Source organism: Passer domesticus, chromosome Z (assembly GCF_036417665.1).
Source record: "Passer domesticus isolate bPasDom1 chromosome Z, bPasDom1.hap1, whole genome shotgun sequence".
NCBI lineage: Eukaryota > Metazoa > Chordata > Aves > Passeriformes > Passeridae > Passer > Passer domesticus.
In genome coordinates this window covers 41,430,747-41,502,835 of record NC_087512.1, presented here as the reverse complement: position 1 = coordinate 41,502,835, position 72,089 = coordinate 41,430,747, and the positions used below count along the sequence as shown (strand labels likewise).

Sequence of the window (72,089 nt, the reverse complement as noted above, 5' to 3'; positions counted from 1 at the left end):
ACATTGTTATGAAGGACTTTTGCCCATTAGGGCAAAACTATGTGTAAAGAAGCTGTGACCACTGAAGTTCACTCCTCCCTGAAGGTGCCTCCTAATAGGAACTTTGGACTGTGAGTCAAGTTGCCTAAGGAAACTTGAGATAAGATAAAGGTTACACTACTGTTCAATTATCTCAGGTCTATGAAAAAGCAAGCATGGCTGAGAGAGAAGAATGTATCTTAAAGAAAGCAAAACCCAGCAACTGTGCTGAAATTCATCCCTGCCTGGGTCAGGGGTAGGGGAGATCATAGCTCACACAATCATCTGCTGAGGCCAGGTTTGCACATACTTCTCCAAAACCAAGGGGAGAGGAGGTGAGTTTTGGTGTGGCATAACCTCTGTTCAGAGAGACCAAATACCCATCCTTCCTCACACAAATGGCTCAGCTGTAAAATCCCCCCACCCTGGGAAGACCACATCCATGGGACATTCACATGAGAGGTAGCTAAGCGTTGTCATAATCCATCAAATAACCCTAAAGCTTCCCCCAGACTCATTCCTGAGACCTTGCACCAGAGAACTGCACATGATGCAAAGTGATGCAACTGATCCAGAGTCTGGCGCAAGAGACAGCGTCAAACTTGCCCCCTGCCAGGGGACACCTGGATGTTCCTACCTCACCCAAACATGTATTAATACTTTGGACTCTATATTTTTTGAGGGGATCTTATTACCAAGAAGACCAGATGGAAAGGATGAACAGGAAGTTGTTTAGAACCATAGAGTCTTGATATTTTCTAAATCTGCCTCTGCCATTCTCTTTCTTGTCCCTCACCTCTTTTCCTTTTTCCCTCTCTCTCTCTCTCTCTCTCACTGTCTTATTTTCTCATTTACTGTTAAATCAAATCCATACTATACTGACTTGGGCATATGATTTGGCTTGCACCTTAATTCAGGCAGAGGCATCTGTCTAAAAACTCCTGCAGAAGCCACCCCTTCTGCACCCCACTATCAACATCTTGACAGTTACACTCTTTGCAATATTGTCTTAGTATTGGTCACAGTTAATATTGTGTTCATTCATTCATAAAGTGCTTTGTGTTGGCTAGGTGAAGCACTAGGTGAAAGTAAGAATGTCTCTCTCCATCTAAACACTACTTTCCCTGCTCATCCATCCTCTCTTGTCTGTTATGTGAGGGCCTTTTTGTTATTGAGTTTCTTGAATTATTTGGTTTTTGTTTTAGTTTGTTGGGTTTTGTTTGTTTTTGTTTGTTTGTTTGTTTGTTTGTTTGTTTGTTTGTTTTCCCAGAGGGTTAGCATCTGGGTTTTTAACCATGTGGGAGCAGTAGGGCAACAGGGAACCATGACCCTCCTCCCTACTGTTTTGTAGCTTCAGAAGCTCTGGCTGGCACCAAGGGCTGACCCTGCCACATCCCTTGGCCCCTCACGACTCAATGCCCTGCACCAGCAGAGCAGGTGAAAGGGAGAACAGGGAGTGTAGGAACTGGAAGAGGCTACAGGAAGGCAAAGCGTAATTTGGCAGTGGTGGTGCAGCACAAAGAAAATGTAAACAATGTGAATTAAATGCCATAGTTAGACATATGCATAGTAAAAAATAAATTTTACATGCCTGGTGTGTTTTTTGTGACAGTATTATCTGGGCTAGTGGCTATTTATTTTGACATTTTGAGCCTTTAGTTTTTAATTCCATTGTACTAGAAATAACTGTTTATATATGTACAAGTATTCACCATAAAAAGATCTTTGCCTGAAAAAAACAGAACATAAAATATTTAATATTTATGGTTTGATAAAACATTGTTACTTACTCTCCAGTTTCTGTGGTCTTCTTTAAATCAGAATGACTAATGACTTAAAAATTGAAAGAGCCACTTCCCACCCCACCTCATCAGTGGTGGTCTATTTAAATGTTTTGAAGAATAAAAAGATTAATTTATAAATATGAAATTAATGCTAAAATTAATGTTAAATAGCTAATTAATTCAAAAAAGAACATTCAAGTTCAGTTGTTTTGAGGTTTTTTTATTACATATTATGGAGGAATAGCTGTAAAAGATGTACTAAGTTTGAAGGGAGTTCTACCGATACTCTATGCGCCACACACTATATTTCTGTCACCAACTGGATTTTTCTTCATGAAGTTCTAAAGCGAAGATGATAGAGTCAAAAGATAATAGCCTTACTTTTTTACTCAGGAATTTTTTTTTGCTTTGGTTAAATTAACTACAGAAACAGAGCAACAAATAACTATTCTAAATAAACAAATTCATTTTAATGTCTTTTTGTTCAACAAATGTGTTTGTTAAACTGAAGGAACATCGAATAAAATATTTTTTTAAATTTTATATCTTAATGTACTTTTAAAATGTATTTTTGAACTAAATAAAAAGGAAAACAAATTACATATTTCATGCTTGACAGGCAAAATTCTTAGGTAAGTTTAGTAAAATTAATTAATGTTCGTATTACAAGCATTCACTTACGAACAAATAGGACATACAGGAATGGAAAATCTGTTTATTTAACAGTGGGGGGAATAGCAAAAAAAAAAAAAAAAAAAAAAATCATATTGCTAAGAATATCTGGTAGTTCAGATGTACCTAATCCCTAAAAATTAATAATGAAGAAAAATAAAGTAGTCTCCTACTTGAGCACTAATTCCAAGATTACATTAACTCAAACAAATGTGTCTTGAGTGTCACAACAAATTCTGAGTAACATAGAAATTGTTGAGAGTTATGTACTCAGGTATTCAACGAAAAAGAGAAAGAAGAAGAAGAAGAAGAAGAATGAAAAAGGCAACTGGAGATTTACAACATGTTTTTAGGCAATGAAAAAATAAGTTTTCCTAGAAGAAAAAATAATAAAGCAAAGGGCTCTGATTATTATTGATATCTATATCTATACAAAATTATTTTTCTGATAAGGAAAATTACTTTAGTCATGCACAGTTCATAAGACTTAAACATATACTTTAAGTCAAGCATATTCATATTAAACTGAAGAGGCATACAGGCTGGTGTTAATGCGATAAAAATAATGGAATAAACTGATTTGTTTTGGGATAGAATATTAAGAGTGAGGAAAAGAAAATATGATTCTAAAAAACTATTCAGGACCACTATTCACATTATCCTGTGAAACCTGAATAATTATAATGTAATTCAATTTTTCTCCCTAACAAGGACATCACTGTTTTCCTTGTAATTAGCAACTATTTATTAAAGACTTATACTTTGATTTACTAAATTACAAGTAATTAATATTTTTATTATTGTTGTAATTATGAATTGCCACTTCTCTTTCCCCAGCTAGCTGATGATAAGAGGGGGAGGGCGGCAGGTTCCCCCTGGAGCTCCGTTGAATCCCAGTTGCCAATTGTTTCCACGCAATATAAAACACAGGCAGTGCACACGGGTACCAGGGAAACTTTATTTGATGGTAAATTTTCCCTTTTCCTCTCCTGGGACCCCGATCAAGGGGCAAGCAAAGACTTACATGTGTGGGGAGGTCAGGGGTAGGCACAACTTTCAACAAATCAGAGGAGTTGGGAGTAAAAATCCTAGGCAGAGATAATGGCAGTGAACTAATACAATTCCAAGGGAGGAAAAGCAGTTCCAATAAACGTGTAAAGTTTGGAGAAATAGAAACTAGAAACTAGCTGACAAAATAACTGGGAAAAGGCAGAGACAAAAGAAAAACAGCACCAAGAAAAACCACCAAATCACAAATCAAACCATAAACCTACTAATAAAACAAAAAGCACAATACAACAATGAATGATTGGTTTAGAACAAAATATGATCTTTCTGAATTCTAGTTCCGTTGAAATTTATGAGGAGTCGCGCTCCTTTTCTACAATAGTAATGAAAATAAGTTTAAATAGTTTTTTGTTCAACTGAGGAACTTAGAGTTGTTCATATTCGATATCCTCCATCCTTTAATTTTCAATCTTTTTTGCTGATTCTTAAAAACTTTGGATAATTTTTGCAAACATAAGCACAGAATTTGTGAAGGTATATCATAAAAGTAATGGAATCCTGAGCTAGTGAATTTACATTTGTGTGTTGAGTTGTAATGAAATTTAGACTAGAACCTCAATTTTCAAAAGATTATTATTGCTGTTGTGCAGCTAATGAGTCTGTCATCAAGACTGTTCATAATTTCTGAAGCAGTAGAAAAAGTAAGTTGAAGCTGTCATTGAATTAACTATACAAGGAGGATCTTCCAGAAAGTGTATGCTGTCTATGCCCTCATTCAAAATGTGTATGTTACCACTTAAAAAAAAAACAACAAAAAAAACAAAAAAACAACCAACCAAAAAAACCCAAAAACAAACAAAAAACCAAAAAAACCCCAAACAAACAGAAAAAACCAAACAAACAAACAAAAACAAAAAAAAAAACCTCCAAGGCATCTGCAATGGCAGCATCACAAACCAGAAGAGAAGGGGTTTTTTCAAGACCATTCTTGAAATGCACCAACAATTGCCTATGTAACATACACACAATCTTCTTTTCCCTAAAAATTGTAGTTCTTACTATACTATAGTTACATTATATGTGCCATGGCAGCTGAAAATTTGTCAGTGTATCAGTCACATGTTTGTAAGAGCACCTGCCAATAAAAAAAAGGCTGAAAACTTTTCTGTACCTTTATGTTAATTTGTGCTCAGTGCAAGTACTGAGGAGAATAGGTGTGCCTGTTGGCCTGGAGAAGTGAGGAAAGTTGCAGCCTGATAATGCATGGCAATGACTTTAGAAACACTGGAATCCTTCATTATTCATGCTGTGTCACATCTATTGGAGGTAAGGTTGCTCAGGATGAAATTGACTAAAAGCATATTTTAAGTTGAGGAAGAGAATCATGATCTGAAGAAAAAGGATATAGAAAAAAATCTAGATCAAAATAATTAAATACAAAGCACATTATGATCCATGTTGACATGTTTAGTATGTCATCTTTTCTGTACACTAGCAGATGACAGACCAAGTAATTTAGGAAAAATGTGCAATGAGCAAAAGTGTGCAATGAGAAGAAACTGGAAAGATTTCTTAACCATATCCTGGCAACAGAAGTCTTCATTTTATTCTTAGGCTACGTGAATGACAGCTCTATTTCATAGGAGCAGAGAGCAGACATATCAGATAGAAGTGACACTTCTGTGGAAGGGCAAATTTGGAAAAAAAGCATAATGTAATAATCTGACAGTGCCCTAGTATGAACTCTGCAAATGCCAGCTAGTGACTGTCTATGGACAGGAGAACACCCTGCCCTTTTCCTGTCTTTTGTCAGCTATTACCTGAGATGTAAGCCCCTTCAGAATAAGGTGCAAAGAAAATTTACCAATAGTAGTGTTACTTAATGTGCCATGAATATCTCCCTTGTCTTCATTTACACGAATAGTTGTTTTCTGATTATTGTAACAGTTTTCAATTGCCTATGGTTTCTACTTTGTTTCTAATGGTCTGTAATAAAAGGAAAAAAAAAAAGAAGTTTAAAATACATTTAGTTGTTCAGAGTCTAAGAAGGGACCAGTTGAAAAGTTCTGCTAGGTGGCAGTAGGCTGGTTATCAGAAAGGTTGTCTATGTTTTCTAATATTCTTGACTAGGGACATGTAGGGATTTCTCAATTATCACAGGTAAAATAAAAGTGATTTCTGTCCTCATGCCTTTTGTTTTGATTTTTTTAGTTAACCAAAATGTGTTGTGGAATCTAGGTATGTACAAAATTCTGCTGTCCTAAGATACAATGCTTTACAACCATTTTGCACATTTGATAGTAGAACAAATTTTGTGGGCTATAAATTGAAACAAAAAGATCCGTTTCATAAATTCATAAATTAGCCAGGTTCAAGATGTGGAATATTTGCTTCCTGACAGGATGAATTATGGCTTGTCTGTCCATCAGTGTCCAACTCTCCCACTCAGAAGTTTTACCACAAATTTCAACCTGCACAGCAGCTCAGTACAGAATCACTGCTTTAGCATGTTTTCAAACCTGTTATGGTTAAGTTTAGGTGAATGCAGTGCATGTAGGGGGTGTTTCATCCCCAGTCACCCAGGTAAAAAGTTGATATACTCTAGAACAATGAGACTGCAGTCCCTAAGAGGTGTTACAGCCCTCACAGTGCTTCACAGGTGAGGAGATGGTGTGCATTCCCAGCCCTGTGTACCCACAATAGTGAGTCTGGGTTCATGCTTTCAGCATAATATGCAGACGCAGTTTACCACTAACTCATCAAGAAAAAATTATGATTTTACAGGCATTGCATGCACATGAATTATGTTCACATAGGTGTCAAAAACACCTAAAGAGAGCATCCTGTTTTCTCACTAGTAATTTTGCTAGTAGTCCTGTACTGAAACATACCCATGACCTTTTATATGATTTTCCTCATCCAGTTAGACCCTAGACCTCTGCCTCATTCATTATACAGTCCTCAGAACTCTTGTTTTGCTTGCTGGCAAGTGCAGATTGAAGTGCTTTTTATGTCTTGCACCCAAACCCGAACCCTTGGGCCTGGACTGTTTGTCCAGTTTGAAGGGTAGGTAACAGGCAACTTTGAAGTGCACCAGTATTTTGTACATTTGCACAAAGAATTGAGACCACAGTCAGGAAAACCATTAAGAATTTTATGGAGTTCAACAAGGCTGACTGCCATGTCCTGGACTTGGATCACAACAACCATTGTTTTTGATCCATGCATTTCCACAGGCTGAGGGTGGAGTGGCTGGATAACTGCCCAGCAGAAAAGGACCTGGGGATGATGAGCATGACCTCGTGTGTGTCCAGATGGCCCAGAAAGCCAGTGGCATCCTGGCCTGTATCAGCAGTAGTGGAGCCAGTAGGATCAGGGCAGTGACCATCCCACTGTACTTGGCATTGGGGAAGTTGCACCTTGAGTCCTGCATCCAGTTTTTCATTCCACTCACTGCAAAAAAAACCTGAGGTTCTGGTGTGTCAAGAGAAGGCAATGGGGCTGGTTAGGGGTCTGGAGAACAAGTCTCATGAGAAGTGTCTGAGAGACCTGGGGATGTTTAGCCTGGAGAAAAGGAATCTAAAGGGAGAGAGTCATTGCACTTTACAAATGCCTGAAAGGAGGCAGTCTCTTCTCCCTACTAACCAGAGGTAGGATAAAGAGAAACAGCCTCAAAATGTTCCAAATTTATTGAATATTAAGAAAAGTTCTTCAACAAGAGGGCTGTCAAGCACTGGACCAAGTTTCCCAGGATTAAGTAACCAACCCTAGTTGGTTACTTAACCCTGGGAAGTAAGCTGAGTGGTTAAGTGAACAACCCTAATTCCATAAAATAGTCTATTTAGAGGATAGAATGTGCTGTGTTGGTCAGTCACAGATACCAGTCAAATAACCAATAGTGACCATCATCTTGATTATGAGTGACTGGCACCTTTTTAGCCCCACTGTCTCATATTTCTTGTGCTTACTTTTTTCCATCCACTTTCTTTTCTCTTCTTTGTTCCAAAGCCACTCTATTCCTAATTTTTTTTCCCAATTTTACTAGAGGTTTACTACATCTATACATAAATTTTTATGACGGATATGGTTACTGCGATATTGTTGGACTAGCAAGGCTCTGTGCCTTACTGCTGTTCAAATTAACTTGTGAATAATTTCCCCTAATTTAATGTTCTGTGAGCTCTGGACATTCCTCCTAGCATTGTCATAGCTTTTGTCAGCTTCTTGCTATATTGCTTTTTATCACTAGCCAATTTCCCATGTCATGTCCTGCAGTTTTCCATGGTCTGTCCATTTAGCTAAACCTCAGCTGAAAGCATAGTTATCCAACTACAGGCACTACAATACTGACTTGCAATGTATTGCCAAATGTGGTACAGTTTACTTGCATATACAGCACAAAATTTTTTCCCCTGTTTATCTATGTGGAGAATTGTCCCTGCCTTTAATTTCATTGAGAAATTTCATTCTAAAGGGAAAATAAATAACTGTTGCTTTTATTATAGTTTTATTTCATTTCTCCTCCATTTTGCCACTTCATTTAGATCTTAGCTGCGCAATGTAGTCACTGTTGTGAAAGATCATGCTGGTAACATGTAAACCATGGTCTATCATGTTTAGAATGCTTGACAAACCAAAAGTGGGGAAATTTTAATTTTATTTTTCTCACCTTTGCAATGGTGAGAAAATTTTTCTCACCATTGCAAAGGTGAGAAAAATAAAAACCTAAAGAGAGCATCCTGTCCCCTCACTGAGAAATACCAAAGGTTTCTGTAGACTTTTTTGGAAACATATACTCTTAAAACATGTTTTCTACTCTTAAAAGGACTCATAACTGTGATCTAGATGTTTTATTCCTGAGTGCACACTTGCAACAGTGATCACAAATTGTGGCATTTCAGTAAGTTCTGTTAAGTTCATTATAACTACATTGATGGCTCTGCACTTCGCAGTGTGGCAGGTAAATAATGGTCTCTTTTTTTCCTTGAGATGGAAAGGTCCTTTGTCTGGCAGCAGTAGTGTTCCTGTTCTTGGCACCCTGATTCCTGTGAATTTTCTCTTGAGTTAATATTGATTATTTAATAATTTTGGTCTTATTGTTTGCTTCAACTTTCTTAACTGACAAGGTTTAAAGTTGTGTTGCTATGTAAGTGATCCTATCTGTGTGATTACAAAATAATGACTTTTTAACCCTTCAACAATTATTTTCCCCCTCAGGTAAAGTGGGTTGAGTTCACAGAGTTGAGCCTCATGAAGTTGGATTACATTATGAAGGTGAGAGCACTGAGTGGGGTTTGTTCATTTTTCTGCTTTATTAGTGAATGTATTGGTTATTCAAAAAGAAAACTCCTTGGTTTATCTAAAGAAAAAGAAATATAGCAGTATTTATGGGCTTGATTAATTATAAATAGTTGAAAATTCTCTTTTTTAGAGCTAAGAAAAGTGTGATTGTGTACTGCATGCAAAATGGTTCACTCACCTCTTGCTTGTAATTATTTTGTTTAAATTAAAATGTCAGTACTGTGTGATTAAAAGTGCTGCCTACAGGGAATGTCTGTAATAAAAACCTTCCTTCTCTGTCTTCCTCATTTTGACGTTTAGCTTTTGCTTTACGTTTTAGGGTAAAACAATTAACCTTCAAACAAAAAAAAAAACAAAAAACAACTTAAAAGACAGTGAGAATATTCCCTGGTTTTAGTTTTCTCTGTTTAATTAAGTTTATACACTACGACTGGCATAACCCTTCAGAATCCTCAGTGCTGAGGTCTTAAGGGTGAAGAAGTCATCAAAGAAGGCAAGGAGAGATTATCATATTCTTGCACAGAATATAGAAGTCATCAATCTTTATGTGTTAGCAGTTCACGGTGAGACTTGTAATACCATGATGAACTATTTACAGTTACATTATATTTATTTATATAATCAGGTAACATGTTAGTATATATGATACCTTCTTTTGAAAGGAAAGCTAATCTGAGGAGACAAAAAATTAACTAACTGGATTCTAAGATGTCTCCATTCAAAAGGCACTTAAAAAACAGTTTTGAAAAAAAACAGGTAGATTTGGCTTCACTCTTCTTAGATGTCACATTGCCTAAACAGCATTCAAAAGCATGTCCAAAATATTAACTTTTATTTATGCTTGATAGTAACAAAAAAATCTATTGATTTATGCATATTTCTTTTAATATGTAGTTGAAGTTTTACAGACTTATGTATTCTGACTACTCAGAAGTGCATTGTCATGATCCAATGAAAGTGAATGTTATTTTGAATGCAGTTTGTTCCAAATAGAGGTCTAAAGAACAACCTTTGGAAATTTCATCCTTCATCTGTACAGTGCTGTTAAGCTATCACTAATATGCGGAAGTTGTAAACCTTAAGTGTAGGTGCCAAACTCTTTCTTTTTTTTTGTTTTTATTTTTTTGTCCATTTTTTCCATTATCTTTCTACATTGCATTCTTCCAAAAAGAGAAAGGATAATTAAAACATGATAGTTATTTCTATGGGCAGTTAACTGATACAGGGCAATACTAGGGTGAGGTCACAGAGGAAAAAAAAATCAAAATATGCCTTAAATCAATAGTTTGTCTAATCTCTCACTCAAAAATCTCTTCTGCCATGTAATATCAGCTCAGATTTACATTGTCACTTTTTTGTAGGTTTGCAAGATCTTTGAATTCCATTGTCCACTACATTCGGTTACCTAGATAACAGCTTCTTTCAGTGGGAAAATAGAGGTGACTTAGGCAAATGGGACTAATAACACGCTTTGCTTTCAACTGAGCTTTTTAATTTTTGGTTCCTCCTGTCCTTCCTCTTCCATGTTGATGGATTTTGTCTGGCTATGTTGTGTGGAGGCCAAGCTAAAGTCCCCCTCCTTTGTGAAGGTATTCAGATCATTATGGAGGGTGACATTCATCATCCCAGAGGCTGAAAGGTCCATTGAAGCCCTTCAAACCTTTATGAAAATGTCTTTCAATTACAGGTCTCCATCTCTCCTCCTTGCCCTGCAGCTTAGCTGATCAAAATGAGGGCAGCATTTTCAAGCTGTGCTGTAAGAATTTCTGTTCTGATTTCTGTAACTGAAGAAGTTGAACTCAGCAGGCATGACCAGAGATGAATCGTGTTACAAGATGGCAGATTACCCTCCTTCCCATCTACATTGTTACAAAATAACCTTCAAATATATGTTTGAAAAATCCTCTTGCTTCTGCCTTCCAGGAATTGGTATTACAGATACAGACAGCAGAAAATGAATGTTGTTCTTCACTGCCAATGATTTCCTGAAGATTTAGATAAATGAATTAGGTAATACAAGAAAGAAAATTACTTTAAAAAACATATTAAATGTCTTTTATAGTATCAGGCTGGAATTCACTTTGTCATCTAAATAAGAAATTCTGAAGAAAATTCAAGTCTAGAGACTTATGTTACCCATTGAAATAGGTAATAAATTTACCAACATCCTTATTGCTCATAAACATCTGCTACTTAGCTCTAGTCAAAACAAAATTCTTGAGGCAGCAGAGGAAACAGCTGCCACATCAAACACAGTGTGGATGTTGCAATGAATTTTATTGATTGCCCTTTCTCATGCTACATATAACTCTTCAAAACTTGCAATATACATTTTCCTGTTCAATAATTTATACATTAGGCTTGCTTGTCTATGTGAAACATACTGTAAATGCAAAGAAATCAATATATTGACTGGCAGAAAGTTAAACTGCATGCTTCTACAATGTCTTTGATAGGAAAACCTGTGGAAAAGAAATTGAAAATTTGAGCTGATTTGGGTGAATTGAAACTTTCCTTATAACAGTAACAAAGTCAAATATTTTTTAGTGCATATACTGACCTTTTCTTGAAAATTTCCTGAACTGATATTTTTGGTCTGTTGAAAAAAAAACTAAAAAAACAAATAAAATAAGTGCGTGAAATCTTTGCTTCCTTAAAGAAGTTTGTTTGTTTGTTTGTTTGGTTTTCCTGGAAGCTGTTATTCCCATACAAAAGTTCCAAAAAACCAAAACTGGGGAAATAAGTTATGAGGCATTCTAAATGATCAGTCCTTTTCTGTGTCCATAACATACAACATATTTCCACATTCCCTATAAAGAGGAAGATGAGTGCAAAGTCAGATTAATATAATAATTCAAGCTGGTAAGCACAATTTTATGCTGAATTAAAAACATATTTCTCAGATTTTTGTCCAGTCAGGTATCTGTCTTATCATATATAAGTAAAAGAACCAAAAAAATCTCTTTTTATTTTTCATTGTATGTGTCAAGGGAATTGGTAAGTTACAGCATTGCTACCTTTGTCATGCATTTTGAGGAAGTACATTACTAGATGTTCAGTTACAAGAATGGAAAGAGAATTATTCCCTTCTAAACATTCTTTCACTGTTCAGAGTGAAAATCATTCATTAGTCTCATTAAATAAGAGATGATTCCTAATTGATCCCTCAAGCTAGACAACAAGCATTAAAATTCAGCCTCTTTCCAGAGCAGAGAAAGGGTTTTTTTCCTAGATATTTCTTAAGAATTTAGGGGACAAAATGTAATGTTAATGACAAGCAAATTATGAAATTAAATGCTCAGGAACTAATGCATAAACATCTATAAGGTGCAGAAACTTGAGCTGGTTCATGAAATTTGAGTCTGAGGAATATATTCTCTGTCTGGGAGACAGAGATTTTCAAATTATTCACTCTCCAGAGTACAGAATCATAACAAGAGCTGAAGAAAAGCTAGTTAATCATCTTGCCTCTTTTCCCCCCAGAGGATAATTTTTCTGAATGCTTCTCAAGTCTCTCTTCTTCCCCTCCAAACCTCCTTATCTGAAATTTCATTTTAATTGTCTAAGACCTAGAAGGCAGAAATCAGAAGTAATGGAACTTCTGTGACGTCTTAATATAGTCTCATGAGTCCTAGTTAAATTACAACGGTGCTATAATCTATCCCCCAGAAAACAGAGCACAGACCTGATGTAAAGATGTGTTTGCATAAGAATCAAATGGTTTTTGCATTTTGTATGTGAATTTTGTAAGCTAAAACTTAATTTTTTCAGGTGTATAAAACTACCCAGGGAGCAGGACCACAACCTAAAAAAATTGTTCGAAATACACATGGTTGTAGTTGAGAGAGAACCATATTTTAGAACCTTTGACGTATGTAAACGTACATCCTTACCATACCCATTCACATTTGTTCCAGTGTGCAAAGCTAATCAATTGTACGGGACCTGAAGATGCCTTTGAAATGTGTCTGATTGACACATGTTAATATGTGTATCTCTTGGGGATACCTCTCTATGGGATTCAAAATCAAGACATACTGTGTAACTCTATGGCTAATTTCAAAATATATTGGGCTCACATCCAAGAGATAGTGTATTGTGAAATCACAAAAGTTTGGATATCTTCACTTCCTGCAAATGAAAAACCAATAACTTGTTGATGTGATGGAATCTGGACCCACCTGTCCCCAGATATCTCATAGGACAAAAACATCTAAAAGAACCTGGAGAAAGAGGGTAAATTTACCTTTATGTTCTGAGCTTTTGAAGGTTTGAGTAGTCATTGACAAAATGAGTTATCTCTATCAGTCATGAGAAAATTTGAGAGGAACTGAGGTTTTCAAAGTACAATGTATAAATTAGGTCTGTAGCAAGAAACGGAGTTTCCTGCAATGCAGCATTCTGGCTTGACATTTTTATTTATCTGTCATTTACTTTTTCCTCTATGAATTATTTTTGATACTGTCAGTGAACATTGTTATCAATAATTAACCTAAATCAGGACAGTGCCAAAATAATTTTATATGCAGCCAACTTACAGAACAAAATAGCCTATCTATTTTCATTGAGGATGTGATGTGATGTGGAAAAGTAGACTTCACTGTTGGTTTTATATGTTTTCATTCTTAAATAAAGAGAAAATCAGAACAAATCTGCAGAAATATTTACTCCATTAAGTCTAAAAATGCTTCTTTTTTGACATACATTTCTGTAAGATTGTTCTGAAATAACAAGACAAGATCACTTTTTCTTTCCATCTCAGAAATAAAAAAATAAAAGACCAGAATAACCTGAGAAGACCAAAAATTGCAACAATATCATGAACAGAGATGGCAAAAAACACTCTGACAAATATAGATCCCAAGTTAGAGCCAAAGAAAATGTCAGGACACTTGAACAGTTTGTACGGCTGTATTTTATTTGTATAGGCTTTGGTAATCCTCCAGACCACAGAATCACAGAATATATGCTAAGATGGAAGGGACCCACAAGGATCATTGAGTCCAATAACTCTGCATGTGTCTGAGAGCATTGACTAAACTCTTCCTGAACTCTCTCAGGCTGAAGCTGTGACCACTTCCCTGGGGAGCCTGCTCCAGTGCCCAGTCACCCTCTGGGTGAAAAGTCCTTTCCTAATACCCAACCTAAACGTCCCCTGACACAATTCAGGACATTCCCCAGGGTCCTGTCACTGATCACCACAAAGGAGAGATCAGTGCCTGCCCCTCCTCATGAGGAAGTTGTAACTGCAATGAGGTCTGTCCTCAGTCTCCTCCAGGCTGAACAGATCAAGTGACCTCAGCTGCTCCTCATAGAGCTTGCCCTCAAGGCCCTTCACCATCCTTGTTGCTCTCCTTTAGACACTGTCTAATAGCTCAATGCCTATTTTATATTGTGGCACCCGAAAGTGCACACAGAGCCCAAGGTGAGATCACAGCAGTGATGAGTAGACCTAACACTGACCACAATAAAAGACTCATTAATAATTATAAATCAGTCATCTTAAAAGTTTTTACTGAGAGTGCTTTGGACACATGGCAGTGTGAACTACAAATATAGATAACCCATAACTTCTGCAGAGTTTCTATTCAAAGAAATTTAACTTGATTATGAATAGCACAAAAATCCACGTGGACTTCAACAGTATGGTTGTTTTTGTTTGCCGAATTTCCAGAAAAGCAAAAATATGGGAACATATGTGGTCAAGGCCACAGAATATGGGAACTGAGTGGTCAAGACTTAACTCATATAGTGAGTGTGCTGTATTTTTCATTAGAGAGGATGTGAACAAATTGGTTTTTTTGTGTGGGGTTTTTTTCTGTTTTTGGTTTTGTTTTTGGTTTTGGTTTTGGTTTTTTTGTTTGTTTGTTTGTTTTGTTTTTTCCTAGATTGGTATCTATTGAGGTATCTGAGTTTAAAAAACATTCAGCATAGCCAAACTCTGTAAATTTTACTCATGTCTTGTTAAAGGGTGGCTAGTTCAGATGCCAAATTTGCTAAGTTTCTGAGTTTGATGTTCAGGTTTTCAACAGAATTAGTCATACCTGGGGTAACTAAGAAATAATTTGATGAATTACAAGGAACACAGTTGTAAAGCCCTGCAATAACAATGCTGGTGATGTAAGGTGTAGTAGCATTAGATTAGATTAGTCTGTTAATTCACTACTTCATCCTCCAGAATTACTTCTATTTTTTTTTCATGTTTTCTAATGGCCTATTTGCATTGGCCTATCTCTATCGTCTTTGCATTAAAATCTTGAAAAGCGAATGAAAACTAAAGCTGCATTTAAATATTCATTTGAAAATGACATTTCTTCAGGGAAATCGATTATAATGAGCAATGTTTACAAAAAGCTCTTAATATAATTGGTTACACATAAACAATTGGAGAAATTCCTAACTGCACTCAGCTTGCAGCTCATTTTCTAGCCATTAGCTCTTTAACAGTAGGGGTTGAAATAAAAGATCAGTCAAATAACTACTACTGCCTTGTACACTAGATGCAGTGTAAAATGTCTGTTTTAACTTAGGAAATGTCTCTTTTCATGAGTAAGAACTCTGCATTTTCTTTTTGTTGAACATTTTTGTTAAAGCAGTAGGCATCATATCACAACATTTATGTGCATACAGTTAGTATGTCACTCATTTTTAGTGTTAAAAGCCGCTCAGTGTTCAGATGTTTGTAAACAGGTATTTTCCAGGCTCTGTAATCAGCAGAAGTGATATCCCTGTGTGTCAGCTGATGACTAGTGTTGGTTGCAAACTATGTTGTTTAGAGTAGAAATAATAGTTTATACTGAGGGTCAAAATAAAATCAAATTCATGTAATTGTTGTAATACAATAGCGTGTTATTAAGGCAGCACATGTATATAGCATTATACATAAGTATATATGTATTGGTATGCATTCATATATGTGTGTTTGTGTACAAACAGTACTTCAGGATTGTGTATTTGGATAGCACACACCTATGTGGTGTTTTGCCTATATTATTCTTTCAGTTAACTGGGCATGTAAAAGCCGTTGAGGCAAAAAACCCCAGTCTCTACCTTAATTATCACAAAGTCCCTTAACTGGAACAAGCACCTCAGAAACATATATATGAACAAGCACCTATAACTCACTTCTGTTTTGTTATATTCACTCTCTGGGGTTCTTTTCCTTTTTCCTTACTTATTTTTTGAATAGAAAAACTTTTGTTTTATTAAGCAAAACTTTCTTTGAGGTCAATGGAAAGTCTCACTTTGAGAATGACTTCAGAACTGTTTTGCTATCCATGACATTTTTATTTACTCAAGGGTGATTAGGCAGTAATGTTTTGTGTCTGCTTATAGGGCAAAGCCAGTTTTCGCCTTAGAGGTCCTTTAGGGTTTCTGGCTCTGAGGTCCTTGAAGGCTGCTTGTACAATTAAAAAAAAATAAAAAATCGAAATTATAAGTACTCTATGGCCAAAAAGAAATCATGACAACAGAATTCACAAGTGCATCTTAGATTCCCAGAGCCAATAACTTTGGAAAAGACTTTCAAAATCATCAAGTCTGACCTTTGACCAAACACCATTGGATCAATTACGTGCTATGGCACCAAGTGCTATGTTCATGCTATGTGCTACACTAATTTCTTGAACTACTTGCAAGCATGTGACTCCACCACCTCTCTGAGCAGAGTTTTCCAATCCTTGCCAATCTTTCATGAAGAAATTTTTCTTGATGTCCAACCTGAACATCCTCTGGCGCAGCTTGAGGCTATTTCCTCTTGTCTTGACACTTTTTCCCTAGTAGAAGGGGCCAATCACTACCTGGCTGCACTCTCCTTTCAGGCAGTTGTAGAGAGTATAAGATAACCCATGAACCTCCTTTTCTTCAGGCTAAACAATCTCAGCTCCCCAGTGCTCCCCATCTGACTTATTCTCTGGACCCTTCATCATCTCTCTTGTCCTTCTCTGGACATGCTTCAGTTCCATAGTGTCTTTCATGAACTGCAGGGCCCAGAACTGAACACAGCATTTCTGACCTCACCAATGATGAGTTCATGGGGACAATCACTGTCCTGGTCCTGCTGGCCAGACTGTTGCTGATACAGGCCAGGATGCCATTGGCTTTCTTGGCCACCTGGGCACAGCTGGCTCCTGTTCAGCTACTTTTGACCAGCATCTCCAGGTCTTTTTCTGTCAGGCACCTCTACAGCTGCTTCACCCTCAGCCTGAAATGCTGCCTGGGGCTGCTGTGACACATGGGCAGGACCCAGCACATGGCTTCATTAAACTTCATAGATTTGGCCTCTGCCCATGTATCCAAACTGTCTAGGTTCCTCTACAGAGCCTTCCTACCATCCAGAAAATCAACACTTTATGTCATCTGTGAACTTATGGAGGATGTACACAATCCCTTCATCCAGATCATTCATGAAGGTATTAACCCTCTGGATAGTTTTAACAGAGTAAAAGAGCACCTGTCCAAGTGATGGGGTGCCAGCCTCTCCAGGATAATTCTGTGTGAGACTGTACCAAAGGCTTTGCTGAAGTCCGGGTCGACAACAACCAAATTTTTTTCCCTTATCCACTGGGTGTGTCACTGAGTCATAAAAGGAGATCACGTTTGTCAAGTAGGCCCGCATTTCCTAAACCCATGCAAGCTGGGCCAGGTTGACTGATCTTGCATTCTAGCTATCAATTCCTCTGAAAATCTTCTACTTTTTAAAATCATGTGCAAATTTATTTGTCCATATATTGTTGCTGCAGCAAGTGCATTGAAACTATGTGCTTATGTCAGTTAACATTCAGATGGTAAAAAACCATTGAATTGAATTATATAAGACAGAAACTGCCTGAGTCCTTTCACCATGGTCAGAACTTTCGTCCTATGCCTGTTAGAGCAAGGGCTGTAATGTCAGAACTTCAGCACAGTATACTGACATTCTTGCTAGTATCTTCAGCTAGGTAGGAAATGAGATAAATCATGTGGAGAAATCTCAAATTGTTAGTGATGACTAATAGACAAGATTAACTCGGTTTTCTGCTTTTGTTTACCTGAAGATAGAATTTTTGTTCATTTATCAATGAACCTTGTTTTAAGCAGGTGATACAATGTAGTGTTTTTTACTCACAGCAGCCTTTTAGCAGCCTTGTAATCTCTGAAGCAATGAGTTTCCATGGATACTAGCTTATTCTTCCCCCAAGTTCCTAATGACAGTGTCATATGATCCATACACATTTGCAAGTGTTTGCATTTCATACATGACTATTTGTAAAGTCCCCTTTTAGACACAGATTGCATTCAACAGAAGTGCAGAAACATGTTTTCCATCTCAGAAGCAAAACAAAGTAGTTTCCTCAAGTGACAGAGGAAAACTGGATTATTATTGTAAATGACACCAATGAAATTTCTGGTATAAATGAAATAAAAATCTGTATCTTGTCTTCAGCTGACAGAGTAGGCTTGGAAACTGTTCCTCCAGTACATTCTGATTGTTGTGGACTGAAAAGTGCTTTATTTTCTTGAGTTCCTATCTGGTTTCCTCCAAGTACCGAATTGTTGTACCTTGGATTTTAACATCAGGAGGCTGGTGTAATATAGTTCTAACAGTAAATTTTCATTAAATAAAAAGAGGCAACAGTCCCTCACTCCCAGTAAAACAACAACCTATGGCTCTAAGCATCAGTTCTTTCTTGTGTTTTTCTTTTGGATAGTCAAAACCCTACAGAATGAAATTGCTTTGTTAAGAATGGGAAAAAAAAGTATATATATTTTTTTGTAATAATAATTAATAAATATCTGTCGTTTTCCTAGGATCAGAAATATTTGTTATCATTAGAAAGTTTCAACTCACTAACATGAAGGCTGCTCTAACAAGTTCTTTCTGACAAGAATGGGCAAAATTATTGACAAGGTCATTGCTGCTCCTTAGGGAAGTCAGCTGTCCATTCTCAAACATCTCCATATGTGTGCCAGCATAGGTTTTTGTGTGGCCATATGAAAAGCTGGATCGATAAATTGATTTAAGTTAGAAACAAGTTTAGGAAAATAATAGATTTTGCATGGTGTTTTTCAGGCCTATCACTTTGTGATCTGATTTGTTACTGTTCAAGTTGTTGCCTAGCAGTGTATCATGTCAAAAGGGAGAAAGAGGAGTTTGTGAGACTTAGTGGCAAAAAAGTCTGATACACTGCAAAATTCTAATGAGGTGACTATTGAAGTCTGTGTGGCAGCCTTCAGAAACAAGAAGCACCACACTGCACTTGAAAAAAAAGCTGTTGTTTGCAAGATAAAAAAATCCATGCTGTTATACTTGCAGACTCTAAATTTAAGAACAGAAACAGAAAGCATGTAATCTCCATCTGCATAGATAACATTGCATGATGAGAAGACACTATCTGCATTTATACAGACATAAATTCTGTGAATTAATATATTCTTACATTTTAGAGCTTTGCTGTTTGCCAATTTTTCCCCTCTCATAAAAAATCTGTCATTGTAGCTTTGTTATTTATACACATTTTTTTCCTCAGTGTCCTTTGTCTATAATTACTTTCTGGTAAGTATCCACTTCACATAGAAATATATCAAACACACACATGGGCAGTCCTTTGTGACTTGCAAATGTAAGTATTGTAATATTGATATATTTTTTTAATGTAAGCTCTCTTAAGGAATGATCTTTACAAACACAAAAATTTCTTTATTTTGTAAACATCTCTATTTCTTTCATGTTGTCTGTTCATAAGTCAGACGAGAATAATGGAACTCTCAGCTTCAGTGGATTATCTCCAAGCTTTGATCAGAAAGTGAACGCTCCGTGCTGAAATGTGAAGCCTGCCAAGGCTTCATGCAGTACGACTGTTCTGTTCAGAATTTGCTGGCTGTCCATGCAAGTGTAAGAGCATATTGATCAGCACACACAGTGGGATGAAACTTCAGCATGAGAACAGAATGCAATGGGAAAGCTTCAACTTATAATTTTTTAGGGTGAACAGGAAAAGACACAAATATATATATATATATATATATATATATATATATATATATATATTTTTTTTTTTTTTTTTTTACATCTATATCTATACCTATATATCTCACTTGCTTATTTGAATCCAGTGTGAATTTACTTGATCAAAAAGTGAAGCAGTATTTGATGGCTGTTTTCATTAAAGTAGAGTTGCGTATCTACATAATTTTGCCTTTATTTAAAAAAAATGGAAATGTGCATGTATGTTGAACATGTAACCAGAATGCTTATCTTGCTTGTTTATGTGTGTAAAAGAGGAACTGTTGAAATTCTTGAATAAAATGAACAGCAGAAACTATGAAAAAATAAAACTTCATTCAATAATATACAGTAAAGTAGCACCAGGCTTAATAATTAACCTAATTTTTTTTTTATTTCCATGCTAATATTAAACTTCAGAGACTGTCTGAAACATTCATAGAAATTCCTTCAAACAACAATTTTCTATCTGGCATCCAAACTGAGAGGAGTCTCCCTTTTTCTGTATGTGGCATGTCTGGAAAGATTAAGAATAGAACATTATTTCAAATATTACAGTTAAACACTTTCAGAAGTCCCATAAGAAACTGAAGAACTTGTAAAATTACCCAACAAGTGGAAAGGTATAGGTACACTAAATATATTTCTTTAGTTTAGGAAATCTTGAATATTCATACTTTTTCTATCTAAACATAAATATTTTCTCAAGATTTTTCTCAAATTTCATATTTGAATTCAAGTGTTAATCTATAGCTTCATAACAGAATAAAAAAGAACTGATATCAAAATGCTCGGACATTGGGAACAATGGATAGAAGGGCAATGGACAATGAGTATTTGGTTTTGTTTTCATTTTTCTTAGACTTCAATTTTATTGCACAGTTTCCGTGCATATTTTTATTCCATGCATATTTCTCATAGCTGAAAATACAAAGAAATTGTCTTGTTTCAATCAGTAATGGCTGCTGAACCTTTGCTTTCCATCAGTAAATATTCTACAAAGTTTTTGAAAGACCATGTCAGGTAATCTTATCTTCTTTTTTTTTCTCTATTAAGTTTACCTCTATGTCAAGTTTAGACTTAGTCAATGGCACTGACTTCACATAATTTCCTTTCTTGACCATCATATGAACCTTCCAGGCAAGGGTAATTTTCTATAGGAGAACATATTTTGCTTTTATCAGGTTTAAATTTCTGAAGATTTAAGAAGAATTCTGAAGAAGACTGATCATTCACTCTAGCTCTTAATTTTTCTCCGGAATTCTAGAGTTGAGTGAAAAACTCTAAATTGTGTCTAACATCAAAGACATAACTCACAAAGTAGATTGTGGCTAGGACAGCAGCCTGAACCCAACTGCAGCAAAGTACAAAAAGACATGTAAGATATAAGTATAAAAAGACATGTAAGACATATGGACTTCTTTTTCTGACTTTTTTACTGAACTCTAAATCTCAGTCTTATTGTAGTTGCTTGTGGGAATTCCTGAGTCTTCAAAAAATGCCTATCCTTGGCCAAATATGAGAAGTTCCTCAGATGAGGTAATGGAAAGCTGCTGCTTCTCTTGTTCTTGTCTTAAAGATCCTTCTTTAACAACATATTATTGTACTAGAATATTTCATCACCCTATGTTTCAATTGAGAAAGCAAGGAACTTCTTTTGCACTGGATAAAGAGAAGATGGAAAGGAACTAAGTGGATATCAGAGCCCCTTTCAATTCTATAATTCTTCAGGTAATCAGGTGCTTTTGTATCCTCTTTGTCTACAGTGAAGTTTTAAGAGAAAAATTTTTGCTATTAATAAACAATAAAACATGTTTCCAATGCCAAAACAAATATTTTAGTTATTTCTTAAGTAACTGGAAAGATTTAGTTTCTTGCAATTCCTTCAAGAGAACCTTAAGCAAACGATAAAGGAGAAAAATCGTAGAGATAATAAAAATTTTAAAAACACAAAGGAGCCCTCATTATTCATTCTGTCATGGATGTGCAGAACACTGTCCACACGGTGAAAGGAACAGGTGAAAGGACTATTTAAAAAACAAACAAACAAACAACAACAACAACAAAAACAAAACAAGACAAAACAAAAAAAAAACCAAAAACCAACAAAACAATAACAAAAAAGTCCCCAAAACAAACCCCTCCCCCCCCCAGAAAAAAAACCCAACCAACAAACAAACCCAAATCCAAAGAAAAATAGGAGAAGGATTGTCTGAAAGTTATTGAGTGCATAGTTAATGATAAGTCTATAGTGCATAGTTATTGAGTGCATAGTCTGATAAGTCTATGCTGAGCTCCTTCTATGGCAGGTAATGTTAGAAACAGAGTTTAACAAAGTAGAAACAAGCAGATTTAATCTCTCTGTCCTTGCATATTTAGATCAGGACAAAACTGGTATCAATAGAATTAAAATACTCTTTTCTTGATGCTGAGGGATTCAAGAACATCAGGTGTTTCTAAGCAGAGTCCCCACTGCATTCCCCACAGAACAAGCCAGTCATTAGTTTCTCAAAGATATGTCAAAGGAGCTTTTCCTCAGCTAAGTGTTGCTGACTCTATAAAGTGAACAGTTTTTTGAGGAGAGTGATTATTATGTGAGTGCATTTTATAAACAGTGGGAATATAAACTGTCAGATTTCCTTAGCTGATCAGTATTCTCTTTTGATTAGTATTCTTATGAATCACTTGTGAAAGAGGTAAAAAAAAAGGAATTGCATATTGTTGCTGATATTGTGTTGGAATCGCTTTAAAACAGTATAATGGAAAGTGTTAGACTCAAGACGTATAGAAAAGTGGAAGTCTTAGGTAAGGAACCACTGCTCCTATTCTGGACTTCCTCATCTGAGTCAAGTCAGGTTTTACTGTAGTTAAGGACTTAACTCCCAGTAAGATCAAATTAAACCAAATACCTGTGAAAAAATCCTTTTCCTAATCCTGAGCTTATTCCGTCTTCTTATTACTAAGGGATAAGCATTATGAAGTGAAAGTTTTATGAGGAGAGGAAAATATTAGATTGGTGCTTGAATGCAAGGAGATCAATTGCTCTTCATAGCTTACAAAAGCAGGTGATACTTAGCAAAAATTTTGGGCACAAGCTGTGACATAAACGAGAATGTAAATGATTTTATCACACAAAATGTGTGTGAAAGATATTGATATTTTTCTCTGCATCTCAAAATATTAGACTGCCACAGGGCTTAAAACCAGTTTAACAGCTTGATAAGGAAAAGGTGTATCTCACTAACTGCTGAATAGACTAGTTTATTGGCATAGATAAAAATAATCTTTTCAAAAAGCCAGTTTCATAACTGAGTAAGAGGACTGTTGCACCTAATGTTAGTGAGAGGAAAGTTTTGCTTGCAACCTTTCTAAGAGAGAAGCTATCAATACTTTGCCTTAGAAGATAGCTAAGCAAAGAGACAGGAAGAATGTGGAGGCAGGTTAGAAGATGATTCCATGACTCATAAAATGTAGCTCTGGTGTAGCTTCTGTAACAAGGTTTTTACCTGAAAATGTGAGATTATACCTTTAAATGGCTTGTGATTGACTTCTTAGGTAATATCTATGACAGATTATGTTTTTCAGCTCTCCTTTTTACCCTGCTATGCTTTCTTAGTTACTAACAGCAGTTCCATACTAGAGGTTCATCTTTTCAACATCATTTTCTGTTGGTTTATTCTCAGTTCTTACAAAGGGCAGCACTTTAACATGTGTGTGTTCTGCAGAATAGAAAACAGATCTGCAAGTAAAACAGTTGCACACATAGCAACTCCATTTCCAGATCACTGTGTTAATTTAAGAAAAGAAAATTGAAGAACACAATTGTAAAATGACCTTTAACTTTTCCTGCATTGCATCAATTTACCATGGTGGATTTATCTTTACAATTTTTTCCCCCTCCCAGTGTTTGAACTCTACACATTCTCTTGTCTAATGACTACTAGAAAGTATGTAGGTAGCTGCTGGGTCACTGAATAAAAGGGCAGAAACTTTTCAGATTACTGTCTATCACTATTTTTCACCTGTGGTTACAAAATCTATATATATATTTTATCCAACAGCATAGTAGTTAAGAATACACAGAACTGAGGGAAATAACATCGGTTATAAATTAATTAAAGAAGGAAATACTATTGGAAGATAAAAAGTCTCTGTGCAGTGTTTGTAACTTACAGCTACAGTTCCTCCACATGTGAGTTTCTGATTATTCTAGGGGACAAGAATCTCGATATGTCTTTTAAAACTCATTGGCTCAATGCTTTTACCCAGTGATCACTTTAAGCAAAGATCATGATTTTATTTGCACTGAATTCATAAATAACTGGTAATTCGACAATTATCTGTCTCTCTTCATTATCCCCTCACTTTTCTAATATTTTCTACAATCCTCTGTTGCTGGCTGCAACTTAAGTCAAAATACAAGGGACAATAAAGTATGTACATGTGCAGTATTTCCTTATACATGAGAATTCTAAAAATAGCCTGTAGAATAGTGATGATCATTTTTCTTATCCCTCTTATTGTGAAATTGGCAGTCATCAGTCACCAAGAATTTTGCCAAGGGTCCAAACGAAGTAAATCTTACAATTATTAAAATTACCTCAATTTTTAATGTTGACATTTGAAATGTTCTTCTCAAAACCAAATAAATATATTCATATATTAATTCATGGTTAGGAATGGATTGAATGGAAATATCTAGAAGGTTTTTTTAAAAAATCTTTCTTAATGTACTGATAAAAAATTGAGGTATGCAAATAAAACCTAGAAGGGTTGAAAATAATAAAAATACTAGTTTAGTAGCTTTGGGCAGGCTAGTAATGCAACAGCTTCTGAAAACCTCAGAATTGTTTTACAATCAATGAAATAAGGATGTTGAAGCAACTGAGAAATTAATGTACCTGCACATATATATTTAAATGAACAAAAATGTTCAAATACCATTATTTCCTTGAGCTCCCTCCAGTTCTCCTGGGTTCACTGATTTATTGTTAGAACAACCCTAAGAATAGTTTTGCTGGGAAATCTGGCCAAATTACAATCTGATAAGACCCCTGCATGAACTTGAGAGCTGCCCTGGATCCTGATATGACACTGCACTGCAGTTCACTTGGCACATTGCTTGCATTGATTTTCAGGAGGAAGTCTAGCAGCTGACACCTATCTACATCTTTGGTGGGGAACATTTCCTGGAAGCAGCAGAACTCTTGAGAAATATTCACACTTTGTTGGTTGGTGATTTGCTTTTTCATTTATGTCATTAAATAAAGCACTAAAATCAGTGTGAGATTTTCACTGGCAAGTGTTTTTCTTGACAAGAAAACAGTTTTGTAGCTTGTTTTATCTCCTATATCATCACTGTGTGAGTGACATTTCATTACCAGCTAGAAGAAATGAAACAGACAAACTGATTAAAACTCATTGTGCAGGTAAAAACACATTAATGTTGCAAGAACATTAATGCCATGGAAAGGAAGAGTTATCACACAATTCATTCTGATGTTTGAGTGTCTGCTATAGACATGCTGCATACCTACAGAACTTCTAATACTGCCTGAAGCCAAATTGATATTTGAAGTGGTTGTGAGACCAGTGCCTTGAACTGCACAATTAGATGACCTACTCATCAGCCCAGTAAGGACAAAATTAAAGTGTCACTGCAGGTGACTATATCTCCTTCAACAATAGGAGCAGAATGTTCCTGTTGTTAAAAGTCTTTGCAAATATTTATAACCCCTAATCCTCTCTTACCTGCATCAGACCTTGCCACTGTGTATGTTCATGTAACATGCATGTTCTTGTATGCCAATATTTAAGTTATAGTTTTGCAATTTTGAAAGGTCCTTTCAGTTCAATCTGTTCTCAGCTCTGCCTTCTGCTTTGGTCAGAAGATAAGGTTGGGGAAATTTCTTAACCTCATTTACTCTTAGCCGAAAATCTACAAATTTGTCTTGTCTACACCTGCCACACCCAGATTCAAATATTTATTTTATACTATACCTTTTTCTTGTTGCACGGAAACTGGGGCCTGATCAGTGGATGGACAGAGTTGCTGGTGCTGTCGATTTTTGACACTTCTCTGTGTTGTCAAATCTGACAGGTATAGATTTGTCAGATTATTTTGAGTTGTTTAAATTTTAAATGTAAGCATTTTAATGAGTTAGTATTGTTGCACCATTTATTAAGATCATATGCCCTCATTTGTTGCTGTATTAATGTCAATGTTATGAAAGTTGATGTATTTTGAAGTAAAATAGAAAGACTGAAGATTCAGGAAAAATTGGATTTTACTATTGTTTTGCAGATAACACTGCAAAAGAAAATAATTGAAAATGTTAAAGTTAGTATTTTAGAAAGATAGAAGACAAAACATGGGGTCTGATAAAAAATTTCTGAGAAAAAATATATAGGAGAATTAGATATTGAAATATTTTTCATATACTTTAACATTTTGCTATGTGTTCTATTTTGACTTATGCTGCATATAACACATGTTTTTATAAATACTATAATAAATAGCATACATTTTGTATATCATTAAATATAAAAGCATTTTATGTACTTAAATAATTTTCTATTTTTCTAGTATATATTAATATATTTTTCTCAGTTTCAAAAGTAATATGTACCAGGTAGCAATTCTTACTTATTGCATTAATCCTATAAAAATTTTACAAAATAGAATAGTAAATTTTCTGCAAATAAATTTATAATATGAAATTCAGTACTTTTATTGTTTGCATTAATTATTTGTATTATGCATTATTTAATACAAATTTTTATTTTTATCATGCATATTAATTATAAATATTACAACAATAATAAGAGCATTAGTAAGAGCTGCCAATATTGAGGGCAGCAGAAGCTGTCTACAAGTAATTGTGTGTAAAAAAGACCTTTTTTTTGTACCTTATACTGGGATGAAAGTGTTTAAGATACCTTTTTATTTATTTTGGTATTGCTTAAGTATTAAAAATGGGTCTAAATTAACTCTTTATGAAGAATGAATGAAAAAGTAAAGGAGAACTGCAGAATGACTTCTCAAAAAACTTCTAAAAAAGTTAATCCTTAAGATACACCAATTTTAGACTGGATTTCAGATTGGAGTCTCCAGGAAAAGCTACCAGAGTGTGAACAGGAAACCGAAGTGTCATTATGATATAGTTTTAAGCCTCCCGGAAAGAGGACCAACTTGTAGTCTAGGATTGGCTTGGTAGACAGAGATTTATTCCCAGCTCTGCCTAAAAATTGTTATGTAATCTAAAAATATTCTGTGGGGGACGGGTTTTTATCAGTGGACTTTACTGCATATGAATACTCAACACTGGAGACACTCAGAACTAAAATTCATCTAAAATACTGGGTTTTGCCTCTTAGTTTCTTCATGTGTTAAAAGAAGATTATAGATACCATAGAAATGCAAATCCTCTATTTATTCTTTTTGATTGAACATCAGATTTAACCAAATTGTAGGGGTTTGAATTCTAAAAACCCCTGATAGCCAAGGTTTGTTTTTCTTTCAGGATTCATCCCTTTATCATTTGATGGTCTTTTTCCTTCAGACCTAATTTCTTTTAAAGTGGGGGATTTTGCCCAAGATTTCAGATTGTGAGGGCCAAGCCATAGGAACAATCTAAAAATCTTTGTGTCTCACCATTCTTCATGCACATCCATCCTTCAAGAACACATACAGAGGCCATAAAAAGTTTAAAAAGCATCAAATTTTATTGTTTCCCTTGTACAGATGCTTTGCATTTAAGTAGTACATTTTGTATTTTTTCTAAATGGATCAGATGTATTGCACTCTTATGTGCAAATGCGTGACACATACAACTAGATCTAGCACTTAATCACAAATGTTTGGTGCAAACTCTACACTGTTTGTCAACATGTTGTTAAACCTATTGTACTTATGGGTATCAAACCATCAGTCCTGAGTCTTCATACAGAGCATCTAAAAACCTGCCCACATGTCAGAGTAATCAATACTGGGCAGGCAGAATGAAAGGGCTGCCTGGCATAAGGTAAGAACAGCAAGCTGCAAACCCCTGATTCTTGACTCAGCTGTTTATATAGATCAAATTTACTCTTTCATGTATAACAGTCTAAGACAACTATGAGGAAATAAAAAATAATCTGGACTTTGTGGAGAATGGAACTTTATGAACAAGTCCAGAGGTGATCAAGTTGATTAGAGGGCAGAAGCAGCTTTGCTACAAGAAAAGGCTGAGAACTGATATTGTTCAGACTGGAATGGAAAAGGCTTTAGGGCAGCCTAATTGCAGCTTCACAGTAACTGAGGGAGCCTACAGTAAAGATGCAGAAAAACTATTTACAAGAGCATGGTCAGGACAAGAGGTAATGACTACAAATTGAACAGCAGTAGGTTTAGATTAGATATTAGAAACAAAAATCTTAACTGTGAGTGTGGTGAAGCACTGGAACAGGTTGGCCAGAGAATTTGGGGTCTCCATCAGTGGAAGTGCTCAAGGCCTGGCTGGATGGAGTTCTGAGCAATCTGGTTTAGTGGAAGATGCCCTTGCCTAGGGCAGCGAGGTTAGAACAAGATGATTTTTAGGCTCCCTTTCAACCCAAACCATTCTATGATTCCATGATATCTTGTGATATATTCTGCTTTCCCTAAGATATATAAAGACATGTTACCTAGCATATTGTGTCAGGTGAAGCTAACACAATAGATCTAGTTCCCTTGCAATGTTAAAAGCCCTTGAGATACAGTTAAAAAAAAAAAAAGACAAAAAACCCAAGAAAAGAAAAAAAAAAAAAAAAAAATAAAAAAAAAAAAAGAAGAAAAAGTGAGGTGTGATTTCTCCCTTTTTCCTGCTCTGGAGTTCATTGGCTAAAAGGTTGCTGCTGTACCTTCCTGTCAGTGGCAAAATCCAAACAATCATCTATCATCAGAAATTCACTGACATAGCCATAAACAGCAGGCAGGATAACACAATGTTTGTGTCACAGCTGCATGCCACTCAAAAGCCCATTCAATGGAACAGAGCGTGGTTTGCTGTGAGCCTCAGCTGGAGAAATTCAGTCACTGCAGTGGGAGAGCACCCTTTCGGGTTTGGGAAGTCCACTGTAGCCTGCTTCTCTGAAGGTTAAAGCTTCATGAAACCTTTTCAGTTCATTACTAGTGGAATTCCTCAATGACAAGTCTTGAAAACTGGAAGATTTTTCATTTTACCTTGATAGAAGGTGTATTTTTGTAAATTGAAACAGACCGCAATAGGTAGGCTCTTTGAAACAGAAGCATAGCCATTATGCATTGTGGGTGTCCCCTGATGTGAGATCCTGAGCTGCCTTCTCCTCTGGTGGGAGACCAGGTGAAAGCCAGCATTTTGTTAGGGCATAGATTAGTCTTCTTAAGGAGTAAAAACAACCTGTGTAACACAGCTGGTATCTGTGAAGTATATGTTCTTGTTTATAAGTGTGGTTATTTCATACGTACAAAATGTGGACCAGAATATTAAAAAAGAAGCCATTATATTTTTATTATATTTGAAGGTTCTTATTGTTCATGCAAACTATTTAGATACTATCCATAATACTCTCTAAAAAAACCAAAATTATATGTGAGCAAATGAAGTCATTTTTGCAGGTGTTAAAGAACTCAGTAATTTATTTTCTCCATTTTTCTTGTAATTTCTTAATGATTAGCTTTTTCACACTTTTCTGAAGGATGTGAAATAAAGGTGCAAGTGAGAAAATTTACTGCAGTTTGCCAAATTTTATATTTGGTACATTATTTTGGATTTATTTTCCAATTACACCGAAGACATATTTGTCTTCCATTTTGATGACTAACACAAAATAGAAAAGAAAATCAGTATGAAAAAAATCATTGCTCTAATGTCACAATATATGGATTACTTTTTCAAGATTTAATTTCCCAAGTAATTCAAGAGGGGTATGTGTAACTTAGATCATTATGTTTTTCTAACTTAATTTAAATAAGCAATTATTAGGTTTTCTGAACTATTCATGGCTCTTGTTTCCAGATAATTAATTGTCACACATAGTTCAGATTCCTTTTATGCAAAATGTGTATGCTTAACCAGGAGTGCCTTAGGACATTTCCAAGATGAATACAAGGTTTTCATGCTTGTATTTATCATTGATAAGTAAGTTATGGAGGCACACGCTGTGAATGAGAGAATTAGGTATGTCTATATAGGATCAGATAATACAGATATTTGTATCTAACAATAAAGTAGCCTGACAATTATTCATGCAGTACAAATATCTATAAGGCTAGGTACTTTCAAAAATATTTAACTAGAAATTCTTTGCAGAAATTGTCCTCAAGGGAAGAAAAAGCAAAACAACACCAAATCTTTCAAATAATTCTCTCTTAGTAGCATAGAGGTTTTGAGAGGTGCTTGAGGGAGCAAGAGACAATAATGAAGTTACAGATTTCATTATTATGATTGTTTGTCCCTTTAAGAAAAGAAAATAAAAAATAGTAGAGTCCTTTTGCCTTGGGTCCTGAACTTCTCACTGACAGATGAGAAAGCTGAGGTTACTCAAAAATATGAGTCATTTAAGTGTAGATGAAGCAGAAATAAGAAAAGAGTTTCATACAACAATGGCACTGAAACACTTTTTAGTTTGTTCTGTAGTTTCCAGCGGGTGCAATTTGCCACTTCAGTTCTAAGCCAGTATAATTGAAATGGATAGAATCTTATTGGTAAAAATAGCAATGACTGTATTGTCAATTATATGCAGTCTTCTTAAAACTTCTTCAACTGTGAAAGTGATCTTTCAGAAAACTGTGCCTATGTTGTCTTTTTCATTTGAAAAGATGTTGGACAAGAAAGAAAACACTTACTGAAATTAAAACAGGATTTCTGTCTTCATGGCCTGTTGATAGAAGTGAGGAAGGTTTTCCATTACTCTATGTCTTATGTAAAAACATGACAAGTTAGGTAATGCTGGTAATTTGGCAGCTGTGTGTTACTTGATACCCACTGTACCTGAATGTTAGGATGGACATCTGAAATTCAAATTGAATTTTAAATTTCAGTGGAAGTTAATGAATGTCTGGAATATTGATTTTATATATCATTAATCTTGCAGCTTTAAAAATTGTTGAAGGTACAAAGCAGTGAAGACTCATACAATTGTTAGAACATTACATCGATCACATACATTTTCATGCAGAAATAGAGCACAAAACATACTATTATTTAGTATTCCAGCATAAGATACATACAGTGGGTTCCATTGTTTTTGACAATTTTTTACATTCTTTTGCTATTATGCAAACCTTAATGTTCGGCATCAAAAAACCAAGCAGCTAAACTGGATAAAATTAAAAGAACTTCTGCAGCACACTTGAGTGAACTTCAAATTCCTTTAGAGCTGTGGTTCTTTACACCAAAAACCTCAAGGGGAGGGCACTTGATTGGATGGCCAGACCCCGATGTGATGATAAAATGTTACTCTCATAGACAGCTGTAGGAAATCAATCCCACAGCCATGAGACATACCATGAGGCATGAGGCTCATGGCATGATGTCATGCTGAGAAAATGAGAAAGTATCAGGTGGAGGCTGGATGACCTTTATCACTGCAATCAACCAGGGAAAAGAGGGAATGATGCTAATGGGTGATGGTCCTGTTCAGTCCTTGTGCAAGACCCTCAGTCTGTAAATCTGTTACACTCTATATACCTCTTTTACATAAAAATTGGCTTTCCCCATGCCCTTTATGATGACAGTGACAAAATACTGGACTAGAGTCACATCTCCACTTCTCCCAAAAGTATAAATGGGCATCTAAAATTCTCAGTGGTAGAGAATAAGAATACATCTACTTTACAGAAAAATTGATGGATTTGTTTTTCTCTCCTCCACAAACTAGGGCTGACTCTTTGGTAAGATTTGTACCTCCAACCACATTGAGGCATACCTGGAAACACCTTTGTATTGCACTATACATTTATATTTCGCAGCTCTAGCTAATTTATTACCATCAATATAAAAGAATCTAGAACTTGTTGCTCAAAAAACTGAACTGCTGGTAAATCTATGTTTTTGAAAGTTCTTGCTGAAGTCAACCAGACATAGTGTTGCAATGGTTAACTACAGTATTGGTGAATTTTTGATCAGATCATGAATGAGACCAGTCTAATTATGTAACCCACACTACTGCTGCACCTGGCACTGCAAACAGAATTAGAATGCCAAGTTGGTTAAAATCAGGAATTAAGCATAGTCACATCCAGCTCCTTTGATTCTGAGACCCATATGGAAAACAAGGTTTTTGAGGGTTTTTTCTTTCAAACAGTGGTACTTTTAACACAGCAGTAGCCATACAGAATATTGCACTAAATCTTACATCCCAGATTCTAAAGTAGGGAGGACTATGATTTTCATTGTCAACTTTCATACATAGTCTGTAGTCAGCTCCATATTGCCAGTTGTGAGAGGATCTGAATTACCTGACTGTAGTACACTGGGCTGCTTTTCCAAGACAACATTCCTGTTTAACTACATTTGAGACCATGCATTTCTGACAGGTTATATTTTCTAGATGTTCCTTAGTAAGAATGTCAGCATATTCTACTTTATTCTTGATCTAGAACTAGTGAATAATGATCACTGAACCTGTTGCCTGATGAAAATGCATCTCTACACAGCAGCAGCTCATTAGGAGAATATATGTGCATGTAATGTTTTTTCATCTATGTGTTGTTAATATGTCTAATTGTTACAATGTTAATGGTATACTGAAAGATTTCTTCAATTTACTAGATTTTCTTCAGATGACAGCTACATCTTCTCCTTAATCTTCATTGGAAAGCCAGCAAACATGACAGGACACTAAAAATACGGCTTATTTTATGGGACGTACCACTTAAGAGGTTTGTAGGCCTCCATGCTCTAATCATAGATGTTTTACTTAGCAAGAAATATTTGTAATTAGCACAGCCTTGGCATGAGTATGAGCAATAGCATTAACCCATATGCCATCTAAAAGAAATATGAGTCATTATCCATAGGTTTAAATTCTCTTTATGATGCTTCTAGTAGGCATTATAAAGAGGCACACCTAGAGGCAGTTGTGTGCAATCAGGGATAAGAATATATTTTCAGTATTGTGTTGTTCAGAATGGAGAAGACAAGGCTTCATGGAGAATTCACTGTATCCTTCCAGTATATAAAGGGGGCTTATAAACAGGAGGAAAAGGGCATTTTATACTGGGAGAGAGTGTCAAGAAAAGGGTGACAGTTTTAAATTGAAAGAGGGTAGGTTTAGAATAGGTGTTGGTAAGAAATTCTTTACTATGAGAATTGTGAGGCACTGGAACAGGCTGCCTGGAGAAGTTGTGGATACCACACCCTGGAGGTGTTCAAAGCCAGGTTGGGTGAAGCTCAGAGCAACCTGGTCTAGTGAAAGGTATCCCTGCCCGTGACAGGGCAGGGATGATCTTTAGTGTCCCTTCCAATTGAAATCATTCTATGATTTTATTATTTAGTTTCTGTTGCTAGAAGTGTTTATGTGTAAAGATAATAGGTATTGTCTGAGTATTAATGACTGAATAGCATAATTTTATACTGCAGAATTCATACATTGAACTCCAAGCAAAAAATTGTGCACTTATCTTCAAAACTGTACATCCCAACTTAGAGAAAGCACATTTCATACATGTACATATATTTTGGCATTTAAAATACACAGCTAATTTCAGTGCTCTTGCACTTTCTCTGTCAGATTGTCTATTGATTAACATTTTCCTGTCTGGCAGGAGATACATGGTCACACTGCAAATATGTTGCTGTATATATTTATGAGTATGGCTACTACTATGCAATATAAAGACAGGGAAAATTAATACATTTACACATTAACTTCTATTTCATTGTAAGATTTCTTGGTTTCTCTGACCTGATGTGCCTCCACCAGAGAAATAAGCTACAGTTGACTTGTTCAACTAATGTATCAATATCACAGACTTCAAGCCCATAAAAGTCTAGTGAGCTACTTTGAGTTATTTTTGTCCTCGTATCCTATCACAATGCTCTGGAAATCAGGAATGAAAGAGTCTTTTTACTTTTTGCCTCTGCAATAAACCAAAAATGTTATCTCTCATTTCTTTAGGGAAAAGACAGTGCAATCTCTGTTTTGTGGAGGAAAAAAAAAAAAGGAGCAAATGCAAGGGTAATGTTCTAAAAGATGCATAATAAAGATAAAGTTGTGGAAAGAATGTATTGTGTTAAGGGCTGTACAGAAGAAAATAAGAAAGATGCTGCATAATGTATCTGCCAAATCTCCTATGAGCCAAAGCTCTGGATTTCACTGTATTTTATCACTGAATTCCAACAGTGATAAATCTTTTGCTTCATTTACTTTTGTTGTTAAGTAAGGTGATCTTCCTTTATAAAGATGATTCATAATCATTTTTCTGTGGCCTGTTCTGATTTTGGCCTTGACAGTACATGGACTTATACTTAAAATAGGACCAACTTCTCATCCAGTCATTTTCTATTCACATCCTCCATTATAGTATAATGAAAGACTAGAGATCAAAATCCACTTTACTGTCTCTGTAATCATCTGCTTCAATGGTTTCCAAAGGTGGAAAGCATAATGACCTGCAAATGCTCCAGTTGCAAACCCAGGTCCAACTGCTGTTATAGGTCTGGTCAGCTGTCAGTCCAGCCTGGCTGGGCCCCAGATGGCTGCCAGAGGGACATGGGTGCACTTGGCTCAGTGTAGGCCCTCAGAGGAGGAGGCTCTGACTCCTTCCATGACGAAAAGGAGAAGGGAATATGTAGCTCATGTGTTACCAACTTTCAGAATTATTTCAATCAGCACACTCAGCATCCCACTCCTCCAAATTTGTTGATCTTGTCATACCAACTTGAGTTTTCCCAGTTCTCTTCTATTGGTATTTTCTCCTTCTGCATTGTGCAGGTGATTGAGACATCCCTTAGCTCTTGTGAAATGTAATTATTTATTTATTTCTAAAGAAATACGTTTGGGGGATATTCTTGGGGGGTTTTTTGGGGGTGTTGTTTTTGGGTTTGTTTTTTTTTTGGTTGGTTGATTTGGTTTGATTGGGGATATTTTAGTTGTGGATGCTGGGTTTCAGTTTTACTCATGAAAATGTCATTATCAAGAATTTTTATTTGCTTTTCTTTGTTCATTTAAGCTATTTTTTATCAGTTTCTACTGTGGGGAGAAAATACTGATAATGTTGAACATATTTCATGGAACTATGAACATGACCACATTTTCATTTCCTAGTAATACTGAACAGGTAAAGCCACCTATTAGAATAAAGCAAACTGTTTAGGTAGGTCTTTATTTTCAATAAAACATCTTTAGAAAAGTAAACAAATATGCTTTCATTGTCATGGTTGTAAGTTTTCAGTTTGAAGCTATAATGAGAACTAATGTTTGTTGGTTCTCAAGGTTCTTTTGTCCAGCATGGAGGAAAACCTAAACTTGGTGTATGTAGGAAAATTCAAGAGCCTCTCTGTTTCTTTCCCCCTAGATACTTCAGTTATCATTTGATACCAGGTTTCTCAGATTTTGCATCTTCTATAGAAGTAAAGAGTCACAGAGTAATGCAGAGATTAGTCTCTTCTTACTCCCTCATAGGGCAAAACTTGCCAATTAGACACTGTATTCACAAACCTTGTTTCAGGAAGGAGTTCAAAGTAAACTCAAAATTCTATTTGGATCTTTTAAAAAAAAAGTTCTTCAGCCCCTCACATAAAACCATATAAACTACTAAGAGCTCAGAGGAAATTTTCTCTCATGTATTAACATGAAAAAAATACAATGAAAATACCAAGGTCTTAGAATTTTATGAATATTGGTCTTTTATATCAATATATATTAGTCTTTTATATCGATTGGTCTTTTATATCAAGTCTTGGTTTTTTATATCAATATCAAGATATTGGTATTGATATAAGTTTCTGTCACAAAGAACCCTAACAAGAATCCTACAAGTATTATACATCTTATGCCCAAGTGATTTTTAAAAGGGGTTGTACATAATATAATAATTCAAAATTATCTATCAGTGTAAAAATTAAAACCAGCCACAAAAATATTACAAAACAATTTTGCCAACTCTAAAAACTAGTCAAGAAAGAAATAAGAAATTAAATGCAGTTAAATACACAAAGTGATGAACAAGTTCAATCCTCAGTTTAGATATACAGAGATGACTGTAACATCTTAGAGAAATTCTAGGCATAAAAGAGACATTAGAAATTTTTACAAAATAATAGCTATGAGAACATATATACAGCTAAATTCCAATGTATTACTCTATAAAGTTTCAGCCTAACTAACTCTTGAATACTGTTCACAGTTCAGAGATATGATACACAAGTAAGCAGCAGAATAACTCATCTGTTATTATGGTCTGAAAATAATTGAATCAATTTATACAACAAAAATTCACTATGGACTATGAACACAAAAGCTATAACTAGTAAAAAACTTTTTCAGCCCTTAAGCTAGATGGTTGTAATGGTTTGCATCCAGACAACCTTTTTTTCCTTCTCAAAGTTTAGCATCTGCTGGAAACAGCTAGTATCTTGTGCAGAAGCCCAGAACCATTCCCAAACACGTTCTGGGAATGCATTCATTGACACAAATTATATTATGTTATGCCTGTGGGCATCTTTTTTCTTCAATCATCAGAATAAGTTCTCAGACTTGTACCCTAGCTATGTGCAGTTGACTAGCACAAAAAAAGTAGGTAGGCATCTGCTACAGGCTTTTGACACAGATGGGCTATGCTCCTAAATAAGTCATTGTTCAAATTATTTTACTTTCTAAGTTTTCAGTGGTGTTGAAAAGAAGAATCTTCTTTGGGGTCTATACAGACATTATTACCATTTCTGAGAGAAGATTAGAAGCATGGGCTGCATCAAAAGCAGTGTGACCAAGCAGTCTGAGGGAGGTGATTCTCTCTCACTTGCTCTCATGAGACCCCAGGTACAGTTCTCTGCCCAGATCTGGGGTTCTCAGCACAGGAAAGGCATACACCTGTTTGAGATGGTTTAGAGGAGAGCCAAAAAATATTAGAGGGATGGAATATCTTTCTTATGAGGAAAGACTGAGAGAACTGTGGCTGTTCAGTCTGGAGAAGAGAAGGCACCAGGGAGACCTCCTTACAGCCTTCCAATACTTAATGACGTTTATAAAGTAAAATGGCCACAGACTTTTCAGTAGAGCCTACTGTGCTTGTACAAAGGCCAATGTTTTTTTAAATTAAAAGGAAATATATTCAGACTAATTACAACTGTGAGGAACTGGTTTAATTTTGTTATGCCTCAACAAAGGTTGTCAGAGGCATGTGGGGAAGGGGTTGCACATGCACCATGTCCAGGAGGCAGCCAGGAGAAGATGGAGGAAAGCCTTGTCTCTGTGGGGACTTCAACCGGCAAGCAGCTCATGTCTTGCATGGGACAGGCAGTCGGCAGGGCAACACTGAAGGCACTGTACCCCAGAGACACTTCCTGTTCAGATAGCAGAAGGTCTCTGCCAATGGACCACGCTGGGACATTGGACTGGGCTGATGGTCTCCTGTCAGCAGCCAGACTCTGGGAAGAGCCAGGGACATAAAAAGTAACTGCATCATACCCCTTGGCAGGCTCTTTGGGGTTGTTCCTTTTGACTCTTTGTGGGCTCTTCGAATTTGCGTTTGGAATCCTGCCTTTTGGGTCTCCTGCCCTTGCTGGCTCTTGCTCACCCTCACGTCTGTCCTGCCTCCTGTGTCCCTGAGCAGCACCTGGCCTGCTTCATCTCTGTGTCCCTGCCTGAGCCACCTGCATCCACCCCTACCTGCCTCTGACTCTGCCCACTACCGTGATCCTCATCATGACCCTGTCCAGGTTCCTGGGCCTCCTGCCCGCTCTCCCTCCTCTCGTATCCAGCCGCTGCAGGAGCTGTGCCCAGGCTGGCAGTGTGCTCAGCCCCGCCTCAGGACATCAAGGGCACTCCCCGACCTCTGGTGGCAACAGTCTCTTTTCGCTCATCTTCTCTGTCCCTCTCTCTCCCATTTTTCTTCTTCTTGCTCTGTGTTCTCTAGCTTTCTTTAAATGAGCAAATCCTTTTTATTTTGCTCTTTCATTACTAAGAAAAGGTTCTCAAATGCAATGTTTGCCTTGTTTGGCTTAATTTAGTTCCTGACCATCCATTATTCACTGTTCTGCACATTGGAATGTGACAACAAGAAAAAAAATTATGATGGTGGTGTTGAAACTCTGGAACAGAACTGCCCAGAAAGGCAGTAGATATGCCTGCAAACATTAAAAGTCAGGTTGGATGGGGCTCTGAACAACTTGCTGCAGTTGAAGATGTCCCTGCTCATAGCAGGGTGGTGGACTAGATGACATTTAAAGGTCCCTTCCAACCCAAACTATTCTGATTCTATGACTCCTTCTCCTTAAAGAATTTATAGTTCTGATATACTTCTACATATATCTTGGGTCACACCAACAAGCCACTGATGCCTTCTTAGGAGACACATTGCTTTAAACAAAAAGTCATCTCTGTAAGGAGACACAGATGAGAAGGATATGATGTAATCTGTAAGCTAACTGCATGCCTGCAAACAGATTTTTCTCCTAGAGTTTAGTTCCACAGTTTAAGGATAAACTGTCCACAATGATCTCTTGATTTTTTTTTCCCTTTAATTTCATGCTTTTTCAGGATACAAATTCTTCTCTCTTAAAGACAAAGGAGCTGATGCACCGAATGACCATTCAAATAATACTAGATATATTGTCTCTGCACCACAGAAAACTTCAATGCTTTTTCTGAGCATCTGCTTCACCACGTGAAAGATCCAGCAATATGGTAACATTGTGATTTATCTTACTCCTTCCTTCCCTTCTAGTTCTCCGAGAACACAGGATAATATTGTAGCTTGCTACTGACAAAAAAATCCCTCCCTTTTCTTTCAGATGCTCTCAAATTGCATTGATGGAAGCATCAGAGTGGATATCAAAGGCAGAACGTTTTACAAAGTTATCTTGCCAAAGATGAAAAATCTTACAACTGTTTTATTCATGAATTCTCAAGACCATAAGTTTAAAAACTAGAACAGCAGCAAGACACTACCTTGAAAAAGAAGAAGACTGAGCAAAGGTAAGACCTGCTTATCACTAGTGTTTATGATCAAAATATGCTAAATGTTTTTGTTGAATTTTAATAGACTGAGTTTTAAGAGATTGAAGTCTCTGCTTTTGTGAATAATTTATTTGAGAAGTTGTCAGTCTGCTTAGCAAAAATGCATTTCTTTTTATAAACTCAGAAAAAAATATTTTTAGAAGTTCTCTGTCGTAATTCACAGGACTTTTATGATTATAGGAAAACCAGATTATTGGTAAGGTAGGATCATACAGGGAGAAATTTTCAAGGTTTTTATTGAAATATTAGTCTTTGTCACAAGACTCAGAAATATAAAAAATACGATAAGTGGCAATTAAGAAATAAAGAAGGAAAGAAACATTAACCCAAATGTTGTCATAAAAATGACCTCTAAAACATCAAGAAATAGATTAAAAGAATCTGTGATTCAAAAAAATTAACAAAATACATTCTTATTTTTAAATTTCAGGGAGTAAAGCATGGAAATAAGAAAAATTAATTTAGTTCTTACATGAAACAATCATGGTATTTCCATATACTGTCCTTCTTGGTGCACCTAATTTTATCACCTGTAGCTGGCTCAAAGTCTTACACCATACATATATAGAAAAGGTAGTGAAGCTGTAGATGTTGCTTTTCAAATTGTAATTAATATGGGAATTGATTACAAATTAGTTAATCTCTTTATGTTCTTTTTTATCTTTAGAAAATGGTTTGAACCATAACAGAAAACTAAAAACACACACCTCCCTTCAGGTCCAGTAACATCTCCACACTGTTATTTCTCCTTTTTTTTTTTTTTCTTTTCTGTGAGTTTTAGAGGCAAACATGCATAGCTTACACCAAAAGCTTTGAATGTTCCAAGTTAGCAACAGAAGAGTAAAGAAGAACTCTTAAGCTCCTGAAGATCTCAAAAAGAAGGCCCATTGCTTTCTCATCAGTATTTTTACTTAACACCTTTTTTGTTGGAATATCTAAGCTTATTGCAAGTTTCATATATTTTTTCTCAACAGCAAAGCTGTCCTAGGAGACCTCTAAACCAAGACATCCATTTCCAATACTGCAACACATCTTTCTTTAATTTTGTCTATTCCTCTCATGGAGGCTGAGTTTCTAAACAGGTAACTGATGTGAGCAAAGTAAAAAATGCTCTTGGGAAAAGAAGGGATTGATTTAGAGGCTTGCTGCTCCTTTGCTCCTGAAGTGCTGATGCTTCTCTACTGCCCTGCCCCCTGTAAGGTTCTTTATATGAGTCCCCTTAAATAACAGTTCTGCTTGTCCTACTAAAAGAAAGTAATACACTACCTGATGTGACAGACAGTGACTGTGTCAGGTAAGGGAAAAAAAGGAAGAGAATAATTTTTTATCAGCCTAAAAAGCAACAAGCTGATTCAGCTGTATGATACACCAGAAGAACATCAGTAGGAGTTTAGATGCATCAGTTTGGGCATACCAGTTTGCATTTCCATATCTCCACAAACCTTGTGCTTGCTATTCTAAACAAAACTCTTGCTATGTCTAGATCTTTCCTTTAGTATTAAGACCTCCTTACCAAGACTCTGTATGTCAAGGACTAAACAGCAGAATGACCTCCTCAAGACAGTTACCTTTGCATTCTGAAGAAAACTTTTTCACACTCTGTTAATCTGCTTTTAAATATCTTCTAGGAGACAAAATATGGTTATGGTTACAAAATAATTTTGTTGGAAAAATGGAATTTTAGACATTTATCCTTTTTTTTTTTTACAATCTGTTGATATGCTTGGACAGAAAGCTTGTGCATTACTCACAGGCAGCTTTCTTCAGTAAGTGAAAATGTTTCAAGATAATCAATGGACAGAATTCAAATGTCCAGATGCAATTCTTGCAGCACCTTCTGGACATCAGAATGCATTTAGGCTTCCTCTTTACCAAGACAATTCTTATTTTATACAGAATGCCTTTTTTTCTTTTGTATTTCTTTCAACTTTTCACTGTAGTTCTCTTAATTGGTAGGGAATAAAAGTTGTAATATGTTTCAAGCTCATTTGAAGCTGATAAAGTAGCCTTGTAATATTTGCTTAAGTTAGAAAGACAGTCTGACAAAAATGGACAGTTTAAAGTGACTAACCAACTGAAGTTTCAATGACAAGAAACCACTTGGATAATGAATATTGGATAATCAAAGTTCATAATTGGTCTGATGCAGGGTTGATGTGCTTTCTTCCTGTTGATTTTTTTTTTTACTATTAGTGTTAGTTAAAGGCAATAATTTCACTGTGCTTCGACATCAATGATGTTGAGACGACACCCAGATGTTCACAATAATTGAAGAAAACTGACATTTCTATATTGTTACCTGTGAATCATCTAGGATACTACTGAGATGATGCGTCTGCACACAAAAAAGTGGCCATGACTAAAAAATAAGGGAGTATACTTGCATGTAGTGCAATCTATTTGTGCCTATATTACTTAACTGAATTCTGACACAAATCTCTTCAGACTATTGGTTTAGTTTTAAGTCCCTGTTGGGAAAACAGTCTCCAAAATAAAATACAAAAGTATGACCCATTTGTGGCAAGAGTCAATTGTCTTGAATTATTTTAAATTTTTATTTGATGTGTAAACAACCAGAGCTCAAAAATCAGGAGAAATACAGATGTTAAAATCAAATGTATAGTATTTTACTTTCTTCTCAACTGTTCACTTGAATTTAAGCCTTAAACATTTATAATATACACTGCACTTTACTGTTTTTATGATCATAGTTATGACCTAGGAGATGCATTATATTAAGCACTGTGATTTTGTCAAAAAAAGTAATTTCCATTCCCACTGTTTGAAGTGGGAAACAGGTAAAAAAACCTTCAAAACCTATTTCTAAAATGAATGCCACAAATAAAAAGTATGAATCAGTGGAGAAAGAAAAGATGAGGAAAGAAGGAGCAACTAATTTAAAGGCCACCAGTATTCTTTTTGATTTTAATTAACATCATGACAAGAACTTCAGATGCTACAAATATGAAAAAAGCAAATACTTTAATGCTGCAAAAATTATCCCTTTAAAATCTACACCTGATATTAATTACTTAAGATTTGAAATATTTAGAGGGTTTAGAGGATCATTATATGAAAAAGTTAAGTTTATCTAGTTTATATTCAATATGGGCATTGATGATTTTCATTATTTAAATATGATTTGTGTCTAATTTGCTGATCAATAAATCCTATATAAATGTCTGCAAAACAGAAGGTTAAATCTGTATACACAGTTTACATAACATTTTGGTTCTTCCTTTGTCTTGCTAATGATGAAGGTGATAGAAACATTACAGTTCTTGTATTCAATTCACATTATTCACTTCAGCAAAACTCACCATTGCAAAACATGGAAGAACTTTACCTCTGTTGAATTTAAAAGAGTACAGATTAAGTTCAATCCATTATACATACGGCCCTAAACAAAGATTTTGACTACCATGTACATGAGAAAAGAGTAAGTTCTTTATTTTGACAGAAATTGCAGTTGTCAGAAAAGATACTATTCACAAAAATTTTCTAAAATATTTTTCCTCTAATTGATGAACTTGTTGGGTAGGGACCAAAGCTGTAAGACCTGCTTATTCATAAGCAAGAGGGTAGACAAACACACCTACCAGAGTAGTGAAGAATGCTCCCCAACCTTTTCCAAAGGGAAGGAATCAAAGTCCAGCTATCCAGCTACCTGAAGTGCATGTATAACAGTATGTATAATCTGGGTAACAAACAGGAAGAATGGCAGCTTCATACTAAACCCAAGAGTTATGAACACCAGAGGAATCATAGAAACTTGTTAGGAAAGCTCACAACGGGAAAGCTCAAACTCTTTCAGTGGAATAGGAAAGAAATTGGAGGTGGATTTGCCGTTTATTTAAAAGGGGGAAGGTAAAGGTTCATTACTAAACAGGGAGTGAAACTTCACTAATACTGCTGAAAAGAGAGAGATTTTCAGTATCCTCTTTGCCTCTGTCTTTGCCAGTGCCATTGGACCCTAGATCACAGAAACTAGAGGCTGTGGTGCATACATTGACATGCTGGTACTGGAAGATGGACTGAGCTGTGATCTCTTGCAAGGACACAACCCACATACATTTATGGACCCAGAGAGAATCTACCACATGGTGTCAAACAAAAGAAGTGACTGGCACTGTTTCAAGGCCACTGCCTATAACATTTGATAAGCTGTGAGAATCAAGGGATGACCTTTATGACTGGAAGAAGGCAAATGTCACGCCTATATAGAAAAAGGACTCAAGGACCAGGAAATGACTGGCGTACTTCAATACCTGGCAAAGTAATGAAACAAGTTCTCGTATAAATTATTAGAAAACAAATAAAGAGGCAGTGGGGGAAAGCCAGCATGGGTTTAACAAAATCAAGTCACAGCAGACTAACCTGATCACTTCTCTTAACTTAGGGAGAGCAGGGATGTTTCTTATAAGGACTTCAGCAAAGCACGAAGAAAAGCACTGTTTCCCATTGCCTTCTCCTGGAAAAAATTGTAAGACACAGATTGGTCGGATAGATGTGAAATGGATAGGAAACAAGCTAACTGGCTGCAGTCAGAGCATGTTGTACAAAAGCTTTTCATCAGATGGGAAGCCTGCCCAAATCTGGCTCTCTCAGGATTTGACAGAGGGCCCCATGCCCATTTAGTGCTTTCACATTTGGCCTTGACAATGGGATGGAAAGCACTTTTGTCAAGTTTCTGATGACCTGAAACTGGGTGGTTAGGTGGACAACTGGTCCAGCAAGATGGAGAGTGCCATCTTGGGGGAGGGTCTTCTCAACCATTTTGTTTTATTTTGTTCCTGGGGAGTCCATAAGAATTCAGCACCTTCTTATCAAGTGATTATTAGTGTAATTTTTACCTGTTGCTGTTTCATTTTTTTAGTAAACCTTTATTATTTCTTTTTCATTTATATCTTTTCACATTCATCTCTCCTTATTTGTGAAAGGGGAATGGTTAAAACTAAATAGGAGGTAATTTATTTTCAAGTGTCTGCCTGTTAAATTCCCTCAAACCAAGACAGAAGGGTAGGAATGAGAAGACTCAGTTTAATTGGACAGAAAGAAATGGTAATAATTACATGAAATAACTAAAATATACAAAACACTGGATGCACAATGCACTTGTTCACCACTCATTGGCAGATGTCCAGCCGGTTCCCCTCCCTTTTTATATTAAGCTTGGTGTTCTATGGCATGGAGTATCTCTGTGGCCAATGCAGGTCAGCTGTCCTGTCTGTGTCTCCTTCCAGCTTCTTGTGGCCCTTCAGCCTTCTCACTAGTAGGGCATGAGAAGCTGAAGAGTCCTTGACTTACACGGGGTAAGCTATACTTAACAACAACCACAATATCAGTGTGCCATTATCACAATTCTCCTACTAAATCTGAAATAACATCACAATAACAGGAAGAAAAACTCTATCCTAACAAAGATCAGAACAATCACGGAAAATACTTTCTAGAGGGATATAAGTGAGGTGGGAGAGTGAAACATCAAGAAGAGAATGAAGTTTAAGGAAGAAAAGTGAGAGGTCCCACACCTGGGATGACAAAGATGTGTGGCTGGGGAGCAGCCCTGCTGAAAGGGCTCAGACGGACAAGTCAGTGTAGCACTGCAGTAATGAAGGTAATCACATCTCCAGGGGCATTAATAGCACAGAGAGATAAGTGGTAATCCCAAAATACTCAATGCTTGTCATGCTGCACCTGGAGTAGCATCCAGTTTCTGGTCCCAACAATCAAAAAAAGATGCAGACAGCCTAGAGACAGACCAAGGCAGGGGGTCACAAAGATGACCAACAGGCTGGAGAGACAGCTCTTTAGGAAAGACTATTGGAACTAAGTTTTGTCCCTGAAGGCCCTGGGGGGATCACTCCAAGTGTTCCAGTATTTTATGGGTGTCTACAAAGAGGATGGAGGCTTTCTTTTCCAGAGGGGACACATGGAAAAGACAAGTGGAAAAGCTTATGGCTAACACCTTAACATAAGAAAGAAATTTTTTACAGTGAGAACCATCAATAACTGGAACATCACCTCCAAGTATATGGTTAATTGCCATCCCTGCACATTTTCAAGATGTAGTTGAATTGTGCAAGGTAATTCAATAGGCTGAATGTCTTTTGCTGTCCTTTCCAAACTGGGCTGCTCCATGGCTTGAAAGTTCTATGACATATTTGACATAAGATGTCACATCCTTGATATGGATATATTGTCATAAACATGACATAAGATTCTGAACTCAGACACTTAGACTTCACTCTCTGTGAAGACTCTGTCAGGACGATGTATCATTCATAAATCATCGAAGAAAACAGATTGTTCATATTTTCTTGCCAGAATTTTTGTAATTTATGAGTGCAAGTCTTGTCTAACCCCAGAATAGGAGGGTATGAACAAAAGGGGAAAAAAAGCAAGAGAAGTATTTTTTTAGTCAGAATAAGGACAGAGAGTTAGGTATCCTGCTTTAAGGCAAATGTACTGTTTGTTGTGCACAAGACAACTCTGACGCACCAAGAGACAGCAGTCAAGAGTTTCCCACATATTTTATTAAAAATTACATAGCATTGGATTACTAAAGTTATTAGTAAGGGAGACATTATCTTTCAGAAATTATTTTATTCCTACTAATTTAGTAACAGAGTGGTTATTTAGATGCTGTCACTTATAGACTGGTAAAATTACTGTGATTCAAAAACAGTAATAAAAGATTCCCAGAAAAAAGCCCCAAAGAAGAATGTTGTGACCAAGAAACACCTGATTATTTCCAGTAGAGAACTTGCTAATGGAAATTTTAATGGCGCATGCAGTGATGTAGGAACTTCCAACAGCAGACAGTAGCACAGCAGGGGTGTAAAAGCTGCGTATTTGGAATTTGTGTACCACAGATGGAATAGTGAAATCTCTGTGTTCCATCTTAGCTCCAAAGAAGCCATTTTCTGTTTTACTTTCATGTTCCTATTTAAGCAAGTGTGAGCTATCCACACATTTGCATTGATGAGTTTTTTCCGTTCCACAAAATTTCTGCACATACCAAGCTAGTAAATGGACTCCCTAGGAGTACCATAGACAGCTTGAAAATCTGCCTTGGTCCCTCTACAGTAACATCAGAACAATGAAAAGTATTTATGTTTCTTTATCCTTATTCAAAAAAAATTAGAATTTGAATTACAAATGACAGGAAGAATAAATCTTTCTTGTGTAGAAGGACCTTAAATTTTATAGCAATTCTGGTAAGAAAGCACACAGAGGTAGCTCACAATATATTTCCCCCACAAACCTAACAGATTGTAAAACATGAGAAGATAGATATTTTTAATTTCAAAAATAAAAATATTCATTAAATTGCTACTCTAGTTAAATACAGATTGATTAGTGGTGCCTATATATGTAGTATTTGCTTTAGTTTTGAGAGGACTTCATGCTCTTTTTAATTCAGAAGAAATATTTTATAATTTCAGCCTATGTGAAGACTGTACAGCGTGCTAGGTGTTTTGCGTAAGAATTCAGGGTTCAAAGAGACCTCTCAGTAATGTGGCATCCAAAAAACAGCAGCAACAACAAATCCAGATAATCAAATGTTTTATTTGGAAGCAAAATTACAAAATTCATATTGGAATGGGGGAATTTGAATTCTTTTCCTTAAAGAGGTTTTACCAGACATATTTCTAGGTCAAGAGGAAAGGAAGGCAAAAAGTTCAGATTCTGCCTCCTGATATCTCAAAGCATACATTTATAAGGTAAGGTGCATTCAACAAAAAGTCACTTGTCATCTACTCTCCTTCAGAGTTTTGCTGGCAAAGCTTCCAAGGAAACAGTACTGTGGGAAGTTTTCACAGGTGACCCCATCCTTCTGTATTTATTTGGTCATTAGGGAATGTATGCACATGCAGGAAGCGATGTGAATGTAATTTTTTTCCAACAAGTACATGTCACATGGATTGATTTGACTAAGAAATTAATAATATGAAAATCAATTGTTGGGCTGCTTCCAGACGCCTAGTATTTAAAGCACTGAGTGTTTGCCTTTACAAAAGCTTTTATTCTTCATTTCCAGTTGAGGTTCTGATTTTCACAGAAAGATTTCAACTGTATATCTAAGCAGAAGAAATAATTTGGTGAAACTAGAGAATTTTGTCTTATTATCCAGTAGCTCAGAGCAGCTGTATGCAAAAGAAGACTATGTAACAACCAAGAATGTGACATCAGCGTAAAATAAATTTCAAGTTATTATGATTTAATCATCCACTGCAAATATAAAAAACAAGTACCAAAACAGCATGCAAGTAATGCCCCTATATGCTTGTTTCATCTCTTTCATTTCGTTGTAATTTCATACATAATTAAAATGAAATAGAATTTAAAATTGCATACTGGGCTGAAGCAGACATTCAATGATCCTTTGTCAACATCAATGATTAGTTTTTATGTATTCAAAATTTTAATGTTTCATTATTGTAAATTTAATGGATAAAATGGACTTCAAGGTAAGCATTCCAGTCCCCCAGCCTAGGCAGCAGCAATTAAATATCTACTGAATAAAACAAATCCAAGGTTGAACAACTCAACCATATGGCAGAAATGGCAATGAATCAACTAGAGACTGTAGTGAGTAGCACCAAAGATGATGAAGATGCAAAAGTGACCCCTCCCATTCTTTTCTTTCTTCAAAAACATGGACAGCACAGAAAAAACCTGTTTACAAGACAGTATCCCAGCACTTGTCAAGACGGTGGTATTAACATTGTGACCCACTCTCTGGCTTTGCAGCAGCAGGAGAATATACCAAAAATATTTTTCTTCTGAAAACCAAGATGATGGTGATTATGATGATGATGATTGCAATTTTTTCAGAGTAGAAGAATCTCAAAATTATGCTGTTGCTCAATATGGGCAAGGAGGCTTCTCCAAATGTTGCCATCAATACAGTATATCTTACCATCATCTCAAAATGCACATTTGAGACTATTGCATAGAATCGTGACAGCAGGTTGTGAGAAATATCCAGAACAATTCCACAGACATGCTTTTACCTTCTGCTTTCCACTGTGCAGCCTAATGTTGAGTCTCACCAGGCCCCCACTGGGCTGGGTCAGATTAATGACAGAAGAGAATGTCATATTGTTACATTTAGAGAAGACCAGATGCAGTACAGTGACTTTACATTACTTCAGCTGGTGATTTAAACTGTATTAGCAAGAAGAACAAGCCTTTCTGACTGTGTTGCATTTGTAGTCCGCTTTTCCAAGACAATGTTTTACAGAGATTTTGAGTGAAAATCAGAGAGTTCAACTCATCCTTGTGTGACTGCCTAGGTCGCATTATTGACTTGGTTATGAGAAAGCAAAAGGATTAGACAGTAAAGTAGAAATAAGGGAGTAGTGAGGTTAGTTTTGAGATGCGAACTCTTTTCTGGTTAGTTCAGCATATTGTATTAATACAGAAATTACTCTTAACATATTAATTTTGCCATAGCATATTCACAGCTTTTTGTCCATTTGTTTTTTGCATTTTTGTAATCAAACACTATGCAGGTTATCTCAGGAGGTTTTTAGCTTCTCCTGAGAGTAGGAACTTAATTATGTAAAGCTAGAAATAACCTTGTTTCAAAGAATATTTTTCATGATTTCTTTAACTTGTGGTCTTATCTTCATCAGTTTTTATGATATAAAGGGTATGCATTTACACCAAAGTAGGAAATTCTCATCAGCACAGATGGAAGACAGAGAAAAGGTATCAACAAAAATAATGAGGGCAGCCAAAAAAAAGGAATGCAAAGGTCCTAATTGTTTAAGGCTAGTTGCAATAATACCAGTGAACAACTCAAAATCATATATTTCATATTTCTTTCAAAATTAAAAAGTACACTTCATCCTTAAACACTCATTAAAGAATGAATAAACTGTGCTGACAGTAGTGTGATATGACTCAAAACTAAACAAACTTGTAGATGTTATGAGAAGAAAGAAAAGGAAAAAAAGGAAAATGGAAAAGGGAAAAGGAAAGGGGGAAGAGGGGAAAAAGGGGAAAAAACAAAAAGGAAGAGAAAACGAACAAGAGAAAAAAAGGAAAAAGAGGGGAAAGGGAGTGCTGCTTTTTTTATTGGCCAGATTTGTTCCTCAGCTTGGCACTCTAAATAACCTCTATTTAAAGACAAAAAATAAATAAAACCCACCAAAACTAAGTAAAATATGTAAACTCTTCTAGGAGTTATGCTCAGTAGAAGATAGATTAAAAAGACACATGCCATATATTTTAATACAAGATTTTCCAAAACAAAGCTTCAACTTTTGTTTAAGGAATCACAGCCATGGCAAATTGAAATTCTTAATAATGGCAGAGAATTTGCAGTACAAAAAGAAAAACTGCTTTTGTTTCAAGGTCTGGGATTGTTGATCAAAGATAGAAAGATGCTTTTAATTCTGCCCACAATGTATGGAGAAAAGTGGCCTGTAGTATGCTGCCCATTTGTAATCTGAGATATTCAAGATACTTAAACACTGTCCCAGAACAAAGAGGATATACAAGTATACAAACAACTTTGTCATAGAAAAAATATAGACAACCTAAACTCAGGAGGGCAAATTAATTATTTAGTTGTGTGCTAAGCCTATTAATTAATGTTTATGTTGACATGTGGACAAATATTGAAAGACAAAGCTCGGGGAGGGGAGGGGAGGGGAGGGGAGGGGAGGGGAGGGGAGGGGAGGGGAGGGGAGGGGAGGGGAGGGGAGGGGAGGGGAGGGGGAATCTGTTTTCATATTTTTTCTTAGTTCTCATTATCCAAATCTCATTTGACTGACAATAAAACTTAAAACCAAGCATCTTTTGGCTGTGACAATAATTCCTAAGTGATCTCCCAGCCCTTATCTCAAACTACAAGCCTTTTGTTATATTTTCTTTCCCCTGTTTAGCTGAGAAGTGATAGAGTGGCTTTGATGGACACCTGGTGTGCAGCCAGGATCAAGCCACCACAGCTTGCAACAATTCTTTGATACTGGAGGGCTCTCCCTGGAGCTTACAGGGATGTGCATTTCTTCTTCATTTTTCTTTTTATATTATTGAAATCCTCTCACTTCCATTTAATTTCTACCTACTTTATTCAGTGTCTAGTGAGACAGTTCTGAAAAGTGCATGCACATTTTGTCATTATTTGTTCTATGAAAATCAGACATCAATGATTTTTGACATACATTTTAGGTTTTTTTACAGATCCTCTGTAAAAAATCTGTTCTGATCCACCAGAAAAGTTAGATAATCCAAATGCAGTGGCTCACAATGCAAAAAAATTATGAGATACTTTGCTATATTACTAGAGCATTTTTCTTTAATTTTTTCCTTTTAATTTCTTCCTTGTGTCCTATAGGAAAGCATGGATTTTTAGAGCATACTGCAGAAGTTGCTGCACCCATATCCCATTCCCATTTATACTCTGTTGAACTTAAGTAAACCAAAACCCTGATATAGGCTTACCCATCCCTGTGAGAATAGTGATTTATTGTTCTTAACCAGCCAGCCAAAAGGGTTTCCAGTTCCACTGCCTCACCACCATCACAGAAAATAATTTTTTTCTTTATAATTAATCTAAATCTACTTTCAGTTTGAAGCTATTCAAACTGAATGCTGTGTTGTCATTACACATCCCACTCTGACCCTCTTGTAGGCCCCATTTAGGTACTGTAAGGCTGCAGTGAGGTTCCCTGGAGCTCCTCTCCAGTCTGATCAACTGCAGTTCCCTTAGCCTGTCTTCCTAGTACAGGTGCTACAGTCTTTGGATACTTTTTGTGGCTCTTCTCTGAGCCCAATCCAATAGGTCCACATATTTCCTGTGCTGGGAGCCACAGAGGTTGATCCAGTTCTCTGACGGGATTTCACCAAAGCCAGAATTTCCCTTGACCTGCTGATCACAATTATTTTGATGTCGTCCAGGATACAGCTGTCTGTTTTCCCAAGACAAACTAAATTCTAAAGTTCAGATATTTAGACAACATTTCATATTTGATATAGAGGAACCTAAATCTGTTTAATTGGTGGGTGTTTATGTATTCTGATTCCAAAATTGTTTTGTTTCTTTCTAGTGGCTTTAAAAAAAACATCTTGTGGTGGTATCACATGCAATATTGTTTTTGCAATTAGGTGATCAGCAAAATGCCTATTGTCCCAAATATCATTCTTCAGCATTACCTAAGTCTGCAATGAAATTGCTTTTTGTCTAGTTTATTATTCTTGTGTCCTGTGTTGAGTATTGTTTTATTTCATCAGTAAATGTAGCTGCATATGGAGGAAGACATTTTTCATCTCACTGTTTACTGCAGCTTTTTTTTTTACCCTATTTCTGACTGCTTCTAGTTTAGGTGTTTTATTATACTCTGTACAATATAGTTTACTAGAGATAGTTTTGGTAACTTTTCATTAAGGAGAAACTACATGATTTTACCCCTCAGACTGAATATTAGGACTCTAATCTCCTGTTTACTCTCTAAACCTGAGAGACATTTTTTCCTACGGGGCCCTGTGACAGAGAATGATTAAAGCAATTTCAAACATAAACTTCTTCAAACAAAGTATTATTTATGCACCCCAAGGGTTCATAACAGATGAAACAAACAAGGAAGAAAAGCAAAAAATGCCTGTGTGCACATCTCATCTTGTGTAACTTTTATGAGGTTTTTAAGTTTCAGCAAAGCCAGTTCAACCCAGTTACCTCAACTTACCAGTTAGCTGAAGATATATCAAGTAGCTAGGATCCATTCATTGTAATACTCTTGTTGGTATTCCTTTAAAATTTTGCACTTTTTGTTTCCCCCTGATTCTGACTGGAAATAATAAACCTTGCTCCTTTATTGTTTTTCAAATACTGGGATGGAAATAATGCCCTGAATTATAGTGTTGCTGTCATTTTCTTGTTGATCTCTTATATTCTTGATGTGCTTTGTTGATGTGCTTGCTTGTTATTTGTTAATCACATTCTTTGACTTCTCACAAATGGAAGGACATTAGCAATCCGACACAGTGAACTGCAGTGGCTACTCACGTTGTGAATCCTTAGACCCTTTTATATATATATATATATATATATATATATATATATATATATATATATACATAAAAAAAATTAGTCTGCATAACTAGGTAATTCACATACAGATGGAAATAGCAAAAGTCTTTAAATAAGCACAAACAGAAATCTCAAACACAAGTCAAGATGGAGTGTTTTCTTTTTCCCTTTTTTCATGGAAAAATAAAATCAGACTTTGTCAGTTAAAGCTATTCATGAATGTATACAGAATGCATCATGCTCCTTGTCTGAAAAAAACCCACTCTATCAAAACTGTCTACTTTTTGAAGAAAAAGTCAGAATGTCAATTTTGCTTTGACATTTTCAGAGCAATAGGAATTAGAAATGTATTTAGGTTGTGCTTTTTTGTTTGGTTTATTTTAAATTCAAAAAACAGACTAAGATTTTACAATGACCAAATATTTTAATACGGATTTTTTGCAGTTCTTCATTCTACTGGGAGAGATATTCCTCTAATGCTTTTATTAACTTAACAGTTTGTTGTTGTCTACAAACACCTGCCAAATAGTTCATATCAATTCTCAGATGAAAAAAAAGTACAAGTACAATATTTTGCATCACGTTTCATTAGCTGCTATAACATTTTCAGAAAATTGATTTCTATCTGTTTAGCCACAGAAAATTTTGGAGCAATAAGAAAATAAATTGCCCTCCAAATCTTTCTTTCTTCCAGCCTATTTTTATCTTTTAAAAAGATTCATTTGTAATTTTCACCATTTGTAATTTTTTTTAATTTTAATAATAATCCAGAACTTGAAAAAAAACCAACAAACTTGAACTGAATCTTTGGCACTTTCATGAGACACTCCTGTAAGGGAAAAGGGATATTTTGCAAAAAACCTTTGAGTATATTTTGAAAACAAAAAATATGACGCATCATTCTGCCATATATTGTTCAGATATAAAACAATTTAGTTATACAGTTTGACAATCTTTTTAGTTTAGATTTGGGTTTTACTGATTTAGCAATACAATAATGGTAATCCTAAGAAAAGCTAGATCAATGAATCTAGAGGTAAAGCCTGATATGGGAACAGAATAAGGGAATGTGTACTGCATGCTTTCTTATGCTTTTACTATTCCAAAGAGCATGCTTGAACTATCATAGCTTTTACTATGTGTAGAGGTAAATTTTTTTCCACAGTCAATAAATATTGCAAGACAAATTTTAATGAGATAGAGCATGACTTCTCTATCAATCCTATAGCCTATTAAGAACAATGCCTTGGAATTTAACCTGAGCTATTCTCCTGTGAGCTAATATTTTTTGTCCTTGTAGTAAATATAACTTTAATGCAATAGTTCTTGTGCTGTAAAATCAAAATGGAGGCAGAATGGGTGACCCTGAGGTTTTACCTGATCAGCTCCTTATTTTAGCTATACTTCCTATGTTTATGACATTCATATCTGTCTTTATTGAATTTTATTGCTTTGATGTTTTGTCTGTTTTCTCTGCCAGTCTGCCACCATTAATTTTAAAATAATTTTCAATTTTTTGTTTTCTTAAATGTATTTTGCATTTAAGTTTTTTAAAAATTTATTTTGATTTTCAAAAGGTTTGGAATTTGTGTTTTAATTTGGTGGCAATGCAATTACAGCCACCAGTGCCTACCTTTCAATAATTTAAAATAGTTTAATTTAAGTTAAATAAGAAGTTTGTTTGTTTGTTTTGGTGTTTTGTTTTGTTTTGTTGATTTTTTTTCAATTAGCAGTCTCCTTAGAGCTTGGCAACATTCAATGTGTCACAAGAACTGTGACCTTCCAATACCTGGCAGGAGTTTACAAGAAAGATGGAGAGACACTGTGTACAAGAGTGTGTATTGACAAGACAAGGGGGATTGGGTTAAAACCACAAAAGCGTACATTTAGATTAGACATTAGAAAAAAAAATCCTTGCTGTGCAGGTGGTGAGGCACAGGAACAGGTTTCTTAGAGAAGCTGTGAATCCCTGAAAATGTTTAAGGCCAGGTTGGGTGGGGGTTTGAACAGCCTGGTCTATTAGAACCTGATCTATTGCCTTCTCCATGGCAGAGGAGTTGGAACTACATGATCTTGGAGGTCCTTTCCAACCCAAACCATTCTGTGATTCTATGATAAAGGGAGGAAAGTGTTAGCACTTTCTGGGTTGAAGATAGTTTTGTATTTGCTCAAGTTTGTTGTCTGTCTCCAACTTTTTATGATTTCAGACTGAATCTGGTAAAAATGGACAAGGTCTTAGATCACAATGCCATCTAAGGAATTAAAGGAAGCCTTTCTTTAGCACAAATATTGTGCCCGGGTATTTCTGGCTGAAGTAAGTGCAAGCCTTAGAAAAGACAATTTAACATAAAATCTGATAACAGCATGATCTCAAATCAGAGTATTTTTAATTTCAAAACACTCCACATTTTACAACTTATCTCTTTTATCACTGAAGCTAGGAAAGGGTAAATGTGTTTATGAACAAATAGTCAAACTGTTTATAAGCTCTGAAAAATGTCAAAGACATGACAAGTAAGTAGCAGCAAACAAGAAAAACCATTCTACAAGGACTGAGAGTTTGTATAGAATCAAAGGAAGACTAGACAAGTTAATAAAAAAGAGAAAATGACAAAGAATGACTGAAGAGAAAGTGTCCCATTCTTCTTTTTCCCATCTCTCCCTCAATCTCTCCTCTCTTCCAGTCTACCATGTTCTCTCTGTAATCCACAGAAAATGTTCCAGCTGTACATGTTGTAAATATCCTTTCATTTATGTCCACATCCAGTTATAGTTAGATATAATCTTATTTAACAGGATATGTCACCTTCTGCAGGTGACATATCCTGTTAAATCTATCTTCTATGTCAATAATGGCCCAGAAACTCTTGCCTGAATAGTGTTTGTCTCTGAGCTTGGGAGCACATTATGAACATGCCCGCAATGGTATTTAATGGCCGGTCAGCATCGCTGGCTTCTGCAGATTGGTTGCTGTTCTTGCTAATTAATGGAATTGCTATTGACCTGAGAAAAACCAACCTGTTAATGCTGCCAGAACCACAGAATGCAGCCTTTCAGCTTTTCTTTTCTGAAAGAAAACAAAAACTTTTTAGAAAACCTAGACGTTCATTTGCTTTTTTATTGTGAAGGTGTGAACAGCCTGGGTTCCATTTGCTGTCAAGCCTTCTTTATATTTCAGTCTGTTTTCATTGGAGAGTGCATGCTGCACTGTGCAGACTAAAGACATCTGTCTGTGGCAAACTGTGAGGAAAAAAGGAAAACAGCTATTTGTCATAAACAATTAATAAAACAAAGGTTTTATATTGCTTAAAACCCATTTTTGGGTTTGACATTCGCTTTCCTCTGTATAATTTATTCACTAAAACCTTGTTTTTTGCAAGCTGTCTACTTTGGCCTTCCAGATGAGTGTATATGTCCTGCCAGGTTTTCAAATAAAGTGCAATGGTAGAGAAAGTTCTCAAAAATACGCATTTTGTATACTAAATAAGTATCTATTGAACTATCATCTTATAGCAGAATGCATGCAATAATTTACTATTTATAATGTGTATCTGTTTCTCTAGTTCAACATGCCTTGTTCATCACATGGACAACTGAATGAGAGAGGTCTCAAACATACACAGAATATAAGCACACCCATTTGGATGAAATGTAGAAAATAATTGGAAAAAAATTAAACATGAAAGGAAAAAATAAAACAATCTGACTCACACTTAGTTTTGATTTTTTCATGTTGATTTTCCCTCTCAATAATTTTGAAAAACATACATTGAAGGAATTGTTATTTTAAAAACAGGCAAGAGTAATTATCTTCTTCTATTGAGAAAAAAAAATTAATCTTTACTAAACCTATGAAAGCCTTGGCCTACATTTTACACCCATTCTGCCTTTACCTTCTGACACAGCTGTCAAAATGTTAAAACAAATATTTCATGGGAGAAAATTAATGTTATTCCCTAATCCAGCAAATTACTCACTCTCATGCCCCAAACTTATGCTCTAAATTTAAGATCTTTGTACACAAAGTGTCTCAATTTGTCTCTGATTAATATCTTATTTCTACACTAAATACTGAGATGGGATGTTAATTTGCTAATCCTGCAAATTAGTTCTTCATTTGTTCTTACATTTCTTTTCCAGAAACATTTATTTCAATGAATGTTAAAATAGTTTTTCTATATATGGAAGGCATGGATCTAAAATATAAGAAGCATACAGAAGAATTTCAAGGGATTTATTAGTCACTGAATCACTAACTCAAAGTGATGAAGCAGTTACACTGATTTGCAGAATAAAACCCCGACATTCTAATGTTTATTGTTATTATAATTCTGTAGAGAAAATGTACTTCATTATTATATATAGATAGTTTTAACTCTTTTGTGAGTACTCTTTTGCATTTACCAAAATTATAAGCAGTTGTAATGCTAATGCATCCAGGCACATACCTGAGCATATGTTTTTGGTTTTAAATTTATCTAGTTTAAATGTTTAGTCATGTCACTTGCTTTCATATTTTGAAATAATCTTTTGATTCATAAGTACTACAATAGGTGTGTATTTATGTAACATAAAATGAATTTTTTCTGAATAGGTACTTAGCATATACATTTCTTAAAAAAAACCTGTTCTCTTATATTTGCAAGGGTTAATAGGAGTAAATCCTGAGGATAAAAAGTGAAAACATGTATGCATGTATGCGTTTTAATTTTCATAGAACATGCTCAATCTATTCAATTTATTTTGCAGCACTTTGGAGACTTTTTCCATTTAGTAGCCAAATTACAAAGTGTGAAATATCAGCTGGGAAGAAAAGATTTTTCATTGCAAGGGGACAAGGAAGGGTTGTAGAAATGACCTGAGCTTCTGCCAGACAGTGGCTTCCCACACATTACATTAGTTGGAAGAATCTGATAGGATCCTGTAGGTTCAGGGGCTATTTAAATTCAGACAATTTTTTCATTTTGTGCAGTCAGCATTTTTGGCCTTTGAATGATGCAAAGAAGCTTACAAAGATTTCAGCATTGTCATCAGGCAGAGCATTTGACTGGTTACCTTTACATTTTTTCCTGTCCAAATTTAGAATTAACTTGCTGCCTTTTTTTTGACATGGCCTGAATATTATTATAGCAAAAATATTGTGAAATGCATCATCAGATGAAAATATGATGAACAACTGGCTGCACAAGTTCTTATAAGATTATTAAAAAAAAAAAAATCCCTCTTTTCTATTTGGCACACCAAAATCAGCACTAAAAAGCAGACTTATTTTTCAAGGTTTGAACAACTTATGTATTTGTAACACATGCACGAAAGGTCCATTCCCTAAAAATAACTTTTGATACCTCTTTAAAACCATGCATGTTTTTGTTTGCTATAAATAATATGTATTTTATATACCATATATAGGATATTATATATCTGGAGGTAATAGAAATAAAAAAAAATTGTATTTATATTAGTTAGTAGCCAATAATGTTTTTTCTGAATAAAGAAATAAATGAAAAATTAACTCCTTATCAGAAAAAGTTAGCAAAGAGTGCTAAGCTATCAGTGCACTTCTCCTACTTTGTACCAGTTTACAGATTTATGTAAACACAGATTATTATATCTGATTAATGCAATATATCTCACTTTTTCCTTGCTTTAAGCTGAACATAAATATAGCTGTATCTGATTTCTCTTGAAAAGTTTTATAGGTTTGAGGTCCAGCATTATATTGTAAAACTTAATTTACATTTATTTGTGCATTTTAAAAATTAATTTCAAGAAATTAATAATATTTTCCATGTTTTGCAATATAGTGCCCTTGACCCTTTCCTTCTTTCAAAAATCTGGATATGATTTTATTAAATATCACCTCAGAATAACAATATGTTCTCTACATTACAACCAATAATTATAACTATTCATCTAAATCTCTCTCAATGAGTTTTGGAATGGCTGATTTGCCTTTACCAGCTCTGTTTTGTTTTGCAGGGCAGGACAAGGAAGTGCTAACACAACTGCACTCACATTCAGAAATCATCCTACTAATTAACACAAAGGTATAATGTTGCTTTCTATCTTACTTTACAAAGCTTTTTGGAAAAAAAATAACTTGGGTATTTCACTTGTTTGACCATTACAGAATATTTAGCAAACGGTTTCAAATATCTATCAATTGCTGTATCAATCACGTGTCCTTCTTAAAGAAAAACTTTATTTCCTGAACACCTTGAAAAGAACAACATGTGCAAGAGTTACTTTCTTTTGTACTGTCATGCCTTTTCAAATCTTATTTGTCCATCAGCCTCCCAGGCCAATAGAATTTCTGCTGATCATCATGGAGCCATAGAACGGCCTGCCTTGAAGGTCAATTTGTTCCAACAACTCTGCTGTGGACAAGAACACTTATCACTAGACCAGGTTGCTCAGAGTTGCATCCAGCCTGTCTTGAACATTTCCAGGCATGGAGCATCCATGTGTGGGTGGAAGAGGTTGTTGTGGCTTCTTGGGATGTCTCACAACATCATACAATCTAAAGAGTAATTTTTTTTTTTTAAATTATGGATCAGCACACTGAACCATTATGACAGGTGAATTGATGTTGGATATAACCACCATCTATAGAGAGTGAGAGCTATAATTCAATTTAATTCTGTCTTTAGCAGTTTAATCAATATCTACAACTAGTTTTTGGATTGGCATTGGGATTTCTTTCTCAAAATCATATTTCCTCTACTACTATTTTCTTAGCAAATTAACAAATTTTGTGGAAAAAAGTAATTCTTGACAAGTATATTAAAGCACAGCCTTTAGCATTCTGCTGAAACGCTTCCTGAAAATAATCTTTTACTTATATAGTTAAAGAATATCTTCTTCTCCTATATTATGTGGAAGCAGCAAACTGCTCACTACCCACTCTTTTCTTTGATTCCTGTTATTAAATACAGCCTTTGGTATGGGTTAAGTATAGCTTGTCTGTGATACCTGTTATTATGGTCTACGGCAGTAGATTTCTTATATTTTCTTTGTTTTGGCAAGACAGTATCATATGCTCTTGCAAGCTGGTTTCAATAACATAAAACTGGAAGTGATAGTGACACTAAGGGTGCCAGGTGGCAGTACCAGGCATGGGTACCTTATCTTATGCAGCTTCTTCAGGATTTTAAATTTATATAAATGTATAAATAATACATGCATTTTTCCTCACAAATAATTATCCAAGAGAATAATGATTATTTTGAATAAGCCAGAAAACTAAAACACTTAGGCATAGTTAGAGGGAACCCTTTATCAGAGCTGTTTGTTAACACTATTCCAAACCTGTGTAGCTTAGATCCATAAAGATCTAAACTTGGATTTATTGCTATGCAGTTTGTACTTCAAATGGAACTGTATATATGACATATCAAACTTGTTTCAGAGTGATCAGCAGGCTCACATTTCCATTTGCAGAGAAAATTCCATGTCCCTTCCCTCTTTGTCTTTTCCTAAACATTTTTTCAAAATATTAATTTCTTCATCTACCATTTGTTACACCAAAATTCAAATCCTGGCTTCTCAATAATCAACTAACAATAATTTCAAAACTCACAAGAAAGTGTCAGAGGACTTTAACACCTTTTAAAATTACATTTGATTATATAGTCACATGTATCTCAACACTAATTTAAACATTTAAAAATATTTAACAGATTTTATTTTTTTTTAGTAATTTTTGAAGAATTGAAGTGGTAGGAACCAATTACTATTCATCTTTTATTGGGGTACTTTTGTTTGCTTGGTTTTGATTTTTTCGGTTGTTCTGGTTGTGGGTTTGTGGTTTTTTCCTTTTTCCTTTTTTTTGGTTTGGGGTTTTTTTGGTGGATTGTTATTTTTTTTGTTAGAAGTATGCAACCTCACTTAACACAGTGTTGATTTATTTTAAGAACAGACAAAAATAGGTTTAGGGACTGTGTAAATTGAGGGAACTACACTATATGGTATGGAAGTGGGATTTTTTCCATGTTTGTTTGGTTGGTTGGTTGGTTGTTTATTTTTGGGTTAAGAATGGAGGATGTTATTGGTCAGCCAAAGTTTAAAAGGATAATATGTCTCAGACTTTAAAATTATTTAACAATGAATTTGCATTCACTGCATACAGCAATGTTTAAGTGAGAGAGAAGAGTGATAGAGAAAAAGTTATTTGCTGCATAGTTATTGAAAAAAGAAATAATGCAAGACCTACTAAACCCCAGAAACAGTCAAGCCTTTTTGAATAGTTTTAGAATAGAATTACAAAAAAATTCTCTTGCAAAATGTCCAGTTAGGTTTGTTTGATAACTGTTAAGATTTCCTTTCTGTGTGACATTTTGAATATTTATATCTCAACTAAGTACAAGCACTTTTGTTGTCTTCCTTGTAATTTACATTTCACTTGTCTATTTGTTAGCGGGAAGGAAAAGCAACAGAAATGCAAAAACCCAGAATTTGCATGTTAGAATCATTAAAATTGTTAACAATGAGTTTTATTATACTAGATGGTATAATTTATATTTATAAATTAAATGTTTGTTTTATCTTGCATACTCTCAACCTGTCCTGCCAATAGGAAGGAATACTTTTGTTATTACTGTGCTGTTCAAAGAATAATCACATGATGATCATGAAGGAAGGACAAACATTTTTTACATAAAAATCAACTAATTCAATTTCTAAGTCAAAGAATATACTCCACAAAACTATTTCAGAAATTCAAAGCTATATTTATAATTTGGTTTGTGGGGGTTCAATCAGCTACAAATCAGCTACAAACTGTGGCTTACTTTCTACAAAGAAAAATGTATGTTAAATTATCCGTCCTTCTTGATATACCTAAGAAAAAAGGTGCCATGTGGGACTTACAAAGGAACACAGCAAAACTAAATTGGTTTCTCAACAGATTGCTTTGCTATATTCCGAGTAAGTTTCTGTGCCTTGATGATGCAGGTGGCCCATCAATACAGGAGAATGCCTGCTGAGTCACTTTTATTAGTTACAACGTAGTATATCCTGTAGAATGATCCTGTTGCAGACTTAAGAAGTTATTTCAGTAATTGATTTGAAAGAGCTTTTTATATTAATATTATTTACCAAATAATTATTTCTCTCACTTCAAAATCACTGTTGCCATTTCTCACTCTCTGGTTTTCTAAGCAATGCATTGTAAAGTTCAAATGTCCTGTTTTGTATGTTCTAGAATAGCAGTGTCTCAAAAGCCAGTATTTGACAGCAATGAGCAGCAGAGGGGAAAGTACCTTCAGGGAGACTAGGCATTTGAATCCATGGGAGATCTCAGTATGCTGGTTTTATTTAACAAATCTGAATATATATGCTGTATATTGCTAGATCTGGGGCCCTTCATATCCTGGCATGTCTGAAAAGTGCTAATCACTGTCACCTCACAATCAGTAACACGCTGCACTGATGCCATTTGGGTTTTTGCCTTTTTCTTTCATTATGTTGTCTCCAATTTTCACACATATATTTGCAATTCTTTCACCTGTTGTATTAGCAGATAGTTTTCCCAGTAATTTTCCATGGCCTTTCCTTAAGCAGAAAGACAAAACAAATTCCGGAGCTCCAAGCTCCAGGAGGTACAAGGCTCCAGTGTTATCTTGGTTCTTCAGGGAACCAAGGCTGAGAACAGCCCTTCGAGATACATTCTCACAGACAAAGCACAGCTAGTGCTGAAGGGGGGCTCCAGAGAAGGGGCTCGACCTGGGGGGAATGGCATCACCATTTGTCCTCCTCATTGGTGCTTTTCATCAATTATGTTAATTTCCTAAAATCTATAAAATGTACTCACCCTGGCTGGGAGTGTGGGCTTTTGTGGACATCTTTCCATAACTGCCTCTGAAGGCCTTCAAATAAAGATCCCCTTTCATTTTACCTCCTTACTAAAATTATCTTGGGTTTAATTTCCAGGTTGAGAAAAAGGCAACAGCACAAAAAGCAGTGTTTTGTATCCCTTAATATTTTTCAACCTTAAGAAACTCAAGGTGGTACAGTAGCAGTAAACCTTGTTCCAGTTATGTCATCAAGATATGGTTTTTTCATGACCTTTCCATGCAATGTTTTCTTAAACAAGATGGCCTGTCAGGTTAACATTGTGCATTCATTTATAAACAAGAGGGAAATCAGAATTTTCTATGTGATATTTGTTTAACAACCAGAAACCAAGCAGGTTCAAGAGCTAGGAAAAAAACTCAGAGGTCTTTAGGAGGAAAAATGACCATGAAAGCCATAAATCCCACATGTATATGGCTACAGTAAAAGTAGAAAGAAGTAATGTAAGAAAGGTTGTAGAGAAATAAGCTGAAAGTAAAGCCAGAGAAAAAAGAGAAGAGCTCAAGATTCAAAGCTTGAACAAGGTGAGTTCAAACTGGTGACAGGAATCCCAAAATATAGCCTGTTTTCTCCCTTCATATTCAATACCTAAATTTCAGTTAACTCTTCTAAACAGTAACTGTGTAACAAATATAGGGTCAGTGGTATGGTATGGACTATAGGATTACTTCTTTTTAAAAGTTCTCAAGCAAAATAAATCAAGCAGAATAGAATTCTATAAACGCACTTGGAGCATTTAGCCAAGAACTATTTTAACCCCCTGCTTTGTCATGTAATGGCTGGAAGAAGATAGATCAAAAGACAGTGAAGTATCAAGAAGTCAGCTCTATACTTGATATTATTTTATTTGATAAGCAATGGAATGCATAGGTTGAGTCTCATGTAAATTTGCTCTGTGCACCAAGATCATGAAATCCAACTAAAAGTGATGGCTCAGGAATGAACTTTCAGCAGTCCAGCACAAAAATAATGCAAAAAATGACCAGGTGAATATTTAGATCCTTACTTTCTGGAAAATGCAGAATTAAGCCCATGATTACCAGACATAGGTCTACCACATCAATTCCCTCTTTACAGGCTAAGAATCATCAATCGGAAAAAAATGGTTAATCACCTCCAGGACCAGTTGTTGATATCTTCCTCATTATTAGACCTAGATTTGCTGCTGACTAGGGAACTTTTGACAATTTTACTGATTCTTTAATGCCTTAGTTTCATTGTTGGAAAAGCTTGACACTGACCTTTGGAAAGGCTTTCGCTGACCATGAAATTTGAATTAAATTCAGCAGAAAGCAGAAGGAGTAAAGGTTCTATTTCAGAAAAGGATCTTCTTAGCTATTTAAGTGCTAACATCACCTATAAAAATGTTTACTCTGGCCAGTCTGCCCCAGTTCTGGGAAAGAAAGATATCCTGAATGATGGAATAGACAGTCTGGGACAGCACTAGAGGAATTTGTTTGCAGTGCTCATACCTGGAAAAAGTGGACTTTAATCCCAAACCAATTAAAGTAAACTCTCATGCTGACCAATGAAGAGTACAAGAAAAACAAGATTATACAGTCTTAATGCACATGAAGTGGAAGTGATAATGCAATACACAATATGGTTCTGCATCTTAAAGTATATTTTTGTAGTGGTGGCAGAAAACAGTCCATGAATTAAAGTTTCCTTTTTATGATATTTGTATTACTGTTCTCAAACCCTGATAATCTAATTAAATGAGCCATACATACCATGGCCCATATTCTGCTTTTTGCATCTCCTCTGCATGCGCCATATTCTGTGAAACTACTAGATGTTTTAGAGGGTGGTTAACAACCAAATTAGTTTTCAGATCAAACTGGTGCAGTTTTATCAAATCATAGCTGTTGGAGTGAGAGGTTGCAATGAATTTCACAAGACACAAAGATTGGCAGAACAGAAGAAATTATCAGATTTCAGATTTGACACCATTACGTGATTTTTTTTAAGTGCTGCAATGAATTTCATTTGATGAGGGCATCAACACTCTAGCTTTCCAGATGTTCTTTTACAGCACAGTCACAATGTTGACTTCCCTATTTCAGGATTTCTGGAATGCACATGCATTGTAATTGTAAATAACATTTTGAGCAAAATAGTTCAGTGAATTAAATATATGGCCCATATATCTATAAAATGAACAGTGTTTTTCACCGATGCCTCTATGGTTTAAATAAAATTTCATAAAGCTTCAGAAAAGCTCACATTCACATGATGAACTTGAAACTCTGTACTAAGATAACACAGCTTTTCATTCCCTCCAGTACTACCAATAATGTGAAGTATCTAATCTTCAAGTTAGTGGGGAAAAAGCATTTTGATTTTCTGTGCTTTTATCACTACCATGTAAAATGTTTTATTTCATATTTAAGGCAAGAATGAGAACTTTCCTTTTTTTTTTTTAATTCTAACTTTTACAGTGTTATATTAGCAAAGAGATGAAGGTGAAATTTAGATTGTGTCTGTCCCTCAAATAGATTCCACTTTCTTAACAGGACAGAACTTTAATTATGGTGGTAGGCCCATTGCTTCTGTGCTGTCATGAAACTATTCAGTGTTGATGACTTAGTCCTTTGGAGCAGAAGTCACTCAAAGGTGACTGCTACTGTGCATTCTTGAGTACAGTGATTTGTGATGCCCGCCCTGGGCTGTGTTTTACAAGAATGCTAGAGTCACCAAGTGCTTCCATAGAATCTCCTCCAGCTAGCTGGGAACACCAGCAGAGACTTATGGCCATGCTGAATATGTTTTTTCACAAAGTATTAGTGTGTGTAAGCAAAGGAAAATACAATCTGATACCAATGACACCAGGGCAAACTGCTGTTTTTATAGAAGTTCGTTCTGTCTGTAATTTGTCCCTTGCTGACAAACTTTTTCAATTCTCTGTTCTCTGAGACACCAGGCACAAGTAAAGCCATAAAGATTTGCAACATGGTGTCCACAAACATGGATTATTGCACTCCTTATGATGAAATACCTTTAAAAAGAAAATTCTAAGTCAAAGTAGTAGACTCTGAATATATTTTGGGGTTTTTTTTTTTCCCCAGAAATGTATTTTAACTATTTTTTCTCAAGTATTATTTAAATACTTCAAATCATGGTGCTGTTTGCAACATAAAGATCTCTCAACAAAAGCCATTAACAAAACACCATTTTGCTGCTCTTTAATCACATGCAAAGAAAAGTAATGTAAAAGAAGTTATCAAGAGCTGTATAAGATTCACAAAATTTATATCTTTATTTAGTAAAGTCATTCTATGACAGTATTACTTCTGTTGGCATTCAGTAATTAATGAATTATGGCTATTCTGGTTTAGAGTATTTTATTAAACTTGCCACCAAGTATAAATGAAAAGAGAATTATTACCTTTACATTATATGCAAATTGAAAAATTTTAATCAAACCAAAATTAGTTGTTGCCTTTCTATTCTCTTTCCCACCTCTGAGACTAGAATTGAATGTTAACAATATTATCTTACCTTCTTTGCTCCTGGGCTACTTAAAAGGTTTCCTAGCAGATTTGATTGTTGGCAGATGTTTGGCATTCAATTATTCTGGCAGGAGCTAAAATCCTCTGGAGTTCTTAATATATAACTGTAAATACACATACTGAATTATACAGAAAATTATGCCTTTAAAGTGGAATACACCAAAATTATCCTAATAATATTTATCAACTTTCTTACTTGCATTATCCAGTGAGTTATTACTATATTCTTCTAGCAATAGATGACCTAAGAAATGCATTAAATGCAGTTGGCATCTAATTATCTGCAGATAAATCTGTTTTGGAAGCAGATAATTAAGACAGTAACTAACAGTTTGGACCCAGGCAGACACGTACTCTGATACTCAGAGCTTACCTTTTGATGTCCATAGTAGGTTTGGGAGACCAGAAAATTTCATTGATCTTCACCCCAATTGTATATTCAGGTTTTTAGGCTAACTTAATTTATGGGCATGTCCTAATCCATGCTTCTTCATTTATCCCTAGGTTACTACTCTGTGTCTTGGTTAAACAGGAATTGAATGGCTTTTTGTCAAGATAAATTAAATGTATATGCATATAAGCAAATTATTAACCCACAAAATATGCATCGAAAGCCTACATTATTTTAAATCATTTAATGTATAACATTTTACAGCTCTGTATATAAAACAGAGTCTCATATTGCTAATAAAAACAGCTCTTTGGAAAAAAGGTGAATTTATTTATATACAGACAACTTAATAAAAGGCAGTTTCAATTGCAGTTTCAGCAACAGAAAAGGATTAAAAGACTAAATAGAAAATAAGGATCCATATTTATTAATTACCTTCTCATATATGTGTTTGGAGTATTGAAGACATTTTTTCATTAAAGATTCTTTTATTTTCTTTTACTTGCCTGCCATCTTGACAGCTTCAAGCTAAATGTGACAAAGAAAAAGCACAAATAAAGCAAATGGCTTACATTTCTCTCCCAAACCAGCAGCTATTTCTCTCTAGATTTTGTTTATTTTTCTTTTAATTAAGCCTATGAATTGTTACTTTTTGATAGATTTCAACTTATTTCCAAGAGGAAAGTGTTGAATAAATATATTTTGGAGGAAAGAGGCAAAGCCAATAAAGGGGAGTCTGAAAATGGCAAAATATAGTGAATGAATCTTCCATCGATGTTGAATGTTCCATAGAGAAATTCTTTACAGTGAAAAAATAAGATTTAGATTAATCCTTCTCTAAAATAGTATAACTGCCTTTTGCTACAATAAGGTTAATGCGTATCTACATGTTTTTCAATATATTGAAATTCTCAGTCAATGCAGAGGAATCAGGACGGGGAGTTACGACAATCTTGTAAGTGGCTTGCAAGAAGGCTGGGGAGGGAGAGATAAAACAAGAGTGAAAGGCCTTAAATTAAGATGGATAGATGTAGATTAGATATTCGGTAGATATTCTTTACTGTGAAGGGAGTGAGGCATTGGAATGGGCTGTCCAGAGATGTAGTGGATGCCCCATTCCTGAAAGTGTTCAAGTCCAGGCTGGATGGGCCCTGAGCAGCCTGGTCTAGTGGATGACATTCCTGTCCATGGCAGAGAGGTGATGACCACAACATACTCAGTGATTTTGTGTTTCTATCTTTTAAGAGGCTAGATAATTCTTTCGTGTTAAAAAAAAAATAGATATGGGAAGAGAATTAAATTTTTAGACAATTCCCTATAGTTTGTCTCTATGTTGCTCCATGAGAATTGGGAATAAAATACAGTCCTCCACGTTTCTACATCTTCTCCTTTTCTCTGATACACCTGTATCCTTTATTCCTGTATTCCTTTGAGATACACCTGTATCTCAATGATTTGACAAACACTTCATGTCTCAGAAATTCAGCTGTACTTTGGAGTCAGTTTTTCTTTTCAGCAGTATGAGGATCATGCCTCTTTTGTCCTGTTTGGTAAACCCCTCCACCCTGAATTTCTCTCTTTTACCAATAATCCTTTCAGATATCCTCATGCATGTACACTTCAATATAGCAGTGTAAACACAGTTCTAGATAAACCACTCATTTTTTATTAATTATATACTTATTAGCTAAGAATATAATGTTTTAAAAATATAACATAATTTAATGTATTTAAAATAATTATATATTTATTATTTAAATTTACACAGAAATAAAAATAGTTTAAATAGCCTGGTCAAATATTGTTTATGTACAAGTTGGGATTCTGTTGAGTGACTGTGTGGAACTCAAAGGGAAGAGAATCAAGTTTGGTATGGTCTTGTCCCAAGTGGGGGGAACAGGATTCCTAGACTGCTTTTCCCCATCAAAAACTACAGCCTAGTAAAGAACTAGCTAGGGTACTCCAAGAAGGAATGAACATTTTGTCATTAAGCCGGATTTTGAACTTCTTCCACTTTTGCTCTTAAATATGGTTATATTCCTCAATGAAAACTCTGGATGCTGCCCAGACAGCTGTCAAAGCCATTTCTGCTGACTGGCAGACCTTCTCAACAAACTCTTCTTCACCTCTTGTGTTTCAGGTATAGCTGGGGGATCACAGAATTTTTGTCGTCTGCAGGCTGGTTAGCGACACCCAAGCTACAGCTACTTAAGCCTAATCAACATGGCTTAGAGCTAGAAGCTGCACAGCTGTACAGATACAGAGTTAATTATTTCAGTTTCTCATAAATGGGTTTATCATGAGACAAGGATTATGCAATATCGATATTCCAGCTAATATATCCATGGTGGTCTCTGCACAGACCTGCACTGGAGACATTGTGAAGACTTTAGGCCCAAAACACTTAATGCAGTTGAGCACAGGCTTACTCTTAAGGATGAAGGATGGGGTATCCTTGGGAGTTGTTCACATCATCTGATAGAGGCTTTCAAATCACTGGCAATGCATAAGGGATGACATCAAACTATACTAATATACCATATGTATAACCAAGTATCCATGTGATTGTGATTATTAGGACACTGAAAATTTGTTGTAGGGAGAAATTACTGGCACTGGTAGGCTGTAAGCAACCTTTCCAGGTCATGGAATTTGGCATTTTTCTTTGGGAAACAGAATAGGTCATATAGGAGATACATGACCAATATGATGATTCCTGCCATTTCTTAAAAATAATTATCCATCAGCACTCCAGTGACTGCAATTCTAAAACTGACTGCTTACAGACAAAATATTCTTATTTGCATGTCTCATATTTGCTAAGCAGTGCAATGTAGTAGCAGGTGTTATGATTTAATTCAATATAGTTTAATATTTTATAAACAGTGAGCTATTGCAATGCAGTATTCACAGGTAGTTTGATTAAAAGATTTTTTTCAAGGTATTTGAAGAGGTTTGTTATGTACTCATCATAAATTATCCTATATATATGAACAAAATAATGGACATTTATCTAGCCTTTTTTAACATCCTCAGAGTGAATGTTTGTTCCATATATCCTTGCAGCTGAAAACACACATGTTCTATTGAAAGAAATTCAGAATCAGGGAATGGATGATGTTGGCAGGGACCTCTACTGACCACAGAAACACAGAATCAACCAGGTTGTTTAAGACCTTTGAGATCACCAAGTCCAACCTACAGCCCAACACCACCTCATCAACTAGACCATGGCACAGATTGCCATGTCCAGTCTTTTCTTAGACACCTGCAGGGATCCTGACTCCACCACCTGTGTGGGCAGCCTATTCCAATGCCTAATCACCCTTTCTGTGAAGAAGTTCCTCCAAATGTTCAACTGTCGTGGTTTGATACTGGCCCAACACCAGGCACCCGTGATAGTGGATAACTCACCCTCCCCTGCTACAGCTGCACACAGGAGAGAGAAAAATTTAATGAAGAATTCATGAGTTGAGATAAAGACTGGGAGAAAACCCTCCAAGAGCAAAACAGGCTCAACTTAGAAGTACGAAGTGAATTTATTGCTAACAAAATCAGAAGAGGCTAATAAGTAACAATAAGTCCTTAAAAACACCTTTTCTTCCCCCAAACTCTCCCTCCTTCCCAGCCACAGAACAGGGAGACAGGGCATGGGGATTTGGTTAGTTCCTCACTAGGATTTTCTTCCACTGCTCTGGGAGAGGGGTCCTTCTCCTGTGAGACCATGGGGTCCCTTCCCACAGGAGACAGTTCTCTGTGAACTTCTCTGACATGGGCCCACTCTCACCAGCAGCAGTCCACCAAAAACTGCTGCAGCATGGGTCACTATCCCACAAGGTACAGTACTGCAAGGACAGACTGCTCCAGCCTGGAAGCAGGGCCCCTTTCTCCACTGGGTTTCCCACTGGATCACAGCTTCCTCCAGGCATCCACCTGCTCTGGAACTGGTGTATTCCCTACACCAGTGGGAATACGGGTGGATCTCAGCATCCCCCATGGATCCCCATGGCTGCAGGGGCACAGCTGCTTCACCACGGTCTCACCACGGCCTGCAGGGGAATCCCGGCTCTGGTGCCTGGAGCCGCTCCTGCCCCTCCTTCTCCACTGACCTCCGTGGTGTCTCCTTTGTTTCCCTCACATGTTCTCACCTCCTTCTCTTCTCTGGCTAGAACAAAAAACCTGTGCCTCCCTTTGGTTGGATTTTCCTCTTGAATCTGTTATCACAGAGGCATTACCACCATCTCTCACTGGCCCAGGCTCTGCCGGAGGCACCCCCATCTTCAGAGCCATCGGGGATTGGCTCTGCCGAACATGGTGGAAGCTTCCAGCAGCTTCTCACAGAAGCCACCTTTGTGGTTCCCCAAAAACCCATGAAGGCCATGCAAAATCGACACACCAACCTAAACCTTTCCTGGCTCAGCTTTAGATTGTGTTCACTTGTCCTATCACTGGTTGCCTGGGAAAGAGGCTGACCCCCACCTGGCTACACCCTCCTTTCAGGAAGTTGTAGAGAGTGATAAGGTCACCCCAAGCCTAATTTTCTCAACCTAAACACCACCAGCTTGCTCAGATGATCCTCATAGGACTTGTTCTCTAGACCCTTCACCAGCTTTGTTGCCCTTCTCTGGACATGCTCCGGCATCTCAATATCCTTCATAAATTGAGGAGCCCAGAACTGGATACAGCACTCAAGGTGTGGCCTAACCAGTGCTGAGTACAGGGGAAGAATCAATTCCTTTGTCCTGCTGGCCACACTATCCCTGATACAGGCCAGTATGCCACTGGCCTTCTTGGACACCTGGGCACCTGCTGGCTCATGTTCAGCTGCCTGTCAATCAGTAAGATCATCTAGGCTAGTCTCCCTCTTTAATGTTACAGCTACAGCATGTTGCTAAGGGCTGTATCCAGTTAGTTTTTGAGTGTTTTTCAAGGTCAGTGATTCCACAAATTCTTTGGGAAAGCTGTGCTTGGGTTTTACCACATGCAAAAGTGGCCTTTTATGCTTAGTAGGAACCTGCTTTGTCTATTGCCTCTTCTCCTGCCACAAGGTACCAGTGATAAGTGTGTGGGTCCATCTTTTGTATCAGATATCTAAATGTTTGGATAAGATTCTTCTGTAACCTTCTCTTCCAGAAGTTAAACAACCTCCCTTTCAACTTTTCCTTGTATGAGGTATGCACAAGACCATTTATTATCATCACATTCTTTAACAGTACTCTGGCCAGTATATAATCTCTGATGACATATACTGAACTAGAGATACCTGTGTAATGCCTGAAAAATTTCTGTGTGATTTCTCCTAAAATCAAAATTTTAAATCTTACCAGTAAAATGTTAGGCAAAGGATCTTGACTTAGGCTATATATTTTGCTTCTTTTACTTAGGGGGTTTTATGGAAAATGTTAACGGTATTTGTCTTGATTCTATTCAGGACAGGCTTAATTTTTGTGGTAGCCAGAAGAGGTCAGGGGAAGGAAGTCTTTTTCAGGAAGATGTGCTTCCTACTGGTGGAGCAAGCTTGGTGGATGGAGTACTGGAGTGAAGCTGGTTTGGAGCTGGAGGGCGTATTTATATAATATCAGTTTGTAGCCACAATTCCCAGCTGTGGGGGAATCATGGCAGAGGGAGACATCCAATACTGTCTGTTGGTGCAGTTTCCACAGTGACCAACTGAGTTTCTTTTCTTGGACCTTCTGTTTTTAGTACTGCTGCTGCCACTATTATTTTTCTTACATCATTGCTTTATCCAGTAAATTGCTCTTATCTCAATCCATGGCCATTACATTTCATGCTTCCAATTATCCTCTCCAGCCTATCACGGAGAAGACAAGGAAGGTGAGAGTGACTGAGTGAGAGGCAGTGTGGTTTGGAGAGTCTCAGTGGGAGCACTAAATTGGGGAGTACAACTCCTAAACCATGACACATTTCTACATAATTTATTAAAATCTGTTAAAATGAAAATTCCTGTCATGAAAAGAGATTGCTTCCTCTTCCCAGTCCTCTCCATTTGCAAGGACCTTTTGCAGATCTTGTCAACTATTATGTGTAAAATGGTCAGCAGTTAAATATTCATATATTTACTTTTAAATACTTTTTCGTTTTTACTCAAGGCTTGTCCTTCTCTTCCAGCTAATAAGTATCTGGTTTAAAGAGATCTTAGACCTCTGAGGGCTGTCTCATAAAAATTGTGATTCACTGGAATATGTTATCTCTCCGAACTCCATCTTGAATGGCAGCACTTGCTGCGGCTGTTTGTGCATTACTTTCACATTTTCTTCCAAATTCTTGAAGTTATTTTCTAGTCCCATAATTTACCAACTGTTCATTGCTCAGGATTTGT

General features: G+C 35.9%; 1 protein-coding gene and 2 long non-coding RNA genes across 4 annotated transcripts; all 3 read right to left on the bottom strand.

Annotated features, from left to right (window-relative positions):
* Nucleotides 1-20,149: 20,149 nt before the first annotated feature.
* Nucleotides 20,150-45,085, bottom strand: LOC135291169 (uncharacterized). The gene is made up of 4 exons (XR_010354038.1): nt 44,974-45,085; nt 43,327-43,420; nt 25,768-25,860; nt 20,150-20,284 (listed from the first exon to the last, which is right to left on the bottom strand). It is a non-coding gene; the product is annotated as an uncharacterized LOC135291169 (long non-coding RNA).
* Nucleotides 34,084-37,634, bottom strand: LOC135290077 (dnaJ homolog subfamily C member 15-like). The gene is given in 2 exon segments (XM_064403988.1): nt 34,084-34,437; nt 37,623-37,634. Coding segments are annotated over 2 exon segments (366 nt in total).
* A 9,347-nt stretch (nt 45,086-54,432) lies between the features above and the next one.
* LOC135291375 (uncharacterized) lies at nt 54,433-70,220 on the bottom strand. Of its 2 annotated transcripts, none has more exons than XR_010354180.1 (4): nt 70,150-70,220; nt 66,185-66,277; nt 65,348-65,462; nt 54,433-55,234 (listed from the first exon to the last, which is right to left on the bottom strand). It is a non-coding gene; the product is annotated as an uncharacterized LOC135291375 (long non-coding RNA). The 2 variants fall into 2 exon arrangements; XR_010354179.1 differs by lacking the exon at nt 70,150-70,220 and adding an exon at nt 69,898-70,051.
* Nucleotides 70,221-72,089: the final 1,869 nt, after the last annotated feature.